Source organism: Loxodonta africana, chromosome 9 (assembly GCF_030014295.1).
Source record: "Loxodonta africana isolate mLoxAfr1 chromosome 9, mLoxAfr1.hap2, whole genome shotgun sequence".
NCBI lineage: Eukaryota > Metazoa > Chordata > Mammalia > Proboscidea > Elephantidae > Loxodonta > Loxodonta africana.
In genome coordinates this window covers 62095769-62167857 of record NC_087350.1, presented here as the reverse complement: position 1 = coordinate 62167857, position 72089 = coordinate 62095769, and positions in this window count along the sequence as shown.

Here is a 72089-nt window from a genome sequence, read left to right as displayed (position 1 = left end):
ACTGCTTACCAAATTAATATGTAGAACATAAACTTTATAGACTATATTGTGCCAATTGACCAAGTTGTCCCACAAGACTATGGCCCTGAGACTTCCAACCAAGTAAGCCAATTCTGCAAGGTGTTTGGTTATGTCTGGGTAGTATCTGTGACTGTACCCCCTATGTATTATGTATATAAATATATGTGCAATGCACACAAACATGTATATGCCTATGCCTACAGGTACATCTATATATTCACACATATATGCACACATATACCTTGTTATACACATATATGAATACATATCTACCTATGCAACCAGTCACGTATTTTTTGGTTGCTAATGCTGTTGTGCAAACCCTGGGGGTGTAGTGGTTAAGAGCTATGGCTGCTAACCTAAGGGTCGGCAGTTCGAACCTGCCAGGTGCCCCCTGGAAACTCCACGGGACAGTTCTACTCTGTCCTATAGGGTTGCTATGAGTCAGAATCAACTCGACGGCCCTGGGTTTTTGAATGCTGTTGTTGCCAAAATGTGTATGTTATAGCATTTACCAATAAGATCCGTTAATCTTGGGTATTCTTAACGTCATCATTTACTTTGGTTAAGTTTTCCACAATTCACCCACATTTGATATTGCCTTTCCCATCACCAAAAATAACAGATGTCTACTGTTGCATTGCGATTAATTACTTTTGTGTGTGGCTTTTCTAGCCACGGTCTTGTAACTCCCACTGTGTGATAGGGTAATTGTGGCTGCCTAGGGGATTGGTCAGTTTTGCCTTAAGTGAGAGCCAATTCCAGAGCAGGGAGGAGGAGCCCACCAGGACCAAGGAAGAAGAAACCAGCAGGACAGACCTAGCAGCAGAGACCTGGCAGCAGAAGATGACATGGCAAGTTTCCTGGCCCATGGAGAGAGAAAGCTGAGTGCCTTTGGGCAGAGGCTGAGGGTCAGGGAGAGGCATGCCTATGAGCACAGCTTGGGGGAGGCTATCCTGATGCAAGAACTGTATCCTGAGTGTTCTTGAGCCTAAATTATAACTGTTACTTCCCTAATAAACCTCATAATTGTGAGTATGGCCTGTGAGTTCTGTGTGGCTGTCATGGATTGAATTGTGTCCCCCAAATTATCTGTCAACTTAGCTGGGCCATGAGTCCTAGTATTGTGTGATTGTCCACCATTTTATGTGATTTCCCTACGTGTTGTAAATCCTATCACTATGATGAAATGAGATGGATTAGTGGCAGTTATATTGATGAAATATACAAGATTAGATAGTGTCTTAAGTAAATTTCTTTGAGATATAAAAGAGAGAAGTGAGTAGGGAGATGTATAGAACTCTTACCACCAAGAAAGTAGCATCAGAAGCAGAGTGCATCATTTGGACTTGAGGTTCCTGTGCTGAGATGCTCCCAGACCAAGGGAAGACTGATGCATCACAAGGACCTTCTTTCAGATTCGGCAGAGAAAGCCTTCCCCTGGAGCCAACGCCCTGAATTTGGACTTCCAGCCTACTGGACTGTGAGAGAATAAACTTCTCTTTGTTAAAGCCATGCACTTGTGGTATTTCTGTTATAGCAGCACTGGATAACTAAGACAGTGACTACTGCAATGAATTATCAAGCCTAGTAGAGAGTGCTATGAGAGGGACAGTTGGTGCCAGAATTGGTAGAGATGGAGGAGAGAGGAGGAGGGTCTGACCTTCACCTCATAGGAATCAGCCTTGGGCTGTTGATCCTGGTTCTCCTTCCACCTTATAAAGTTAGAGGAGGTCAGACACTGCCCCCATGCCATTTTTACAACTGTCTAGAGAGTGAGTCTCCCTCCCATCCCTGGTAACCACCAAAAAAAATGTTGATTTCTCTACGTATACTGAGCTTTGTCTTTTACATAAGTGGTATCATACAATATTTGTCCTTTCATGCTTGACTTATTTCATTCATCATTATGCCTTCCAGATTCTTCTGTGTTATGTTTCATGGACTCATCATTATTCTTTATAGCTGTGTAGTATTCCATGGTATGTGTGTACCACATTTTCTTTATCCATTCATCCCTTGATGAACGCTTTGGTTGTTTTTATCTTTTTACTACTGTGAATAATGCCACAATTAACATAGGTGCACATATGTCTATTTGTATCACTGCTGTTAGGTCTCCAGAATATAAACCTAGAAGTGGTATTGCTGGATCATAAGAAATTCCTATTTCTAGCTTTTTGAGGAAGAACAATACCATTTTCCATAGTAGTTGCACCATTTTATAATTCTACCAGCAGTGGATAAATGTTCCGTTACTCCACAACCTCGCCAGCATTTGCCGTTTTCTGTTTTTTTGATCAGTGCCATTTTTGCAGGGGTGAGATGTTACCTCATTGTAGTTTTGATTTGCATCTCTCTAATAGCCAATGATTGCAAGCATCTTTTCAGGTGTTTTTTGGCCACTTGAACGTCCTCTTTGATGAAATGTCTGTTCATGTCCTTTGCCCATTTTTATTTGGATTGTTTTTCTTTTTGTTGCTGAGTTGTTGAAGTTTTCTATATATTTTAGAGATCAGACCCTTATCAGATATACTGTCCCCAAAGATTTTTTTCCCAATCTGTAGTTTCTCTTTTCACTCTTTTGATAAAGTCTTTTGATGAGCATAAATATTTAATTTTTAAGAGGTCCCAGTTACCTATTTTGTCTTCCGTTGTTCATGCATTTGTAGTTGTTTTTAAGAATTTATTACTGAAAAAAATTAGGTCCCACTGTTTTGTCCCTATATTATCTTCCAGGAACTTTATAGTTTTAGCTTAAACTTTCAGATCTTTCATCCATTTTGGGTTAGTTTTTGTGTATGGTGTTAGGTACAGATTCTGTTTTATTTTTATGCAAATGTATATTCAGTTTTGTCAGCATCATTTGTTAAAGAGGCAGTTTCTTCCCCATTAAATGGATGTGGGCACCTTGTTGGAGTCCCTAGCTTCCTGTGTGCAGCCTTTGTTCGAAGCCCTTTTTTTTATCAATCTACTTTAACTTCTCTTGAACAAAGGACAAAAAAGACCAAAGGCCTTACCAAATTAGTGGGAAGACAGATGGGAACGTCTGTGCCTGGTGCACTAGGGCAAATCAGATGCACAGTCAGCAAGTGGTTAGCATGGCAGAGTGGAAAGAGCTTGGTTTGGAGGGGTTCAAGTCCTGATGCTGCCGGCTACTTACTCCATGACGTTGGGCAAATCTCTTTCCTTCTCTGACCTCAGTGTCCTGGTTACCGAATGAGTGATTTCTATGGCCCTCAGCCACTCAAATATTTTAAGTAAAATAATTCAAAGAAATAATTTAGAGGACTCTAAGCCATTTCACTTTCAATTACCTGTTCTTAGAATACACTTCCTCTCCCTACTTTGTCCACATGGCAAATTCCTGTTTTATTCTTTAAGATTTACTTCATATTATTTCTTCCAAAAAGGTTTTCTTGACCCCTCACATTCAAAGAGCCCCTTTCTCATGCATACCCAGTCTCTCACCCCCCTGTTTTTAGCATGTTGCACTTTGTATTCTTTTTGCCTTCTTACTCCAATAGACCGGGGAATCCTTGAGAGTTTGTATTGAGCTTTTTCATCTGCTCACCAGCAGATCTGTGTATGGGTTGATGCCTGTACAGTGCCATTTGTTAATTATTTTGAACACCATTCCTGAATATCACAGTTCTTACAATGCCATATGAACTATAGTGGATTTTGGAAGTAAACAATAAAATATTCTTGAAATGAATTATTAGATCATGAAAGCCCTTAATTGCTAGCATTGATTTTTTCATCCATTTCCCCTACTGGGCTGCGAGGGCTACTTGAGGAAAAGAACTGTGCTTTCCATTCCTCCATGCCCAAAGCTCTGGAAAGTCAGTGTTCCCATGAAATGACTTACTGATTGGCTGACTGAATGAATGGATGGTTGGATGAATGATGGAAAAGGTGGAAAAGTATAAGATTGACAGAAGCAGTCTTGGGTTCTAATTCAGTTTGACTGTTTACAAGAAAATCACATCCCCTCTCTGAAGCTCGGATTCCTCCTCCTTTGTGAGACTGGGATCAAAATTCCTACCTTGAGTACCTCAGAGTTGATGTGAAGATCAAGTAAGGGGGTGGAGGTAAAGTGCTCAGCAAACTGCCATGCCCTCTACAGACTTTTTGATGAGGAGGAACATTTCTTCCTTCAGAAACCCAGTCAAAAGCTCACACTTTGCACAGCCTTGTAAAAACATGAGCTTCAGCTTCTATCTGAAGCATTTTTAGGCTCTTCAGGGCTTAGCAGGGGGAAGACAGGGAGGCCACCTGGTACTATCTTGTCTGCTAACACCTTCTAAAGATTGCCTCTTAGTTGGAGCCTGAAGGGGAAGAGGGAAAGCTTAGAAGACCAGCACTGGCCAAAGGTAAATTAGAAGGTCTGGAGTTGTATATTCCCTACACAAAGCTGGGGAGGTAGTTTTTGTCATGTTTACTGGTCTGAATCCAGGCTGCAACAATGAATAAAAGTAAGTCAAACCATCTTGAGGATTAATGCAGGCACAGAGAGAATACCAATCAGTGCAGATCAAATTTCTTTCCTGGGTTAGGTACTTGGGAGGAAGTATAACTTATTTCTCTCCTTGCTTTTTCTTAGGTTTATTTGACAACAAAGGATAACAGGGGATAATATTGATTGAGCAGTTCCTGCAATTAAGGTACTATTCAAGCAATTTGCATGTATTAAATTCTGTAATCTTTACAATGAGTCTATTGAGAAGGTACTATTAGTCCTCTCATTTTACTGATAAAAGTTGTGAGATATAGTGAGGCTAAGTGGATTGTCCAAGGCCACACAGGTAATAAATGGAAGCAAGAGAATCCAAATACAGGTTGTAGACTCTAGCATCCAACTCTACTATTGTGGTGCTTCCTCATGTAGCTAATTTAACGATTGCCCAAGGCCAAAAGGCATTCCTGGAAGCAGGTGGACCATGGTGAGTGACTATAGAGTCTGTACATAAAGATCTAATGAGGCAAGGAGCACACTGATTATATTGCTTTGGGTACTATGCCAGCATGGTACAGTGAAAAGTCCACATCTGGCTGGATCATGGGAGTAAATGGATTCTGGTTCCCATCCTAATTTAGCCACTTTTCACTAACTAGCTGTGAAATGAGTAGGACCTTGGGAAAGCTACTTATCTTCTCTGTTATCATCTCCTCAGCTGTCAAATGGGTACAATAATAACTGACACTTCTTGCAGTCACTCTCAGGATTAAAGAAAATACACTTTTTCAAATGTTATGCTATTTCTTAGAGGTCACTGAAAAGACAGGAAAGAAAGAAAAGACCAGGATGGATGTCAGAGGGGACTCTGAAACTTGCTCTTGAGCATCGAGCAGCTAAAGCAAAAGGAAGAATTGATGAAGTAAAAGAACTGAACAGAAGATTTCAAAGGGTCTCTCGAGAAGACAAAGTAAAGTATTATGACATGTGCAAAGAGCTGGAGATGGAAAAACAAAAGGGAAGAACACGCTCGGCGTTTCTCAAGCTGAAAGAACTGAAGAAAAAATTCAAGCCCTGAGTTGCAATAGTGAAGGATTCCATGGGGAAAATATTAAATGATGCAGGAAGCATCAAAAGAAGATGGAAGGAACACACAGAGTCATTATACCAAAAAGAATCAGTCGATATTCAACCATTTCAAGAGGTGGCATATAATCAGGAACCGATGGTACTGAAGGAAGAAATCCAAGCTGCTCTGAAGGCATTGGTGAAAAACAAGGCTCCAGGAATCGATGGAATATCAGTTGAGATGTTTCAACAAACAGATGCAGCGCTGAAGGTGCTCACTCGTCTATGCCAAGAAATATGGAAGACAGCTTCCTGGCCAACTGATTGGAAGAGATCCATATTTATGCCTATTCCCCAAGAAAGGTGATTCAACCGAATGTGGAAATTATAGAACAATATCATTAATGTCACACGCAAGCAAAATTTTGCTGAAGATCATTGAAAAACGGCTGCAGCACTATATCTACAGGGAACTGCCAGAAATTCAGGCTGGTTTCAGAAGAGGACATGGAACCAGGGATATGATTGCTGATGTCAGGTGGATCCTGGCTGAAAGCAGAGAATACCAGAAGGATGTTTACCTGTGTTTTATTGACTATGCAAAGGCGTTCGACTGTGTGGATCATAACAAACTATGGATAACATCGAGAAGAATGGGAATTCCAGAACACTTAATTGTACTCATGAGGAACCCTTACATAGATCAAGAGGCAGTTTTTTGGACAGAACAAGGGGATACTGATTGGTTTAAAGTCAGGAAAGGCGAGCGTCAGGGTGGTATTCTTTCACCATACCTATTTAATCTGTATGCTGAACAAACAATACGAGAAGCCGGACTATATGAAAAAGAACGGGGCATCAGGATTGGAGGAAGACTCATTAACAACCTGCGTTATGCAGGTGACACAACCTTGCTTGCTGAAAGTGAAGAGGACTTGAAGCACTTACTAATGAAGATCAAAGACCACAGCCTTCAGCATGGACTGCGCCTCAACATAAAGAAAACAAAAATCCTCACAAGTGGATCAATGAGCAACATCATGATAAACGGAGAAAAGATTGAAGTTGTCAAGGATTTCATTTTACTTGCATCCACAATCAACAACCATGGAAGCAGCAGTCAAGAAATCAAAAAATGCATTGCATTGGGCAAATCTGCTGCAAAGGACCTCTTCAAAGTGTTGAAGAGCAAAGATGTCACCCTGAAGGCTACGGTGTGCCTGACCCAAGCCATGGTATTTTCAATCCCATCATATGCATGTGAAAGCTGGACAATGAATAAGGAAGACGGAAGAAGGGTTGACGCCTTTGAATTGTGGTTTTGGCAAAGAATATTGAATATACCCTGGACTGCCAAAAGAACGAACAAATCTGTCTTGGAAGAAGTGCGGCCAGAATGCTCCTTGGAGGCAAGGATGGCGAGACTGCATCTTACATACTTTGGGCATGTTGTCAGGAGGGATCCGTCCCTGGAGAAGGACATCATGCTTGGCAGAGTACAGGGTCAGTGGAAAAGAGGAAGACCCTCAACTAGGTGGACTGACACAGTGGCTGCAACAATGAGCTCAAGCATGACAACGATTGTAAGGATGGCACAGGACCGGGCAGTGTTTCATTCTGCTGTGCATAGGGTTGCTGTGAGTTGGAACTGACTCGACAGCACCTAACAACAACAACAACAATGCTATTTCTTGTCATATTCTAAGTAATCTCAAAATAGTGGCTATCGGCTATTATAGGACAGCCATTTATGCTACTCTGGGCCTTTGTTTTCTCATCTGTAAGCAGAGGAAAAAGTAATCTCAGAGATATCGTCCAGAAGTATGTTCACTAAAGTAAGAAGGGTTAATAAAAAAAAAAAATGTATAAGCTTATAAAGAATACGTAGCTGTTTTTGCGACTGGCCGTGACATTCCTAGACTGACCAAACTGAGTGTATTGGCAACTCCATTTACTCCAGTACCCTTCATAAAGCCCCCCTCCATCCTGCCACACACATACACCACACACACACACACACACACACACACCCCACACACACCACACCACACCATACCACACACACACACCACACCATACCACACACACACACCACACCACACACACCCCCCACACCACACACACACACACACACACACACACACACACACACATTGTGCACATGAGCTCATTGAAATGAGTATTTTCCTGAAAGGTTGTTTAACGTTTGTCTGAGAGATTGTTTTGACTGGGAGAAATAGTCTTAACTTCCTTTGAAAAGTGGAAGTACATTTGCCTATCCACTTAAGGCCTCTGTTCTCTCATTGTTTTCCATAGTTTCCTGTGTCTTCTGGTAAAGAGTAAAGGTAAATCTCCCGTATTGAGTCAGTTGGGTAGCATTACTTGCCTCAGAGCCAGAAGCTCCCTCAGCAGGGCCTAGAGGTTGATGCGCTGGCATGACACAGGAATGTGAGTCACCTCCCTCCATGGCAAGTCACCAGGCTAGCCCTTTGTCCTGACTGGGCATGCTTACCTGTAATCCTTCATCACACAACCTTCCAATAGCAGGAAGTAAACATACCCACTTACATTAGCTAATAGGAGTCCCTGGATGGTGCAAATGACAAAGCGTCTGGCTACTAACTGAAAGGTTAGCAGTTCAAACTTACCCAGAGGTGCCTCAGAAGAGAGGCCTGAAGATCTGCTTCTGGAACTTCACAGCCATGGAAACCCTAAGGGGCAGTTCTACTCTGAAACTCACAGGGTGCCATGAGCCAGAATTGACTTGACAGCAAACGGTACCTTAGTTAACTACATTACAAAGCAGGTATATTATCTGAGCGTTCACCCTGAGGCTACCCTCATATTACAAATGAGGAAAGTGAGGTGAACAGATGTCCAGAGACTGGCTTAAATTCACATGGCCAGTGGGTGGTTTGTCAGAAGATCCCCATACACAAAATATGGGCTCTTTGGTTTCCACTACAGAGACCATATACAAACTGTTATTTTATTATTAGTTGTATAGGGTGCTATTACATAACAGAAGAAGCTCAGTATTTGAAACTAAACAGCCTTGGGTTCAGTCTCTCACTCTGCCATTTATTAGTGTATAAAAATTTTCAAATTCCTTCACTCTTGTGAGCCCCATCTTGTGTCTACCTGTAAAACACACACGAGAATACCCACTTCACAGAGTTGACATGAAGACTGCACCAGGCTGAAAAACGGCTCCCCAAGATGTCCATGTCCTAATCTTTGGAACTTGTGAATATTACTTCGTACGGCAAGAGGGACTTTGCAGATGTGAGTACATTAAGGAGAGGAGGCAATGTGACCAGGGAACAGAGATTTGAAATGATATGGTCACAAGCCAAGGAATGCCAGCAGCCACCAGAAGCTGAAAGAGGCAAAGAGTAGATTCTATCCTGGAGCCCCCAGAAGGAGCCAGCCCTGCTGACACCTTGATGTTAGTCCAGTTAGATTCATTTCAGACTTCTGGCCTCCAAAACCGTAAGAAAATAAATGTCTGTTGTTCTAAGACACTAAAAAAAAAAAAAAAAGACACTAAGTTACTGGTAATTTTTACCACAGCAATCGTAAAGTGTAATATCTCTGCTTGTGCATATCAGAGGCTTAAAAATGGTAATTCCACGCCATTAGATTTTCAAATACCTTTTTTTTCCTAAATTTTATTTATTTTGTTGTAGTTGAGAATATACATAGCAAAACATACACCAACTCAACAATTTCTACGTGTACAATTTAGTGGCATTGATTACATTCTTTAAGTTGTGCACCCATTCTCAACCTCCTCTTCTGAGTTTTTCTTCCCTCATTAACATAAACTGTTCCCTAAGTTTCCTATCTAATCTAAGTTGCTATTGTCAGTTTGATCCCATATGTTGTTGTTGTTAGGTGTCCTCAAGTCGGTTCCGACTCATAGGGGTCCTATGTACAACAGAACGAAAATACCATCCCGTCTTGCACCATCCTCATAATCGTTGCTATGGTTGAGCCCATTGTTGCAGCCACGGTGTCAATCCATATCATAGAGGATCTTCCTCTTTTTCGCTGACGCTCTACTTTACCAAGCATGATGTCCTTCTCCAGGGACTGGTGTCTCCTGACAACAGGTCCAAAGTATATGAGATGAAGTCTTGCCGTCCTTGCTTCTAAGGAGCATTCTGGCTGTACTTCTTCCAAGACAGATCTGTTATTTTGGCAGTCCGTGGTATATTCAATGTTCTTCACCAACATCCTAATTCAAAGGCATCGATTCTTCTTCTGTCTTTTTTGTCCAGCTTTCACATGCATATGACGTGATTGAAAATACCCTGTCTTGGGTCAGACACACTTAGTCCTTAAAGTGATACCTTTACTTTCTAACACTTTAAAAATGTCTTTTGCAGCAGATTTGTCCAATGCAATGCATCTTTTGATTCCTTGACTGCTGCTTCCATGGGTGTTGTTTGTAGATCCAAGTTAAATGAAATCCTTGACAACTTCAATCTTGTTTCTATTTATCATGATGTTGCTTATTAGTCCAGTTGAGAGGATTTTCATTTTTCTTTATGTTGATGTGTAATCCATACTGAAGGCTGTAGTCTTTGATCCTTATCAGTAAGTGCTATTATCAATTCGATCTCATATAGATAAAAAAAATATGTATAGATAGTTCTTAAAAAAGCATAATGCTCACTACCGACCTTTTTTACTAGTGAAGCTACTTTGGTATTAAGATGACTTCAGGGGATATTTTTGGTTTAAAGTTTAAAGATGATCTCAGGGCAGTACTTTCAGGGGTTCATCCACCAACTATGGATCCAGAATGTCTAGAGTTCATGCAAATTTGAAATTCTGTTCCACATTTTACCGCTTTGATCAAGATTCTTCTATGAAAGCTTTGATCAAAATGTTCAGTAATAGTAACTGGACACTATCCAGTTCCTCTGGTCTCGTGGCAAAGTAGGCAGTGTTCACGGAGGCAATTAGCCACACATTCCATATCCTCCTCCTATTCCTGACTCTCCTTCCTCTGTTGCTGAAGGTGAAAAGAGACCAATTGTTGTGCTTGGACAGCCGATTGCAAGTTTTTAAGACCCCAGGCACTACGCACCAAACTAGGAGCTAGAACAGAAGCACTAAACACGTTATTAAGTCAATTAACTGAGATGTCCCATGAAACCATGACCCTAAACCTCCAAATTAAGGAATCAAATCACATGACGTGGTTGGTTGTACATAAGCAGTTTCAGCAGCTCATCTTTTTTTTGTCATTGTAAGTATGTCTATCACACAACTTTTGCCAATTCAACTTTTTACAGGTGTACAACTTATTGACAACAATTACAACAATCGTCTGTTCAATCCTACCCTTAATCAATGTGATTTTTCCATCACTGTTAATCTCTTCCCCTTTTCCCTCTTCCCCTGCCCCTGGTAAACACTAATAAACTTTGGTCTCTGTACATTTGCTTTTTCTTATCTTTTTATATAAGTGAGGTCATACAATATTTGTTCTTTTGTGATTGACTTACTTCACTCTGCTTAATGTCTTCCAGCTCCATCCATATTGTAGCATGTATCAAGGCTTCATTTCTCCTACTGACTGAGTATCATTCCTTTGTAGGTATGTACCATATTTTGTTTAGCCATTCATCTGTTAAGGGGAATTTAGGTTGTTTCCACCTTTTGGCTATTGTGAATGGTGCTGCATTGAGCATTGGTGTGAAAGTCTCTTTTTGAGTCTCTGCTTTCAAGCCTTTTGGGCATATACCTAGGAGTGGAATTGCTAAGTCATATAGTAGTTCTATTTTTAGTTTTCTGAGGAACTACCACACTGTTTTCCATAATGACTGTACCATTTTGCTTCCCATCAGCAATGGACAAGGCTTCCAATTTCACCACATCCTTGCCAACATTTGTTTTTTTCTTTTTCTCTTTCTTTTTTTATGCTAGCCATCCTAGTGGAAGTGTAATGATATCTCATTGTGGTTTTGATTTGCATCGTTCTAATGACTAATGACACTGAGCATCTTTTCATGGTTTGGTGGCCATTTGAATGTTCCCTTTGGTGAAATGTCTGTATAAGTCCTTTGCCCATTTGCCCATTTTATGATTTGGTTATTTGTCTTTTTGTTGTTAAGTTGTCAAAGTTTTATATGTATTTCATTTATTAGATTCTTATCAGATATATGGTTTCTGGAGATATTCTCCCAGTCAGTAGCTTTTCTGTTTTTTGGTAAAGTCTTTTGATGAACAAAAGTCTAAAATTTTTATGAGGTCCCATTTATTTATTTTGTCTTTTGCTGTTTGTGCTTTTGTTATTATATTAGATAATCCATTGTCAAAAGCTAGGCCTGGCAGCTTTGCCCCTGCATTTCCTTTTAAGAATTTTATGGTTTCAGTTTACATATTTAGGCCCTTAATCCATTTTGAATTTGTTTTTGTGTATGGTGTGAGGCATAGACCCTCTTTCATTTTTCTGCATGTGGAAACCTGATTTTCCCAGCACCATTTATTGAAGAGATTCTTCTTTCCCCACTGAATGGACTTAGCACTCTCATCAAAAATCAGTTGATCACAGATATGTGGTTTTATTTCTGAATCAAATGCCTTTTTGTTACATCTCCTTTAATATAACTGTGCAGGTATTGCCGGAGGAGAAAGAAGGAAAGAGAAATTGGTGAAGGCACCATTAGCCCAACAGTTTTAAAGTGGCCTGTTGATGGTTTTTCAATGCTGATTGATTTAGCCCACAGCAAGGAGTAAATCTGGACTTAAACATTACATCCTTGTCATTCCAGGGTCAGCCTGACTTTACAAGTGTCAGATTTATCTGAGTAGCTGCTCATCTATAACTCAGAGTACTCATACACAGTACACTGTCAAATTAAAAAGAGTTAAAAGATCATCATGCTCAAGTTAGAGATAATAAATTAAGAGCTTGCCTGACTTGCCCACATACTGTAAATTTGAGGTAAATTTACAGGCTAAAATCTAGGTCATCTTATTCCTGAAACAATGTTCCATGTGGAGGAAGGGATTTATCTAGATTAGTGTAAAAATCCATAAAAACTAAGGGTGTTTATAGCTTGAAAAGTCCCTCAACATACTGTTATTCTTCTACTTAAGTAGAAAAGAGATAAGAAGGGTTGGAGAAGACCAAGTGGACACATGCCAGACTCTCCATTCCCTTAGTACTTCTGTGAACAATGTTCAAGTCCTGCCTCTCTTTTCGGCTTCCCTCTGGCTTTCCATTTGCTCAGTGATCTCACCAGAGGTGGCTCTGGTATCTGGGAACCAAAGGAGCCCCTTCGTGAGGCGCCAAGCCTATCCTTCAGACACTGTCTCACAGAAAAGCCTCTTCAGGGGAGGTTCAAAGGCTTTCTAAATTCTTTGGAACACCTGCGCAGACCAGGATTGGACTCAACTTGCAGATGAATGGTGTACGGGGGGTGTTCTGAAGTGAGTATAGATAGATGACTCATCGTCCGAGGCAGATGATAGCAGATTCTTCCATGGAAATACTTTATAAGGAAATTTTGGTGAAGCCTTGATAATCCCCATGGACAGGAGGGGGTGGGAGCCAGGATGGAACAGTGAGACAGCTGCACTGGAGAAGACAAATTAAGGGTGCTTACCTTTGAAGTCTATTCTGCCAGTAGCTTATCTAAGCTACCAAAGTATTGCCAAGGAGAGGTCTTCTGGGTACCTGGCTTAATGAGCAGAAATCAATAGTAAATGGTTGCTTTTGAGGGAAGTGGAGGTAGTTTGGCTCTTAAGCAAGTTGCAATATTGCTTGCCCAATTCATCTAGCAGGTTGATTCATATGAAATGGCTGATATCCTATTTGCTCTACAAAAAAGGTACTTTCATAATGGTTCTACTTAATGCTTTTCAAGCTCTGTCACCAAAGCTGAGGCAGAGATAAACCCCAGCCCAGGACCTGGCTAAATTTAAAGAGGCTGTGCCCAGTGTCCCTCTTGCAATGGGCAGTGTCTAGTTTCCTAAGGCTGCCATAACATAGTACTACACATGGGGGGCTTTAAAGGACAGAAACTTATTTTTCACAGTCCAGGAGGCTAGAAGTCTGAATTCAGGGCATTGGCTCTAAAGGAAGGTCCTTCTTTGCCTCTTTCAGCTTGTTGGATTGCTGATGGCAATCCATGGTGTTCCCGTCTTTTTAGATGATCTGCCTCTGACGTCTCATGGCATCTTCCCCGCATGTGTGTGTCTCTCTTTCTGTGTCTGTACTCCCCTTTATAAGGCACAGCTCAGAAGGAGTTAGGTTTAGGACCCACCCTACTCTGGCATGACCTCATTAACATAACTAAAGAAAAACTGTATTGTAAAATAGAATCACATTCACAGGTACAGAGGTCAGGGCTTCAGCATATATTTTGAGGGGACACGATCTAATCCATAACAGACAGACAGGCCAGGCTGGTGTGGGGGAGGGTCTTTTTAAGGGCCTCAGGGTGGGCTAGTCCCTGGCAGTTCTCTGAACCATGACCGGCAGATGGATTCCTTTCTCCTGTCTATGGATACTCTACTGACATCGAAGCTACATATATAACCTAAGTTAGCAGGAAGATACCCAAATGAGAGGATGTCACAAGCTGATAGAATATCAACATATAGATGTAGGACTTTAGAAAGCCAGAGAGAGGAGCAAACAATGTTGTTGTTGTTGCCGTGTGCCCTTGAGCCAATTCTGATGCATAGTGCCCCTATAAGACAGAGAAGAACTGGCGCATAGGGTTTCCTATGCTGTAATCTTTATAGGAGCAGGCCGCCAAGTCTTTTCTTCTGAGGAGCCACTGGTGGGTTCGAACCACCAACCTTTCAATTAGCAGCCGAGCACTTTAACCATTGCCCCACCAGAGCTCCTTCCCTCTACATTAGTTCCCGCTATATTGTCTTTGTTAACTCCATCGATCTTGAGCGGTGAGTATTTTAATCTCCATTTGTTGATGAGAAAACTGAGGCTCCTGGTTGTAAAGTGCTTTGCCCAAAGTTATGCAACTGGTGAACGGCAGCGCTGGGATTAGAACTCAGAACTGTCTAATGTCAAGTCTATGTTCTCAACTCCAAGTCCACGCTGATGAGCCCCGTGGAATAAGGGTCACTGCACTGAGGGACAGTTTCACTTATTAATAATAAATACAGTGGTTAAAATACGTGCTTTCTCTACAGCCAACTATTTATGTACCTAACATGTGCAACCAGTATAGGGGCAAGTCACGTGTTATCTCATGTCAATTTATAGATATATCATGTGGGTTAGACTTGTTTAAGTAAAGGCATGGAAAATTTGATTCTTCCACTCAAATCCATCCACTTTCTGTCTAGGCTGATGCTGGATGTAGACGTTCTTATTAAATACTCATTGGTTTACTGCATAGACCTTGAAATTTTTTTTTAAATAATGTTTTATTGTGTTTTTGGTGAAGGTTTACACAGCAGTTTAGGTTCCTGTTCAACAACTTCTACACAAATTGTTTGGTGAGATTGGTTACATTCTTTACAATGTGTGAACATTCTCATTACTTCTGGTTGTTTCATTTCCATTAATCTAGTTTCCCTACCCCCTTAACATTTGCATCTTTGTTTTAAAGTAATTGTTGGCTATTCCTTGAAATTTTTATGGGATTGAATACAGATGCCAAAGTAATATACTAAGAAAGTTGAATGGCCCTGAGTTCTGTCTTTAAAAGCATACAGACCTGGTTCAAATCCTATTTCAGTTACTTACCAATTGTATATTTCTGGGCAAGACTATTCACCTCTTGAGCCTCAGTGTCCTCACTTATGAAATAGAGATAAGAGTACCCACCTTCAGGGTTTTCATAAAGAGTTAATGAGATAAAGCATTAGTACCATGCTTTAAATAGTCAGTAATTATTATTACTTCTAGGAGTCTCTGGGTGGTACAAACAGTTAACACACTCATTTGCAAACCAAGTCCACCCAGAGGCACCTGAGAAGAAAAACCTGGTGACCTACTTCCGAAAAATCAGCCATTGAAAACCCTGTGGAGCACAGTTCTACTCTGACACGTACAACCAGAACAGAAATAATGAGAATGTTCACATATTGTTGTCATGAGTTAGGGTTGCCATGAGCTGGGAACCAGGGTTGAGAAACCCTGGTTCATGCCCTCCAGGCCCATACATACATGCATACACACATGCACACACATCACATAGAGTGCACGTGTACACACGTGCACACCCCAGCTCCCCTGTCTGAAAGGAGAGAGCAGTGTGTGTGTGGACCTGAGCCCTGGTGACTTAACAATAAGCAGTTTTATTATTAGTTGTAGATTTCCTCTTTATTTAACAGATATCATCTGAACTATCAAACAAGGCTACCTCCCCAGCCTGCAGTTCATTCCTAAAATTAGACAAGGAGTTACAGGAGATTTGTATTTTATTTTTCTCCTGAATTCTTTTCTCTGCCTTTAATAGTGTCTACTTTGTTTCATGTTTTGATTTATGCCAGTTGTTCTCAACTGGATGAAATTTTGGCCCCCAGGGGACATCTAGCAATGATCAGAGACATTTTTTGGCTGTCATAGCTGGGAGAGGGGGCGTGCTGTGGTTTCTAGAGGGTAGAGGCCAGAGGTGCTGCTAAACATCCAGCAATGAACAAGACAATGGCCACAAAAAGAAATATCCAGCTCAAAATGCCCATAGTGTGGGGGTTGAGAAACCCTGGTTCATGCCCTCCAGGACCATACATACACACATGCATACACATCACATAGAATGCATGTGTACACACGTGCACACCCCAGCTCCTCTGTCTGAAAGGAGAGAGCAGTGTGTGTGTGGACCCGAGCCCTGGTGAGCTCCAGGATGATGTCATGCTGGGGGAGACCCACGCTGGCCTGTGGTGAGACACACTACGTGTGGGAAATCTCACCATTTCCGTGCAGACCCCTCACCTCACTGCCGCCGCCACCTCATATCCTGCTCTGGTCCCTCCTGGGAACCAAGGGAAACCTCGCAGCAGATGGGATTTCGTTTAGTCACATTCTCTGTGGCCAGATCTGATTACATGAACGGCAGCTGCAGCTCTGAGGGACCCACAGTTGCTGCATGCACTCTGAGCTGGCCTTTCACCTCCCAGAACACAAATTCACCCAAGAAAGGAGAGGGGTCCTGTTTGCAGTTCTATCAAAAGGGAGGAAGTTGAGAAATAGAAACAACCCAAAAAGGTATTGGCATCCTTTGTTGAGTGGGCCATTGGGGGCAGAGACTGGTTATTTCTGTTTATGTATCTTTTATGCTTGTCATGACAGGCGGCTAAGTGTTCAGTCATTTCTTAAAACAAATACATAAATGATAGAAATATTGTGGGAGTTGTATTTCATGTGAAAGAGTATAAATGGATGCTGGCTACTGAGCAATTGTAATAAACCAAGTACTGTGTTATGCACCCGAAGTGGATTATCTCATTCAATTCTAAAACACTGAGTTTGGAAATTAGCATCTCCATTTGAGTGCTGACCTAATGGAGGGCCAGTAAAACTGCTCACCCAAGGACAACAAGCACTAAGTGGAAGACCAGGATTTCAACCCATTTCTGATTTCTTTCAAGACGTGGGTCTTAACCACTAGGCTAGATGCCTCTCACTAGGCAGTTTAGTTCGGTTTTAATGAGGATAGAGCTAATCTTTTGCAGAGAGCATGGCTAATCCAAGACTGTATGGCCACTGAGCAGTAATGGACATATGTGTGACTCATCTTGGCTCTTTAGCAAATAGATGAATCTAGTTCTTGGCACATCTCACTTTGGCCTGCATTCTATCTTTCCCCCAATGTGTACCTCCTGCTGTTACCTCCTGTCTCAGGCTTGGGGTGTTCCCTGTCCTCATTGTGGCCCATCTCAGAATTCTTGTTCTGCTTATCTGGTAAACAGTGTCACTGGGCTCAAAGGTGAGACGTGCATATAGAGGATATATTTACTAGGGTAAAAACATTTGCAGAGCATGGCTAATCCAAGACCCTGTGGCCACTGAGCAGTGATGGACATATAACAGAAACAAGCCACAATTTCAGTGGCTTTCTATTATGGAAAGTTGTATCTGAATCATGTAAAGACCTGATAGAGGATTAACTCTCCTTAAGGCAGTGAGAAGAGAACCCTTCCACCTTATGGGTCCACCATCTTGGCTTCCATGGACACTGTGCTTACCTGCAATTAGCCAACAGAAGAGGAAACAGCGAGGAGTATGGGGAGAGGGTGATGGACTAGACCCAGAAGTGACACTCCATTAGCTAGAACCTAATCACATGGCCACACCTACCTGCAAGGAAAGCTGGGAAATGTAGTCTATCTACATGTCCCAGGAAGATGAGAAAATAAATTTTATTGGAAGTGAAACAGTTTTTCTCACAGTGGATAGCTCTAAGTTTGTTTTTGAATATGGTAGAGATGTACAGAAACTTGGGGGAAATTTTGGTAGGTAACACATTTGGCCATGCCCCTCAGATCTCATCCTTCAGTTGATGGCTAATTTTTTCTACATACAGACCTGCCTCCTGTTGACAACGGTAGACTAGGGGCTGGCCTAAGTCAACCAATTTGTAGGATGAGAATAGAACTCTTTGAAAAGAAGGCTAGAGGAGCCCTATTATCTCTGTTCCATATGAATCTGCCCACGTTTTAGTTAATTCATTGATTCCACAGATATTCATTTGTGCCTACTAGACAGAATTCTAGGGACCAGGGACCTAATCATCAAGTCCCTGCTTTGAGTGGCTTACAGTAAAGTGTGAAAAAGTAATATTACAGTCCCATAGAATGAGTGCCCTGACTGAGGTAGGTACATGCCAATCCAGAGTGGGGAGGTTTCACTGACTGATTTATCTCTGAATTGAGTTTTGAAACATTCCCAAAGCATAGCCATTGGGGAAGGTTGTTCTGGTAGAAGGCATAGCATGTACAAAGACAAGGATGCACGGGAGAGCATTCAGGGCCTGGGAGCAGCTTGGGAGACATGGGCACAGGAACCATGAGGGAGAGATATGGCTGGGATAGATCATGGAGAGTATTTGTATTGGTTTCCCAGGCTGCTTAAACAAAATACTGCGAACTGGGTAGCTTATAAGTTTATAATAAACAAAAAATTCATTGTCTCCCAGTTCTGGAGACTAGTAGTTCAAATCCAGGGTGTCAGTAGGGCCATGTTCTCTCTCAAGGCTCTAAGAGAAGATTCTTTCTTGACTCTTCCAGATTCTGGTAGTCCCAGGCATTCCTTGGCTTGCACCAAAACCAAACCTACTGCCATAGAGTTGATTCTGACTTAATAGCGAGCCTGTAGGACAGAGTAGAACGGACCTACTCCATAGGGTTTCCAAGGCCGTAAGCCTTTGTGGAAGCAGACTGCCACATCTTTCTCCTGAGGATCTGCTGGTGGGTTCAAACTGCCGACCTTTTGGTTAGCAGTTACACTTTAACCACTCCACCATCAGGGCTCCTCTGGGCTCTCAGCTGCATCATAATTCTGTCATCACATGGCTCTTTCCCATCTGTCTGTCTTTGTCTCTTATGCTGTTTTGTAAGGGCACCACCCAGATTGAATTAGGACCCAACATACTCCGGTATGACCTCATGTTAACAGATAACACCTTCAAAGACCCTATTGTCCAAATAAGGTCATGTTCATAGATCCCAGGAGTTACAACTTCGAAGTAAATTTTTGTGGGACACAATTCAATCCATAAAAGTACTATATGCTCATCTAAGGAGTGTGAAATTTATTTAGCTTTTCTGACCTTCCAAATATGACATCTACTTGTGAATACTGAGCTTCACAGCACACGATGGGACTGCCCACGGCTGGTCCTAAAGAGGAATCACTGCTCTCACATAGTGATTTGGGCACCACCAGCACCTCCAGCACGTTGGACATGTTGTCAGGAGAGATCAGTCCCTGGAGAAGGACATCATACTTGGTAAAGGCTCAACAAAAAAAAGGAAGACCCTCAATGAGATGGATTGACACAGTGGCTGCAACAATGGGCTTAAGCATAACAATGATTGTGTGCGTGGTGCAGGACCGGGCAGTGCTTCATTCTGTTGTACATAGGTTCGCTATGAGTCAGAACTGACCCAACAGCACCTAACAAAAACAACAACAATCACCTCCAGTGCATGTGACTAGGCTAGGGGCTTCTGCTAGCCCTGTGCCCCTTGCGGCTGTCATCCACATGCAATCTTTGCTACACATTCTAATCTCTCATAGCAATGTGTGATGGAGTGAGCACTGATTCTCTACTCAGTAGGTACTCCTGTGTGTTTTGCCAAGGACTTTCCCATACAATGATGTTCTTCTTCCCTCTATCCCTGAGGAATTGCTGACTGTTTCCATTCTCCAGAGAAAAAGGGTGAGCCCCCATATAGAATATTCCTACTCAATGCCTTTAAACCATCAGCATCCACTGAGGAGACAAATGATGAGGATGCAATGGCAAGTAGAATCTGTTCCTCTTTTGTTATCTATTTTTGGATAGGAAGCAGAAACACATGGAAAAGATTTGATAATGTTAACAAATGACACAATAGTAACTAGCTGAGCCAGAAAGTATCTCTTTCCACACTCAGATGATACACTTCAGTTATACAGACTTCTGAGAAAACAGTCTTCTCATTCCATCTAAAATGCCATTTCATCTCGTAATGCTCAACCCAAACGCCACCTTCCCTGAAAATCGTTCCTTGATATTTCAGCCCAGAATCCCTCTCTGTATTTCACTTGTACCTCTATTCCTTGATTATTTTACTCTGGATCCTTAATAATTGCTTCCATGTGTGCATCTCTCAAAAGATTATAAAATAAGGAGAGAGGACCACTTATTATGAGCCTGTATGTTCTAGGCACTGAGCTGTTTTATAAATGATATTTCATATCTTCTCAAATTGACTGTGGGGAAGATGTTACTAGCCTGTCTTAGCTATCTAATGCTGCTTTAACAGAAATTCCACAAGTGGATGGCTTTAACAAACAGAAATTTATTCTCTCACAGTCAAGTAGGCTAGAAGTCTGAATTCAGGGCTCGAGCTCCAGGGGAAGGCTTTCTCTCTCTTTCGGCTCTGGTGGAAGGTCCTTGTCATCAACCCTCCCCTGGTCTAGGAGCTTCTCAATGCAGGGGCCCTGGGGCCAAAATGATGCACTTCACTCCTGGGGCTTCTTTCTTGGTGGTATGAGGTCTCTTTCTCTGCTTGCTTCTCTCTCCTTTTATCTCTTGTAAGATAAAAGGTGATGTAGACCACACCCCAGGGAAATTCCTCTTAAATCCGATCAGGGCTATAACCTGAGTAAGGGCTTTGTATTCCATCTTAATTCTCTTTAACATAACCTAATATTTTCTCATTAAGCACAGGCAGATATTAGAATTTACAACGCATATGATAATCACATCAGATCACAAAATGGTGAACAACCACACAATACTGGGAATCATGGCCTCGCCAAGTTGACACACACTGTTGGGGGACACAATTCAATCTAGAACATAACCCCATATTAAAAACAAGAAAATGGAGGCTTTGAGATTTTAAGCTCCTTGAGGGCATTAAAAAAAGAACCTTATTCAGCTCTCTAGATCCTACTAGCAAGGCGTAACTGTTTCCTGGGCAAGGTAGGGAAAAAATAAATGTTATTAAAATTCTTGGAATCCTTCTTTTCTTTACCCAAGTAACATAATATCTACCCAAGCCTGTTTTATGTTAAAAGATATATTAGGAAAGATCAACAGTGATGTGTCCAAGGAGTCAGAGTTTCAAGTATCTTGAGCTTCTGCCATAAGCGTATACCAGGATGTAAAGGACATGTATTATTCTGGGCTTCATCATATGACGTCATGATATTTTTCAGAATCAGATTTGAAAAACTTTTGCCCCTAAAAAGCTGTGTGTCTTAATATGGGGCAGAGCTGGGGCATGGGGACCAATTCTTGTTCTGCCCTTTATCTTCTTTCTTGACCTTGCCAAGCCCAATGTCTCTTTCCCTTCATGAAACAGCTTGTGAAACACAGCTCTTCCATGGGTCAATTACTAATTTATGAAAATCCTCAAACATCTGCTTCTAAGTGTGTGTGTGTGTATTGCAGGGAAAAGGGAAGTGTGAGGAAATGACTTGATTCAGTAGTCTGGGCCCACCATATTGGAAAACTTCCCCCCAAAAGAAAACTTTACAAGAGCCCTTCTTTTTGCAGAGCTTGGAGTGGACTCTTTTCTCTTTTGGGAAAGGAGGTGTGAAAAATTTATCTTCTCACCCATGCTCAAAGGCTGGTTCAGACCTTTAAAATTGCAAAGGGAGTGGAAAGAAAAAAAAATTGCAGGAGTGTTTGGTAGCCCTTGTTTTTAATTATCTAGATGAGTTGTTTTCCCCACTGAAGAATACATTGTCCCGTGGAGATGAGGCAGCTCACTTTACCATCCTGGGAGAGGAAGGCTGAGAGCGGTCTTCATAAGTTAGTGACGTTTATTTGACTTTTGCGATCACTAAATTTGCCAACACATCACATTCTTTACAGGGTGAGGGTGATAATGAGCATGTTTATTCATTTATCTAATACATATTTACTGATTACTTGCTATTTGTTAAGCACTGTGTTGGGCAGGGAGGAATTTAGATGAACCAGAGGGCTTACCCTTAAGAAACTCATAGTTTAGAGGAGGAGACAGACTGGCAAAGTGAAAGTTGTAATCCAATGTGATAATAAATTTGATAGGGCAAATAGAGAGAGGTCCTACGAGCCAATGGTGAGTGAGGGTGAAGAAGGGAGGCTTTCTAGAGAAAGTTACACCTGAACAAACACTCGAATGTGATGTGGAGTTAAGGTGGACAGAGGACAAAAGCAAAGGGTAGGGGGATTTGTTTGAGGCAGAGGATCTGGCCCTACCAGAGCATGGAGATGAGAAACAGCATGTTGCATTCTGGGAAGGTTAGTAGAGTGAGGGTGTGGGGATGTGTGCTGGGGGCCGGTTGGAGAGGAGGCAAGGCTGGCGAGTTTTCACGCAGGGTCTTGAGAGCCCTTCTAAGGATTCCGAACTCTTCCCTTGCAGGTAGCTAATAGGAGGTCATTCCAGGGTTTCAACAAGAGAGAGACGAGGATAGGTCTATGATATAGAGATATCATCCTGGCCGCATTGTGAAACAGAGTTTAGGAGAAGACAAGTTGGCGTCCGAGAGGCCAGTGAGGGGCTGCTGTATTAATCCAACAATAGAAAATGGCAATTGAACCAGGGTGGGAGCTGTGGGTATTTAGGGAAATAGGAAGATTCTAGCAATATGAAAAACAAACTGGCAGGGCTTGGTGATTGATTCGATATGGGGAATAAAGTAGAGAGAAGCGAAGTTTGGATGGGTTGCCTAGTGGATAGTGATGCAGTTTATTGAAATGGGACTAGAGGAATGACCACAGTTGGGACTTAGTGGTCCAAGCTCAGGCTTGCAACAGAAGCCAAAGGCCTCCTCTTTGAGCCTGACCTCAGCAGGAAACAAGGTCATGTTCCACTCATCTCCAGATTTGGCCCATGAGTACTTATATGCACCCCCTCACTTGAAATTGAGCCAAAGGTAAGCCAAGTTCATCCCTATAGGCCCTCTCACTGCTGGCTTGGTGTGTTTTTATTCTCACAATTCATACCAATAAAATAGTAATAGTAAAAGAGACAGGACAGTGGTTAAGTGTATGTGCCCTAAGCAGACTGCCTGGGCTTGTAAATAGTCTAGTTCTTATTAGTTATGTGACCTTGGGCAAGTTATTCAACCCACCTGTGACTCAGCGTCCATTCAGTAAAGTGGAGATAACAGTTCCTACTTGGCAAATTAGTTGTGTGTGGGGGGGTGGAATATATGTGTATATGTGTGTGTGTATATATATATATCTCTCTAAAAAAAAAAAGGAGTAGACACCTGATACTGATAAAGCGAGTGATTCTTACCTTATTTTTTATTTATTTTCTCTTCTCAGTGTAAAATACTTACTGGATGCACTGTTTTGTGGATTCAGTGCCCTGCTTTCTTTGGTAGAGATAAGGGAATTGAGAGGTCAACAAAAGTTTTTTGGAGAATCCGTGTCCAGTCCTGGGCTAGGCATTTTTCTAATTCATACCTCCCCCCGCCCCCACCAGATTATCCTAAAATCCTGATCTAGTTATGTTCCTTCCTGTTGCCCAAAGGATCAAGTTCAAATTTCAAATGCTGCAGCAAGGCCTTCAAGGCCTTTTGTGATCTGTTCCCAACTTGCTTCTTTAGCGTTATCTCCTGCCCCACTTCTTAAATGCTGATTCTACCCTCTGGTTTAACCACACTATACTCATCATTCATCAAAATGTCATGATCATATATGCCTCCATGTCAAAGTGTTTGCTGTACCCTCCACCAGGACTGCCCTTACTTCTCACTTCTTAATTAATATCCTGCTCAGATATCACTCAGCTCTTGTAGAGTTGATTGCTCTATTTCTCTGATTCCTAGCACCTTGATAGTTGTTCTACAGCACTTACTACAGAGTATCTAAATTATTAGTTCATGTATTTGCCTCTCCCTTAGTAAACTTCTTCAAGGGCAGAATCTATGCCTTTTTGGCCTTTGTAGTTCTAGATTCTAGCCCAGAGCCTGGCACAGAGTGGGCATTTAGGAAGGACTTTCTGAATGAATAGATGGATAAGTAAACCCCACTTGAAACTATAGCAACAGGAAGTAGATAACATGCCTTTTTTCCTTCTGCCACCTCCTTCCTCGCTTTCATCCCAGCTCAGCAATCTCTGTTGAGAAAAGAAGGTGTATGGGGTAGACCAAAGAAGGAAAGGACCTCCTATGAAATGATAGAGACAAATGTTAGTTGCTTTGCTTGACAAGAGATCAATTCCAAGGCACCAGCATTATGTACTGTAATCAAGGAGAATTTTTACCTCTCAACAGAGAGTCAAGACTTAGAAATGATTTTCAATTTTCTAATGCAAGTTAGGGAACCCAGTTACACAGGACAGCATGGATCCAGGGAGGGGTAAGGACACTGAACCTGGATTACCTGGCCAAAGAAGGACAAGAAAGCCTGAGACCTAGTCCAATCTCTGTCTAAAACTGAAGGGTGACATTTATACTCAGAAAATGGGTCATCCACACCTCATTTAAACAGATTAGTCCATCAGCAAAACAGAGTCCCTTGAACACATACCATTTTACCTTCCCTTTTGTACTTATGGAACCCTGGTGGTGCAGTGGTTAAGAGCTCAGACTACTAACCAAAAGGTGGGTAGTTTGAATCTACCAGCCAGTCTTTGGAAATCTTATGGGGCAGTTTTACTCTGTCCTATAGGGCTGCTATGAGTCATAATTGACTCGATGGCAACAGGATTTTTTGTTGTTGTTGTTTATTGTATTTATGGACCGGGCTATGTTTGTTCTGTTGTACATAGGGTCGCTATGAGACACAACCGACTCAACTGCAGATGACAGCAACAATTGTGTTCATTAAAGAGAATTAATTATGGCAAAAATGCAATGGTCCTCAAGAGTTTTTTTTTTTTTTTTAAATAACCTTGGAAAACTATGTACTTTTTTTTAAGTTGACAAGTGTTTTTATTATAAATTTAAGTAAATAGTTGCAAAGGATATAACCATTTAAAAATAAAAATTTTGTATTACTCTTTTTAAATAGATGTACTAGAATCCAAATTCTATAGTGATTACATGCCACCATTCATTCATTAAAAAAAAATACGAATAAGATTTTACTTAAGTCAAAAACTTACATAGTTTCCTTTTCTCCTTAAATGTGTATTTCCATTTCATTTCCTCCACAGAAGTTTATTCTAATGTAGTATATTTTTATACTTGAAGTCTTTCACTAATCATCTTACCGTATTGCTCTGGAGCAAAACGTGTATAAATAGAAAATAAAATTGACTTTCTGGTTCTGTAAGTATGAAGTCGTAACACGAACAATTTCTTCTGGGCCGAATTATCATAACAATTATTACAAGTAGCCAATTGATCAAACCACCATGTTGTTGTTGTTGTTGTGTGTTGTCGAGTCCATTCTGAATTGTAGAAACCCTATAGGACAGCGTAGAAGTGCCCCATAGGGTTTCCTAGGCTGTAATCTTTTAGGTAGCAGATCGATAGGTCTTTTCTCCTACAGAGCTGCTGGGGGTTCGAACCACCAACCTTTTGGTACCTTTATTAAAATTTTGATAAATATTTATGAAATAAAACAAAGTTTTATTGGAAATGCCTTTCTTAACATTATGGCTTTTTTTCTTTTTTCTCAACTAGATGAAGTATCTGCTGAGGAATGCCAGGCTGAGAGGTATTATGTGAACTCTATTCCTACTTTTCACTTTGTCATTGTAAGCACTGAGAAACCTATTCACGGAAATAAGTAGATGGGAAAAGAAGGATTTTTGTCATAGCAGTGTTATAACCTCCTACCAAGTTACATGCCAAAAATCACATAGGGATCAAGTATCAAAAAGTATTTTCAGTGATTGAATTAGGTTCTTCCTCAGTTTTGTTGTAACCAAAGCATTGGAAGTCACCTGTCTTGCAAAATGATTTGTTACTCAGTCATTCGTCATTCACTTTCTGAATACTACCACAGAACTTGAATTGTACCTTTGTTGAGTCACCCAGAGATTTTTACACCCCAAGGCAATTTTAGATGAATGAGAGCTATGACTTTCTTTTGTAAGTGGGAGAAAGGTATTTATAAAAAGGGTCTGTGTTATCCTCAGATTCTTAAGAAACAGTACAAATGGAAGTTGAAGATCTCAAAATCCCCTTAAAACTCTCTGCCAACAGCAGCCTATGGAAAACCTTTGAGTACCTCTGGGGGGTACAGTGTACCCCAGTTCGAGAACTGCTTAATGAGATACACTTTCTATAATTTAATTTAATCTCCCAAGGGAGGCAGCATGTTTGTAGAGGTAACGATGAGCTAACAATACAAAGCAACCGGAAGTCAAGTTCACATTGACTTACCTGGCCAGACTCTACAACTGAGAAGTGGGAAAAACTAACTTGAATTTTAGAAGCCTGTTGCTGTCGAGTGGATTCCAACTCATAGCGACCCTATAGGACAGAATAGAGCTGCCCCATATGGTTTCCAAGGATTGGCTGGTAGATTTGAACTGCCGACCTTTTGCTTAACAGCCAAACTCTTAACCACGGTGCCACGTGGGCTCCTGTCTGTCTGCATTGAATTCATGATACAAGTTGGGATTCACATGAGTACCTGAATTATGGAAACAGATTGTCAATTTTGGAATGAACTTCAAGGGACATCTAGTTTGAAGGAGGCAATTCAGTGTTGACTTATATATCAGTGTGGAATAATTGTTAGTGACTGCTTAGAGTTCTATATAAAGAATGAGTCAGAAGAATTATCTGGGATCTGTAAGATAAAATGCTGTGATTGATTAGGCGTGCATGTCAGGGAGAGAAGTAGCATTAAAAACCAATAAACCAAACCAATAAACTGATTACAACTCACAGCAACCCCACAGGGCAGAGGGAACTGCCCCACATGGTTTCCAAGGCTGTAAATCTTTATGGAAGCAGACTGCCACACCACATCTTTCTCCCACAGAGCACCTGGCAGGTTTGAACGGCCAACTGTTTGGTTAGAAGCTGAGGGCTTAACCACTGTGCCACCTGGGCTCCTTGAAGTGGTGCTAATGCCATGTATTTGTCATCCTTGAGTTGGTTCAACTGTATATAGTCCACATCATGTGCACCATAGAGAAAACTGAGGTCCAGAGAGAGCAAGAAACTTGATCAGGACTACAAGCTAATTAGTGGCAGGGTGGATAGAATTACTTATATTGTCTTCAGCATTTGGTGCTCATTGTAAACTTGTTGGTAACATTTGCAATTGGAAAATTCTAGAGCCAGAAGGGAGCAAATTCTTTCTTTAGGGGAGTTTTTAGGTTCCTTCACTTTTGTTTTCTGTATTACTTGATGAATGTAGGAAATGAGTCATCCATTATGAAGAGACTGAAAACTGAAAATGCTAAGAACATTGTTTCAGTCGCCCATTCAAATGGAGCTTAGGAAAAGTCATAAGGCATAGGAGCAACTCACAACCCATTCTGGCTAAGCTTCCATCTCACTCTGGCCCAGGCAGATTTCCTGGTTTTCTTATCTTCAAGTAGATCTTTGGAGGAGAGTCAATAGGAAGTTGTAAGTCTCCCTGATCTTACATCTATCTGTGGTATCCACTCATTTCTAGCATCTTGCACATTTGTAGGACACTACATGAGTCCTCTTGCTGTGTGAGTATTGTCAAATCTTGGGATTAGGGCAGGACCAGACAGAGGTATAAGCAGAGTTACAACAAGACGTATACATTGATGGAGGAAATAACTTTATATATAACTACTGGTTTTACCGTATGCACAAAATTGCACATTGCTTTTTCTCTTTTTCTTTTAGACCTCTTTTCACATAAATCAACTTGGGTAGCAGCATAATATTCAATTGATTCCAGACATTTGCTATTGTAAACAATGCTGCAATAAATACCCTTGTGCATTTATCTTGGCACATTTCTGAGAATTTATCTGGAGGATAGATTCCTAGAAGTCTACTGGCTGCGACAAAGGGTCTATCCACTTTTGATTGCCACACACACACACACAAAACCCCCAAACCCACTGCTGTTGAGTCAATTCTGACTCATAGTGACCCTATAGGACAGAGTAGAACTGCCCCGTAGAGCTTCCAAGGAATGCCTGGTGGATTCGAACTGCCGGCCTTCTGGTTAGCAGCCAGAGCTCTTAACCACTTCACTGCCAGGGTTTCCTCAATTGCCACAAAAAAAAAAAAAAAAAAAAACAGAAAAACTGCCAAATGGTCTATGAAGAGGTTACACCAGTTTACCCTCCCAAATATGGTAGATGGGAGCGCCTACGCACTCTTCCATATCCAGCCAACACTGGGTATTTTCAAAGGTGAAGCAGTGGAGGCTTTGAATAGTTTGTTACAGTTTTGAATTAGATTCCAGGAACCCCTCTCAACTGCTCAAACCTGTACCTCTCCGAAGTAGTACAGCTGGGTGATGGCTAACTCCACAGACCCCCTTAGAAGGCAGAACGTTCCTGCTTCATTGGGAATAGGAGTTGTTTCTTCTGTCTGTGCCCTACTTGGCATCTGTCCCTGACATACCCAGCCAATGTGGGGAGGCAGCCTCTCCCATGGTAAGAAAGAGTGGGTGGAAACAAATTGATCTTTTCACAGCTGGCCGTTCCCTTCTTTCCCCTCAACTTGGACCCAGCTCAGAACAAGGTTGCTGATGTTCTGCAGCAACAAAGATGGCATTATTGAGGATTGCCTTCTTTGGGGGGAAGCCACGTTCCCCAAGAATAGCCTCTGTAGTTTCAACTATGACAAAGCCCGGAGAGAGAGCATAGCTGTGCGTCTCCAAGGGTCTCCAAAGAGACACCCAAACTCTCTCCATCCTGTTGATGACCATGTACTCTTCTATTGGTGTCCACAACTTTATTTAAAGGATGTCAGATGACTCCATTTGACAGAGTATAACTCCTTGTTCATTCTTCCTGGAGGCCTGTGGCAGGGGGTGGGAGAGTTTGGGATTCAAAAAGAGAACTGTGCTAGCAAAGGGGAAAAGACTTTAGTATTTATTTCTAGCACAACCACTGTTATTACTGCCCATACCATTACTCTGCTTTATTTTTCTTCACAGCATTTATTCTTGCTGATAGAAGTCTATTTGTTTATCTGCTTATTGCCTGCTTCTTATACTAAATTAAAAAGCTCCATGAGGGCAGGGACATTGTTTTGTTCATGGCCTCAGCATCAGCCCCTAAAATACCTCCTGGCACATTGAAAGTGCTTGATACATATTTGTTAAAGGAATGAACTTGATAAGCACCTCCTGTGTTCAACACTTTCGTATACGTTGGTGCCCTTTAATATTTAAACTTTGTGAGATGCAGATATTATCTTTATTTATGGTTAAGGAAATTGGGTCTCAGAGGTTAACATTCCTTGAGGTGCACAGCTGGTAAGTAGTAGAACTGTGATTTGCCCAACTGCCTCCATACCTGTGCTCTAGACCTCTAGGGTTCTGATTTTTGTGGTTTAAATAGCCACTGAAGGCTCTTGCAAGCAGTGAGGGAGGTGGTCATCAAAGATATTTCCAGGATTGCATATTGCATTCAACAAGAGCAGGTCTGCCTCCCTGCCATCATCATGATAAGCTGTGCCCAAAATGCTGTTTATTAAGCCCTTATTCATTTGGAGGCAAGCAATGGAGATAATTTATGTGCATTTGCACACCTTTTCAGGATTTCTTAACTCAGTAACAAGGGGCTTCTAAAGCTCTCTTATATCAACAGTGAGCGAATGCTGCTAAGGGCACTAACATTTATTAAAGTCATGTGCACCAGGAACCATGCTTTAAACAAATGCTGTCGCTTTGTTTTGTTTTTAATTTCCAGGCAAGAAATTGGAGGTCCAGCCCGGTTAAGCAGTGCATAGTGGTAAGGTCAGCATTTGAACCTACGTCCACACAGACTACACAAATATAGAGCCTTTTCTGTTTCTATCTACCAAGCCACCAAGTGTTGGGCAGGGTCTGTGGTCTCTTTTGACCAGTCCGGTCATAGGCGTGGAGGAGGCTGCATAAATGACTGGTCATTAGCCAGTGACCCTTAGGGCTACTTGGGGTTTGGCACCATGCCTGGTATGACTTTATCCTTTGACTGTTTCTTTTTTGTAGGCCAGCCGCCTGAGGGGACCCTGTCTCCCCCTTGAAACTCTGTGCTGGAATGAGAGGTTTCCACAAAGGTTCCGGAAGCCCACACTCCAAGCCGTGGTTTTTCCTGAGAGCTGGCTGCAAGGTAATGCTCTGAGCTCAATCCTTCCATCTCCCAGCTCAAAGATCTACAAACTCCAGGCTCCCAGGGGCTTTGAGCTGCCAGTTATGAAACATTAGCAAGGAAGAAAATCTTTTTCTTTCTTTCTTCCTTCCTTTCTTCTTTCTCTCTTTCTTTCTCTCTCTCTCTTTCTATTTTGGGTTGCTAATCAGGACAGCATAGTTACAGGATGATTTTTGTACTTGTGATTATATTTAACAAGTTTCTTTTACTTTTGTTCCTTCTCTTGTCGTTTCACTTACCATTTGGGCTCAGCCTGATGCTCCTCTGGAATCTGCTGTTTTTTCTTCCCATCTATAAAATGCCAAACACATGTCCCCAGTCTGGCTCCATGAGACTGAAAGTCTTCAGGGAACTCTTCACAAAAGGGACCCTATAGGTTGTACTTTGGAGGCAATCAACCCCAAAAAGATTGTATGCCCAGTAGTTGGGGATGAAACTATTCCTCTGAAATACTACCCCCCCCCAAAAAAATGAAAGAGAATTTCTCGAAAACATTTTGTTCTTTATTCATTCATGAAATCATTTCACAAATACTTGGTATTTCCTCTGTTAGACATTGTGTTGGGTATGAAGAACACAGTAGCAAGTCAGATTGAATCCCTTCCTCAGGAACTCTTGGACTATGCTATTAGTTAGCTGAGTTAAAGTGGCCTGCAGAGCATTGCTTACCGCCCTTACCTTTCCAATTCCATCCTTGATCACTCCTCTGTTTTGGTACTCCCTTTTCCCCATCTTACTCCCCTAACTTTTCCTAGGTATGTTTTTCTGGCTTATGTCTTTTTTTTTTTTTTAATAACTTTTATTAAGCTTCAAGTGAACGTTTACAAATCCAATCAGTCTGTCACATATAAGTTTACATACATCTCACTCCCTACTCCCACTTGCTCTCCCCGTCTTGAGTCAGCCCTTTCAGTCTCTCCTTTCTTGACAATTTTGCCGGCTTCCCTCTCTCTCTATCCTCATATCCCCTCTCCAGACAAGAATTGCCAACACAATCTCAAGTATCCACCTGAAATAATTAGCTCATTCTTCATCAGCGTCTCTCTCCCACCTTACCAGTCCCTTTCATGTCTGATGAGTTGTCTTCAGGGATGGTTCCTGTCCTTTGCCAACAGAAGGTCTGGGGACCATGGCCGCCGGGATTCCTCAAGTCTCAGTCAGACCATTAAATTTGGTCTTTTTATGAGAATTTGGGGTCTGTATCCCACTGATCTCCTGCTCCCTCAGGGGTCCTCTACTGTGCTCCCTGTCAGGGCAGTCATCGATTGTGGCCGGGCACCAACTAGTTCTTCTGGTCTCAGGATGATGTAGGTCTCTGGTTCATGTGGCCCTTTCTGTCTCTTGGGCTCTTAGTTGTCGTGTGGCCTTGGTGTTCTTCATTTTCCTTTGCTCCAGGTGGGTTGAGACCAATTGATGCATCTTAGATGGCCGCTTATTAGCATTTAAGACCCCAGACACCACATTTCAAAGTGGGATGCAGAATGTTTTCATAACAGAAATATTTTGCCAATTGACTTAGAAGTCCCCGCAAACCATGTTCCCCAGACCCCACGCTTGGTCCGCTGACCTTTGAAGCATTCATTTTATCCCGGAAACTTCTTTGCTTTTGGTCCAGTCCAATAGAGCTGACCTTCCATGTATTGAGTGTTGTCTTTCCCTTCACCTAAAGCAGTTCTTATCTACTAATTAATCAATAAAAAAACCCTCTCCCTCCCCCCCTCGTAACCACAAAAGTATGTGTTCTTCTCAGGTTTACTATTTCTCAAGATCTTATAATAGTGGTCTTATACAATATTTGTCCTTTTGCCTCTGACTAATTTCGCTCAGCATAATGCCTTCCAGGTTCCTCCATGTTATGAAATGTTTCAGAGATTCGTCACTGTTCTTTATCGATGCGTAGTATTCCATTGTGTGAATATACCACAATTTATTTACCCATTCATCCGTTGATGGACACCTTGGTTGCTTCCAACTTTTTGCTATTGTAAACAGAGCTGCAAGAAACATGGGTGTGCATATATCTGTTTGTATGAAGGCTCTTGTATCTCTAGGGTATATTCCCAGGAGTGGGATTTCTGGGTTGTATGGTAGTTCTATTTCTGTTTAAGATAACGCCAGATAGATTTCCAAAGTGGTTGTACCATTTTACATTCCCACCAGCAGTGTATGAGAGTTCCAATCTGTCCGCAGCCTCTCCAACATTTATTATTTTGTGTGTTTTGGATTAATGCCAGCCTTGCTGGTGTGAGATGGAATCTCATCGTAGTTTTAATTTGCATTTCTCTAATGGCTAATGATCGAGAGCATTTTCTCATGTATCTGTTGGCTGCCTGAATATCTTCTTTAGTGAAATGTGTGTTCATATCCTTTGCCCACTTCTTGATTGGGTTGTTTGTCTTTTTGTGGTTGAGTTTTGACAGAATCATGTAGATTTTAGAGATCAGGCGCTGGTCGGAGATGTCATAGCTGAAAATTCTTTCCCAATCTGTAGGTGGTCTTTTTACTCTTTTGGAGAAGTCTTTAGATGAGCATAGGTGTTTGATTTTTAGGAGCTCCCAGTTATCGGGTTTCTCTTCATCATTTTTGGTAATGTTTTGTATTCTGTTTATACCTTGTATTAGGGCTCCTAGGGTTGTCCCAATTTTTTCTTCCATGATCTTTATCGTTTTAGTCTTTATGTTTAGGTCTTTGATCCACTTGGAGTTAGTTTTTGTGCTTGGTGTGAGGTATGGGTCCTGTTTCATTTTTTTGCAAATGGATATCCAGTTATGCCAGCACCATTTGTTAAAAAGGCTATCTTTTCCCCAATTAATTGACACTGGTCCTTTGTCAAATATCAGCTGCTCATACGTGGATGGATCTATGTCTGGGTTCTCAATTCTGTTCCATTGGTCTATGTGCCTGTTGTTGTACCAGTACCAGGCTGTTTTGACTACTGTGGCTGTATAATAGGTTCTGAAGTCAGGTAAAGTGAGGCCTCCCACTTTCTTCTTCTTTTTCAGTAGTGCTTTGCTTATCCGGGGCTTCTTTCCCTTCCATATGAAATTGGTGATTTGTTTCTCTATCCCCTTAAAATATGACATTGGAATTTGGATCGGAAGTGCATTAAATGTATAGATGGCTTTTGGTAGAATAGACATTTTTACTATGTTAAGTCTTCCTATCCATGAGCAAGGTATGTTTTTCCACTTAAGTATGTCCTTTTGAATTTCTTGTAGTAGAGCTTTGTAGTTTTCTTTGTATAGGTCTTTTACATCCTTGGTAAGATTTATTCCTAAGTATCTTATCTTTTTGGGGGCTACTGTGAATGGTATTGATTTGGTTATTTCCTCTTCGGTGTTCTTTTTGTTGATGTAGAGGAATCCAAGTGATTTTTGTATGTTTATTTTATAACCTGAGACTCTGCCAAACTCTTCTATTAGTTTCAGTAGTTTTCTGGAGGATTCCTTAGGGTTTTCTGTGTATATAATCATGTCATCTGCAAATAGTGATAACTTTACTTCTTCCTTGCCAATCCGGATACCTTTTATTTCTTTGTCTAGCCTAATTGCCCTGGCTAGGACTTCTAGCACAATGTTGAATAAGAGCAGTGATAAAGGGCATCCTTGTCTGGTTCCCGTTCTCAAGGGAAATGCTTTCAGGTTCTCTCCATTTAGAGTGATATTGGCTGTTGGCTTTGCATAGTGAGGAATTTTCCTTCAATTCCTATTTTGGTAAGAGTTTTTATCATAAATGGGTGTTGGACTTTGTCAAATGCCTTTTCTGCATCAATTGATAAGATCATGTGGTTTTTGTCTTTTGTTTTATTTATGTGATGGATTACAGTAATGGTTTTTCTGATATTAAACCAGCCTTGCATACCTGGTATAAATTCCACTTGATCAGGGTGAATTATTTTTTTGATGTGTTGTTGGATTCTATTGGCTAGAATTTTGTTGAGGATTTTTGCATCAATGTTCATGAGGGATATAGGTCTATAATTTTCTTTTTTTGTAATGTCTTTACCTGGTTTTGGTATCAGGGAGATGGTGGCTTCATAGAATGAGTTGGGTAGTATTCCGTCATTTTCTACGCTTTGGAATACCTTCAGAAGTAGTGGTGTTAACTCTTCTCTGAAAGTTTGGTAGAACTCTGCAGTGAAGCCATCCGGGCCAGGGCTTTTTTTTGTTGGGAGTTTTTTGATTACCGTTTCAATCTCTTTTTTTGTCATGGGTCTATTTAGTTGTTCTACTTCTGAATGTGTTAGTTTAGGTAGGTAGTGTTTTTCCAGGAATTCATCCATTTCTTCTAGGTTTTCAAATTTGTTAGAGTACAATTTTTCATAGTAATCTGAAATGATTCTTTTAATTTCATTTGGTTCTGTTGTGATGTGGTCCTTCTCGTTTCTTATTAGGGTTATTTGTTTCCTTTCCTGTATTTCTTTAGTCAGTCTAGCCAATGGTTTATCAATTTTGTTAATTTTTTCAAAGAACCAGCTTTTGGCTTTGTTAATTCTTTTAATTGTTTTTCTGTTCTCTAATTCATTTAGTTCAGCTCTAATTTTTATTATTTGTTTTCTTCTGGTGCCTGATGGATTCTTTTGTTGCTCACTTTCTATTTGTTCAAGTTGTAGGGACAGTTCTCTGATTTTGGCTCTTTCTTCTTTTTGTATGTGTGCATTTATCGATATAAACTGGCCTCTGAGCACTGCTTTTGCTGTGTCCCAGAGGTTTTGATAGGAAGTATTTTCATTCTCGTTGCTTTCTATGAATTTCCTTATTCCCTCCTTGATGTCTTCTATAACCCAGTCTTTTTTCAGCAGGGTATTGTTCATTTTCCAAGTATTTGATTTCTTTTCCCTAGTTTTTCTGTTATTGATCTCTAGTTTTATTGCCTTGTGGTCTGAGAAGATGCTTTGTAATATTTTGATGTTTTGGACTCTGCAAAGGTTTGTTTTATGACCTAATATGTGGTCTATTCTAGAGAATGTTCCATGTGCGCTAGAAAAAAAAGTATATTTTGCAGCAGTTGGGTGGAGAGTTCTGCATAAGTCAATGAGGTCAAGTTGGTTGATTGTTGTAATTAGATCTTCCGTGTCTCTATTGAGCTTCTTATTGGATGTCCTGTCCTTCTCCGAAAGTGGTGTGTTGAAGTCTCCTACTATAATTGTGGAGGTATCTATCTCACTTTTCAATTCTGTTAAAATTTGATTTATGTATCTTGCAGCCCTGTCATTGGGTGCATAAATATTTAATATGGTTATGTCTTCCTGATCAATTGTCCCTTTTATCATTATATAGTGTCCTTCTTTATCCTTTGTGGTGGATTTAAGTCTAAAGTCTATTTTGTCAGAAATTAATATTGCTACTCCTCTTCTTTTTTGCTTATTGTTTGCTTGATATACTTTTTTCCATCCTTTGAGTTTTAGTTTGTTTGTGTCTCTAAGTCTAAGGTGTGTCTCTTGTAGGCAGCATATAGATGGATCGTGTTTCTTTATCCAGTCTGTGACTCTCTGTCTCTTTATTGGTGCATTTAGTCCATTTACATTCAGGGTAATTATAGATAAATAAGTTTTTAGTGCTGTCATTTTGATGCCTTTTTATGTGTGTTGTTGACAATTTCATTTTTCCGCATACTTTTTTGTGCTGAGGCGTTTTTCTTAGTAAATTGTGAGCTCCTCATTTTCATAGTGTTTGACTTTATGTTAGTTGAGTCGTTACGTTTTTCTTGGCTTTTATCTTGAGTTATAGAGTTGTTATACCTTTTTGTGGTTACCTTATTATTTACCCCTATTTTTCTAAGTAAAAACCTAACTTGTATTGTTCTATATCGCCTTGTATCACTCTCCATATGGCAGTTCAATGCCTCTGGTATTTAGTCCCTCTTTTTGATTATTGTGATTTTTACCTATTGACTTCCATGATTCCCTGTTATGTGTTTTTTTTTTTTTATTTAATCTTAATTTGTTTTTGTGATTTCCCTATTTGAGTTGATATCAGGACGTTCTGTTTTGTGACCTTGTGTTGTGCTGATATCTGATATTATTGGTTCTCTGACCAAACAATATCCTTTAGTATTTCTTGTAGCTTTGGTTTGGTTTTTGCAAATTCTCTAAACTTGTGTTTGTCTGTAAATATCTTAATTTCACCTTCGTATTTCAGAGAGAGTTTTGCTGGATATATGATCCTTGGCTGGCAGTTTTTCTCCTTCAGTGTTCTGTATATGTCGTCCCATTCCCTTCTTGCCTGCATGGTTTCTGCTGAGTAGTCTGAACTTATTCTTATTGATTCTCCCTTGAAGGAAACCTTTCTTTTCTCCCTGGCTGCTTTTAAAATTTTCTGTTTATCTTTGGTTTTGGTGAGTTTGATGATAATATGTCTTGGTGTTTTTCTTTTTGGATCAGTCTTAAATGGGGTTCGATGAGCGTCTTGGATAGATATCCTTTCGTCTTTCATGATGTCAGGGAAGTTTTCTGTCAGGAGTTCTTCAACTATTTTCTCTGTGTTTTCTGTCCCCCCTCCCTGTTCTGGGACTCCAATCACCCGCAGGTTATCCTTCTTGATAGAGTCCCACATAATTCTTAAGGTTTCTTCATTTTTTTTAATTCTTTTATCTGATTTTTTTTTCGGCTATGTTGGTGTTAATTCCCTGGTCCTCCAGATGTCCCAGTCTGCATTCTAATTGCTCGAGTCTGCTCCTCTGACTTCCTATTGCGTTGTCTAATTCTGTAATTTTATTGTTAATCTTTTGGATTTCTACATGCTGTCTCTCTACGGATTCTTGCAACTTATTAATTTTTCCAGTATGTTCTTGAATCATCTTTTTGAGTTCTTCAACAGTTTTATCGGTGTGTTCCTTGGCTTTTTCTGCAGTTATCCTAATTTCATTTGTGATATCTTTAAGCATTCTGTAAATTAGTTTTTTATATTCTGTATCTGATAATTCCAGGATTGTATCTTCATTTGGGAAAGATTTTGATTCTTTTGTTTGGGGGGTTGGAGAAGCTGTCATGGTCTGCTTCTTTAAGTGGTTTGATATGGATTGTTGTCTCCGAGCCATCACTGGGAAACTAGTTTTTCCAGAAAATCCGCTAAAAAAAAAATGCAGTCAGACCATTATCAGAGTTCTCCCTCTGGCTCAGGCTATTCAGATGTTAATGAAGCCGCCTGGGGAGGGTGGGGGAGGGAACAGAGAGATAGGAGAGTAGCACCTCAGAATACAGCCAGAGTTGCTTGTCTTGCTTGGGATGACTATTATATCTGCGATTCCCGCAGGGCGCGTCGCCTATGTGTGCTGGCTGTGTGGAGATTGCCCCCGGGGTGTCTGGCCCACTGGAGTCACGGTCAGATCCTCCGGTTCCAGCCCCACGCCCAACGTCAAGGCTCCCCTACTGGGACGGTGCACTCTCGACTCCAAAATCAGTCGCTGCCTCCCAGGGACTTCTTGTCCCTCCAGCCGCGTGGCCGTGCCGCCCCCGAGAACTAGGTGGGCCCCCTCCCGGGGTTAGTTCAGATGGGTGGAGCAGCTCCCCGTGCTTGTGCCGTGACCAAGTGTCCCGGCTGGGATGCTGTTCTCCCCAATCCAATACCAGTTGCTGCCTCCCGGGGACTTCTCCTACTGGCTGCGTCCCACGCCGCCCGCGCGACCCGGCTGGGCCCCTTCCCGGGGTTAGTTCACGGGGGTGGAGCAGCTCTCCGTGTTTATGCCGTACCTGCGTCCAGTCCAAATCCCGGCGAGACGGTTCCCCGGCTGGGACGCTGCTCTTCCTGCTCCAAGACCAGTCACTGCCTCCCGGGGACTTCTCCTACCGGCTGCGTCCCACGCCGCCCGCGGAACCGGCTGGTCTCCCTCCCAGGGTTAGTTCAGGGGGGTGGAGCAGCTCTCTGTGTTTGTGCCGTATCTGACTGGTACGCTGGCTCCAGGCTCTGGAAACAATCGCTGCTTCCCCGTATTAGTTCGTTCTCCGTCTCTAAATCTGTGTTTGTTGTTCAGGGTTTGTAGATTGTTATGTATGTGATCGATTCACTTGTTTTTCCATGTCTTTGTTGTAAGAGGGATCCGAGGTAGCGTCTGCCTAGTCCGCCATCTTGGCTCCGCCTCTGGCTTATGTCTTTTGATCATGCACTTTTTCCACTCTAGAGCGCTTTCTAACTTTCTCTCCATCTGTCATGGATTGAATTGTGGCCCCCGAAAATATATGTCAACTTGGCTAGAACATGATTCCCAGTATTGTGTGATCATCCACCATTTTGTCACCTGTTGTGATTTTCCTATGGGTTGTAAATCTTACCTCAATGATGTGAATGAGGCAGTTTATGAGGCAGTTATGTTAATGAGGAGGGGCTCAATTTACAAGATTAGGTTCTGTCTTAAATCAATCTCTTTTGAGATATATATATATATATAAAGCCAGCAGAGAGACAAGGGGACCTCATATCACCAAGAAACAAGAGCCAGGAGAATGCGCATCCTTTGGATCCAGGGTCCCTGCACTGAGAAGCACCTTGACTACAGAAGATTGATGACAAGGACCTTCCCTCAGAACTAACACAGAAAGAAAGCCTTCCCCTGAATCTAGAACCCTGAGTTCAGACTTCTAGCCTCCTAGACTGTGAGAGAATAAATTTCTCTTTGTTAAAGCTGTCTATTTGTGGTATTTCTGTTATAGCAGCACTAGATAATTAAAACACCATCCAACTAACTTCTCCTTCAGTTCCAAACCTAGATGTCTTCTGTTGCAAGAAGACTTCCCTGACACCCTTCCCAGGTTGGGTTTGTGCCCCTTTCATCTGCTCTCATGGTCCCCTCCCATCATTACACTTAGCATATTATATTGTAATTAACTGCTTCCTTATCTGTCTTTCCCACTAGACTGTAAGCTTCTTGAGGACAGAGGCAAAGCTATCTTGTTCACCGATATGTACCTAATGCATGGCATATAATTATTCTTGGAATGAAAAAAAAACCGATGTGGGTAACAGAAAAAACAAATAAATTATAAGAACCTAATGGGGGTTCTTATGAGGTTTAAATGAATTAGTATTTATAAAGCACTTAGAATGATGCCTGCAGCTAAAAAAATTAATACCAACTGTATGTAATAAATGCTAACATAGACCTCATTTTAAGAAATTGTGGAAGAAAAGAAGAGGGCTATCCTAATACAACCTGAGGACCAGGGCAAAGGGGGCACTTAGTGGATATAAGAAGTGGATCTGGCTGGATATGGGCAGGAAGATGGTGAAAAGAGATTTGAAAATGGATTGGGACTGGCCCTATGTCCAGTGGAAAGAGCACTAAAGGAAAGTAAGGGAACTAGAATTTTAGCCCGAACTCTGCCATTAACTCTTAAGGTGATCTTGTGTGAGAGCCACTTTCCTTTTCTTGACCTCAGTTTCCTCACTTATATAATGTGGGTTGTGCACTAGTTGATCTCTGAAGCCCCCTTTCATCTTGAACATTCAGAGAATATGGGATAGACTAGGAGCTCCTCCAGGACAAGTCTCTCATTGTTCTTGGTTTTGTATCCCCAGTGCCTGATGCCTGGCAAATGCTACTGCAGTTACTACCATATTACAGTACTATTACTTCTACTCTTCCTACTATAACATGGTTTCTCATGTTATACTAGCATGCTACTACTACCATTACTACTATATTACTGTAACAGTCCTCCTACTGTTACTATTATACTGTTATAACATTGCTACCAAGGTACTATACTACTGCTACCACTAATATTGCTACTACAAGATTACTGTTTTTATTACTATCATGCTACTATCACTACTAGTGTTAAACTATTTTACTGTAAGTACTATTATACTACTATTATTTCTATATGACAACAACTACTACTAAAACTATAAAAAAAAATAGTAGCTAGCATCTTTTGAGATCTTACTAAAAGTCAGGCATTAGTTCACATTTATTAACTTTTATCCTCACAACGATCCTAAGAGATACCTTCTGTTACTATCACCATTTTATAATTTAGGAAACTGGGGCACAGAGAGGTAAGGTAGCTTGCTCAAGAGGGTGGGATTGAAACTCAGGTAATGTGGCTTTCGAGTTTATGTTTCTTCTAGGGGCATTGTAAAGGTCTGTTAAATGGAAGATGGATTAATTGAATGAAATAGAGTACCTCTATTGCTGTTTCTGAAATGTTATTTTAGTAAGAAGTCATAGGGGAGTTATTAACTACTGGAGATGGAAACAGGAATAGATAGTGCTCTAGATCAGGTTGACCAAGGATCTTAAGTTCATTCTACAAACCCTTACCTCTGAATGTATTGTGCGTCAAATATTAGATATAAGAAATGAGAGATAAAGTGATTGTCTTATGCTGGGTTTTCTAGAGAAGCAAAACCAGTGAAGCATATCTATCTGTCTGTCTGTCTGTCTATCTGTCTAGAGGGATTTATTTCAAGGAAATGGTTCACACAGTCACACAGTAGTTGAGGCTGGCAAGTCCCAAATCTGTGGGTCAGATGTCAGGCTGGAGGCTTTTCCTAACTCATGTGGTTGCAGGGGCAGACAAACCCAAAATCAGCAGGTCAGATGGCAGCCTGCTGGCTCATGTCCCAAGAACCAGAGGTCAGATGATGATGAGTTGGATGCAGGATCCAGAGACAGCAAGCTACTCCAGAATATCTATATATATTAGATGCAGGCCACAGCCCCAAGGAAACTCCTCTTTGAACTGATTGGCTGCTCACATCAAATCACGAAATGGAGAATGATTACATAATACCTGCCAAACCACTGAGAATCACAGCCTAGCCAAATTGACAAATAATCTTAACCATCACAGTGGTTAAGGCAACTTTACAGATGATTCAGTAATATGAGACCACGAGGGCAAGTGCATGTCTGTGTGCTCATCCTGAGATTCCAAGAGGAATTTCTGATCCTCTTGAGGTAAGTAGTGAGAGGTGTTTACTTGAAGATCCCAGACTTGTGCTCCCTGGCTGGGAGAGGGAGCTGCTGCTAGCCTGTCTGGGTATAATTCCTTACTGAAATTATATGCATTATATATGTTATGTGTATTGGGTTTTGGGTATATGTATTTTAGCATGCTCTTAGCTCAATTCTTTTTAAGGTCCTCTAATATTTTACAACCATCCACAGTGAGAATAAACATCATTCCTGGCATTATGGGTTCATCAAGAAATGACGGATGTTTATGTGAGGATAAGCACCTTCTCACATTATCCATTTCCAAACCCTGTGGAAGCATATCTAAGAACTTAACTCAGTGATTATTGGATGTGCTAACTTGGACTGTTCCCCATTGGCTCTCTGACTGGGTTTGGAATATGTGCTTCATCTTCCTGGATCCTCTGGATTCTGACCTGAACCTCTTGGGACATTTTGTTCTCACAGCTGTTGGAAATGATCCTTTGATGTAGCCAGAGACAGTTTCTTAGCATTTTAATAGCAAGACTCAAATAAGTGAAAAAAATGGAAGTCATGGTTAGTATGTTGCCTCACTGTATAGGAATTCTTTCTGGAAAAGGAGCTGCAGAGTGTTGTAACAGGAGATAAGTCATCTGTAAGAATGTGTACCATGGAATTCTAGCAAAAGAGATAGCTCTAGAAACAGTGGGTATCATAATCAGATTCTGCTCAGAGACCCCAAAAAGGAGTGACTGGAAAATTTCAGCCTCGTGAGAGAGGTTGTCTACTCCCACAGTGGGCTTAGCTTAAGATGCAGTAGTACTTGAGATATCCAAACCACTGGGGTGGTATTTACAAGACTCTCTCGTCCCAGAGTCAGCTCAGCTTCAAAGACCAGAAGTGGGATCTTTTAGGAAGAAGTGCAAAGCAAGCTACCATTTACTGAGCATGTAGCTAGAACATGAAAGAAAAACTAGAAAAACTAATGAACTTTCCTAAGTTTACAAAACTTGTAAATTCCAGAGCCTGGGTTTAAACCTGAGTGTGTCTGACTTTAAATCCTGAATTATTGCCTTTCTTGAGAGCTGAGCTATGTCTTCTCCATCTTTCTCTTACTCCATTTTAGCCTACAATGTCCGAGGTATACAGAATCCTGCAATATCAGGTCTGGAGGGACCTTTAGACACCTCATAGTCTAATATTCCCACTGTACAGTTGAGGATAGGTCCAGGAGAGAGAAAGGCCTTGCTTAAACTTACACAAAGGCCAGGACCAGAAACAAGTTTGGCTGATGTTCAGTTCAGAATGCTTCCCTACAGACCAGGCTCATTGCTCATCTTTGAGGATACACCTTTTGATCAGAGAAACTAAAGGAGGTAAGCAAGAATAAACTTACAGTATCCATGATAAGTGCTTCCCAGGTAAAGGAAAGAGCAAGGGCCAATGTGATGAGTCGGAAACAAGAACGGTATATTTGAATATGGGTGAAAATAAGTATGGGTAGAGCAGAGGTGCTGCTGTTGTTTTTAGGTGCCATCAAGTAGGTTCCAACTCATAGTGACACCACATACAACAGAAGGAAACATTTCCAGGTCCTCTGCCATCCTCACAATCGTTGCCATGTCTGAGCCCATTGTTGAAGCCACTGTGTCAATCTATCTTGTTGAGGGTCTTCTCCTTTTTCGCCGACCCTCTGCTTTACCAAGCATGATGTCCTTCTCCAAGGACTGGTCCCTTTTGATAACACATCCAAAGTACATGAGAGGAAGTCTCACCATCCTTGCTTCTAAGGAGTATTCTGGCTATACTTCTTCCAAGACAGATTTTTTTGTTCTTCTGGCAGTCCATGGTATATTCAATATTTTTTTACCGACATCATAATTCAAAGGAATCAATTCTTTATCTTCCTTACTCATTGTCCTGCTTTTGCAGGGATATGAAGTGACTGAAAATATTATGGCTTAGGTCAGGTGCACCTTAGTCCTCAAAGCGACATCTTTGCTTTTTAACACTTTTAAGAGGTTTTTTGCAGTAGATTTATCCAATGCAATATGTCGTTTGATTTCTTGACTATTGCTTCCATGGGTGTTGATTGTGGATCCAAGTAAAATGAAATCCTTGACAACTTCAATCTTTTCTCCCCTTTATCATGATGTTGCTTGTTGATCTAGTTGTGAGGATTTTTGTTTTCTTTATGTTGAGGTGTAATCCATACTGAAGGCTGTAGTCTTTGATCTTCACCAGTAAGTCCTTCAAGTCCTCTCACTTTCAGCAAGCAAAGTTGTGTCATCTGCATAATGCAGGTTGTTAATGAGTCTTTCTTCAATCCTGATGCCACATATTTCTTCACATAGTTTAGCTTCTTGAATTATTTGCTCAGCATACAGATTGAATAAGTATGGTGAAAGGATACAGCCCTGACACATACCTTTTCTGGCTTTAAGCCACTCAGTATCACCTTGTTCTGTTCCAATGACGGCTTCTTGGTCTATGTACAGGCTCCTCATGAGCACTATTAAGTGTTCTGAAATTCTCATTCTTAGTAATGTTATCCATATTTGTTATGATCCACACTATCGAATGCTTTTGCATAGTCAAAAAAACACAGGTAAAAATCTTTCTAGTATTCTCTGCTTTCAGCCTAGATCCATTTGACGTCAGCAATGATATCCCTCATTCCATGTCCTCTTCTTAGCTCGGCTTGAGATTCTGGCAGGTCCCTGTCCATGTACCACTGCAACTGTTTTTGAAATATCTTCAGCAAAATTTTACTTGTGTGTGATATTAATGATATTATTACTGAATAATAATATCTTCTAGCCAGTTGGCCAGGTAGCTGCCTTCCAAATTTCTTGGCATAGAAGAATGAACGCTGTATCTGTTTGTTGAAACAAACATCTCAACTGGTATTCCATCAATTCCTGGGGCTTTGTTTTTCATCAATTCTGTCAGTGTGGCTTGACTTCTACCTTCAGTATTATTGGTTCTTGATCATATGCTACCAGAAATGGCTTAAGGTTGACCAAATCTTTTTGGTACATATTCCTTCCATCCTCTTTTGCTGCTTCCTGCATCATTCAACTTTTTCCCATATAATCCTTCAACACTGCTACTTGAGGCTTAAAAGAGTGGAGTTAGTGAGGGTTAAAGTGGGAACAAATGGAGATAGAGATGTAGGCAGGGGCCAGATCACAGACCTGTATATGTCACAGATAAGTAGATGGCAGTGAAATTGAGAGAGCTTTTCAGTCTTTTACTCCTGGTCAGCATTGCTGGTAATATCACATCAATACATAAAGATAGCAAAGAGCAAATGAATCATTTTGATTGTATATCTTAAGATGTTGCTGTAGACTGTGATTAACGGATTCCTGCCCGTAAGGTCTGATTCCATCAAAGCACTCTCTGGAAAAGGCAGTGCCTAGACCCTTGGCCCAGCGCTCCCACCCACACCACCACACATCCCACATTCATCGTCTCTCTTGCTGGTGTTTGTCATGTTGCTAACATCCCTTGGAGGAGATGGTACAGCTCCAAGTACTGCTGTCTCCATAAACATTTAGACTGAATCGAAAATGTGCCAAAGATGCAAAGAATCTGTCCAGAAGGAGAACAGGCCTTTCTCTTTGTTTTATCTTCAGGCTTGTAATTTAATTCATGGATGCACAACTTTGAATAATGCATAACTATCAATTTACCTAAAGAGTCTTGTGGAAACCTTAGCCTCTTCATCCTGCTATGCCTCACATGACATTTGCCTCTCACCCTGGAATATACTTTCCTCTTTTTTTCCTTCATCTTTTTTTCCATGCTTCTGATTACACATCGTGTGTCAGAGTTGGTTAAATTATCCGTGGTAGAGTCTATATTTGCTATCTCTTCTCATACCTTCATCACTTGTCGGTTCATTTTAATCAAGCTTCTCTCTCTCTCTCCTCCTTTTCCCTGAGTCTGTTCCTGCTGAGGTCAACCCAGTCTTCATATTACTAAACTGAGTGGCCATTTTGGGGGTCCTTATTTTACCCGGCCTCTTCACTGAATCAGATAATGTTTGTTGGTCCCTTCTGAAACTTACGCCTACTTCAGCATCTGTTTGTACCACTCTCGTGCTTGGACCACTCTGACCATTTCTTCTCTGTCTTTTAAATTTTTGGCTTCTTATGGGTTGTGCCTTAGGTACTCTTTTCTTTCTAGCCCCTCCCTCCCTGCTTGCCACCATGCCTGGGGCTTCAACTTTAATGTTTTCCAAATCTCTGTGCTGTGCCTAGACTCAATAGCTGGGTCCTTATCTGTGGGCATGGGATGCTAAGACTCAGCGTACCTGCATTCTTACCTGCCTGCCTGCTAGTTGCCATTGAGTTGATTGTGACTCATGGTGACGCCATGTGTGTTAGCAGAACTGTGCCTCATAGGGTTTTCAATGGCTGATTTTTCAGAAGTAGATCACCAGGCCTTTCTTCCAAGGCACCACTGTGTGGACTTGAATCTCCAACCTTTCTGTCTGTTAGTAGCTGAGTATGTTAACCATTTGCACCACCTGGGGATTCCTCATCTAATCAATGGGGTTTAAAGTGATCCTTGCTACATCCCCTTATTTCTATTCCAATCCTATCTACTGCTTCTTTTCCTCTTGTTCCCAAATCCTCTGACTAGATATCCACCCCCACCACAAAAGGCAGAGAAAACACACACTCTAATAATTGTATGATGTAAATTATACCTCTTGAATGTTAGATGATGACACACTCTGACTTGATTCAGCTTTTCCAACCTTGTGAGAAATCCTAAAGTGGGAGGAATGTTTAAACTCCTTCCAGCTGCCTGTTTAACATAAAGAGCTCGTCACCAGACTTCAGGGAGGGAGAGACTCTTATCTTCTCCTTTAATCAAACCAATTTAGGCTGAAAGAAAAGCCAAAATTGACAGCCAGTTTTTATTTCACTAGCATTCCACCTCTCTAAGTACTTGTGATTTTTTTCTGCTTTATTGGATTTGATGAGTTGCTTGATTTTAAGGGCTCTCAATCACCAGACACCAAATGAGTTTACTGAATGCCAAAATAGAAAGTGCTCAAGACTGTACAGAGAAAGGTAAGGGGGCACAGACTTCTCAGTTGCCTATAGGCATTAAACCATCTGTAATTTTTACACACGAGGACGAGGGCTCAGAAAGGGGAAGTGACATGCCCAAGCCGTCCATCTAGAAAAATAGCCAAGATGGACTATGATCCTGATTTTGTAACTCCTAATGCAATGACTCTGGCCAGAACATTACTACTGTAGATTAATGAGGTATTATTCTGGATGAAAAATAGCCTGCCTCTTAATTTTTCTTTAATAACTGTTGGGGACTGTTTAAACCATTAATGTAAGTGTAAGGTCCAGGGCAATATCTAATTCAACACTGCTATAATTTCAAACCAAGGATTACAGGAATTTTCCTCCCCTTTTTCCACTTGTCTGGAAACCCTGGTGGCACAGTGGTTAAGTGCTACAGCTGCTAACCAAGGGGTCGGCAGTTCGAATCCTCCAGGTGCTCCTTGGAAACTCTATGGGGCAGTTCTACTCTTTCCTATAGGGTCACTATGAGTCAGAATCAACTCGACAGCACTGGGTTTGGTTTGTTTTTATTGGTCCACTTGTCTATTATGCTGTTTCGTGGTAGGGAAATGAATTAAAAATTAGTAAACTTAATTTTTAATGGAAGGCTAATATAGCTTAGAAATTATAAGTAACCTAATGAATCATCAATGCTCATAGTTCATATAAAACACAAAACCAAGCCACTTGCTGTCAAGTTGATTGCGACTCATGACTACTCCAGAGTGTCAGAGTAGAACTGTGCTCCATAGGGTTTTCAATGGCTGTGATCTTTTGGGAGTAGATCATCAGGGCTTTCTTGCAAGGTGCCTATGGGTGGACTCAAAACTCCAACCTTTCAGTTAGCAGCTGAGGTCTTAACTGTTTGTAGCACCCAAGGATATGACAGTTAATATAGTAAAGCACAATTACAATAGTATTATTTTTCTATATTTTTTGCCAGTAGATCAATAAGCACTACGTGCATATGCCCCACTAAAAACTTAAAAAGTTTGTGGGGACAGCACTCACACCTTACTCCATGTGGAGAGATGCCCTAGAATCTCTGGAGGTTCTGGGCCCTCTTCCTCCTTCTCACCACCCCCCAAGAGAGGAGAAGTGACTTAAGTCAGACTGATGAATTTGGGAGAAGTAGCTGAGCAATGAGTCGGAATCAACTCGACGGCAGTGGGTTTAGCTGAACAAACTCAGCTTAGCTCAGTGGCTTTTCAAGTGTGGTACCAGGACCAGCAGCATCAGCATCATTGGAGAAAGTGTTAAAAATGCAAATCTTCAGGCCCTACCTCAGCCTTCTAATCAGAAACTTTGGCCTGGGGCCCAAAAATCTGTATGCTAACAAGCCCTCTGGGTGGTTTTGATGCCGACTCAAGTTTGAGAACCCAATGGTTAGCTGATTCCTCCTTCCTCTCTATGGATCTACCTGCCTGCAGGTAGCTATGTTCTGGCCTGCTTTCTGCATGTGTTAAGAGGGGTACCTTTCTTTGTTCCATATCTACTACAGGAGGAGATTGAACCCAGGTCCTGGGTCTCCAACACCATTTTATACAATGGAACATGTGATGGTTTTCTGGGATGGCCCAGCTGGGGGAGGGCTTATTAGAGTAGGGGACAGTCTAAGTGACAGCTTGCCCTGATCTGCTCATTACTGGGTGGGCCCATCTGCTCATTTCAGGGTGCAGTGTTAGGAAGCCCATGGTTCACATACCTAAATCCTGTTCTCCAACGAAACTTTCGTCCAATGTAGCTGACATTTTGTTCCTCTTGTGGCTCTTATTTCAAGTATACACTTGGTTCTGACTTGGGGTAGTCTCTTAGTCTGGGTTCTCTAGAGGGACAAAACCAGTGAAATGTATATATACAAATGAATACAGAGAGAAATTTATTTCAAGGAAATAGCTCACATGGTTATGGAAGTGGGCTAGTCCTATATCCGTGGGTCAGGCGTCAGGCTGGAGGCTTCTCCTGACTTGAGTGGTGGTAAAGGTTTAAGAACCCAAAATTGGCTAGTCAGATGACAGGCTGCTGGCTCACATCCCAAGAAATGGAGGTCAGGATGGTAAGTCAGATGCAGGATCCAGACTGAGAGTGAGCCTTGCTGAAACATTCATTTATATACTGGAGGCAGGCCACACCCCTACGGAAACTCCCTTCTTAATTGATTGGCTATTCATAGCAGATCTCATTATGGAGGTGATTATATTATATCAGATCTCATCACGGCAGGTTTACATTGTATTACATTATGGAAGAGCAATCAGTCCAATGTCTGCCAAACCACTGAGAATCATAGCCTAGCCAAGTTGACACATAATGTTAGCCATCCATCACAGGTGGGGAAAAGGGTGTCACTTTTTGGACCCCTTAAAACCACAGTAATAGATTTTTTTCCTTTTTCTTTAAATTTTATTGTGATTTAGGTGAAAGTTTGCAGCACGAATTAGTTTCTCATTCAAAAATTTCTACACAGATTGTTAGGTAACATTGGTTGCAATCCCCCACAATGTGTCAGCAGTCTCTCCCTTTCTCTTTCCACTCTGAGTTCTCCATGTCCATTGTTCCTGCCCCTCCCTGCTATCTTGTCTTTGCTTTTGGGCAGCTCTTACTCATTTGGTCTTGTATACTTGATTGAACTAAGAAATACATTCCTCACATGTGTTATCGTTTGTTTTATAGGCCAATCTAATCTTTGCCTGAAAGGTGGACTTCAGGAGTGGCTTCAGCGCTGAGTTAGCAGGGTGCCTGGGAGCCATAGTCTTGGGGGTTCTTCCAGTCTCTGTCAGACCAGTAGGTCTGGTCTTTTCTTTGCGAATATGACTTTTGTTCTACATTTTTCTCCCACTCAGTCCAGGACCCTCTATTGCAATCCCTGTCAGAGCAGTTGGTGCTGGTAGCTGGGCACCATCTAGTTCTTCTGGGCTCAGGCTGGTGGAGGCTGTGGTTCATGTGGTCTGTCAGTCCTTTGGACTAATATTTTCCTTGTATTTTTGGTTTTCATCATTCTCCTTTTCTCTGAATATGATGGGACCAATACATTTATCTTAGATGGCCACACACAAGCTTTTAAGACTCCAGATGCTACTCACCAAAGTAAGATGTAGAATAGTCTCTTTATGAATTGTTTTATGCCAGTTGACCTAGATGTCTCCTAAGACATGATGCCCAACCCTCAACCCCGATAACTCAGTCCTTCAAGGTGTTTGGATGTATCTAAGAAGCTTCTATAACTGCCTTGGTCAAGTTGTGCTGACTTCCCCTATATGGTGTGTTATCTTTCCCTCCACCAAAGTTACCACTTGTCTACTGTCTATTAGTGATTTCGCCTCCATACCCCTCTCCTCCCTCGTAGCCATCAAAGATTATTTTTTCCCGTGTGTAAACCTTTTCTTGGATTTTTATAATAGTGGTGGTCTCATGCAATATGTGTCCTTTTGTGATTGACTTATTTCACTCAGTATAATGCCCTCCAGATTCATCCATGTTGTGGCCACATATCATGTGCATCTAAAATTGGAAGGAGCTTTGGAGTGATTGAACTTACTTTTCAGTTGGGGAAACTGAATTCTGAAGAGGGGAAGACATTTACTCAAGGTCATCCAGTAATTTAGTTGGGGATAGCAGGCTCCCAGTCCTGGGCTAAGACCATTTCATAACATGCATGCATCCATCCACAATGCACCTTAAGAGGATCCAAGTGAAAGAGAGGAAATGCAGACTCAGAGCAATTCATTCCACCACATTGAAGATTTCCTAATTGACATTTTGGTCTGGGAGTCATGGATGCCTCTGCATCTACCTCATTTCCATGGCTCCCTGGTGAATACAGCCTCTCTCAATGTCACATCCTTGCATTCCTGCCCCAGCTTCTTTCATGAAAATAAATTGCAGCTGTTCAGCATCTCTGTAGAGGGGACCAAGTTTTATCCTAAACTGAGCTCATCCTGGGGAAAGCATGTAGTGAAATGCGGAAGTGCTCTTTCCTGTAAGAGCTCACCCTCTTTTCCTCTTAGTCATTTTTATTTCTAGTCTGCCGCCTAATTATTTCTTCAAAGTGGGTTGCTTGATCCCCTGCCAGAGACATTTCCGATGAGTTAAGAAATCTGGCTTTCAGAATTGCATTTTGACCAACTTAATTTTCACTGATGTTATGCTTTCTCTTCTCTGAGCCCTTTTCTTGCATGCATTTTTCATGTTCAGAATTTCACAGCAGCTTCTGGCTATAGTGTGAGGGTCCAGCAAATTTGTCTCTATCATTGTAGCTTGATAGTGCTAGCTAATCTTTACTAGGTAATTACTGTGTACCAGACAGTGTGTTAAGCATATTACATGTGTTGGCTTATCTGATCCTCACTGCAACATATGAGGTAGGTACTGTTATAATTCCTGTTTTTTTGAGATGAGAAACTGAGGCAAAGTTATGTAAATTTCCTAAGATCCTATAACTAGTTAAGTGGTGGAGCCAAAATTTGAGCCCTGGTTATCTGAGTTGATGGGTTGTCTTCTAAACAGATTATACATTTACAAGGATAGGGAGGACATATTTCTACACCCCCATTCCTTTCTGGATGTTTCATATCTACTGTGGGAGGGGTTTGAACTCAAGTCCTGGGTCCCCAACACCATTTTATACATTGAAACATGTGATGGTTTTCTGGGATGGTCCAGCTGGGGGAGAGCTTATTAGAGTAGGAGACAGTCTAAGTGACAGCTTGCCCAGAAGGCAAACAGGGGGCACATTTGGTCCAACCTAGAGCACCAAGAGGAAGAACTGGAGATGATTCTTATGGGCAGGGGGAAATATTAGAGGATTTGTCAATAGCATACAATTAAGATCCATCCTTACATGTAACTATTGGATGTGAAGATATCCAGAAGCATAAAGTCTGTGGTAGACCCTCGAGATCCTGCTGCTGGCCTGGTGTCCCAGGTTGGCCCCAGGTTATATTCAGGCCCCTGGCAGTCTACAGAAAGGACTCTCAAATTCTGGTAGGGGAAAAGCTTAAGATGTATATAATCCAGTGAGAATGGACTAGTTGGAGGACACCTACTTGAAATCAAATATCAAGGCAGAATTTGTCACTAGATCAGGATCTAAGAAGTATAGGAATAATAAAACTAGTTCTTCACAGTAAATTCATGTAGCAAATGTATTCATATAGAAATAGGCTTGTTTCACTGATCCAGGTAGGATGGGTGTAATTTCTTTGCTCTTGCTTACAAATTAGACTTGAGAAGAGAAATAATGATGGCACTGAGTCCCAAATGGCTAGTAGGAGTTAAGCGATGAAGGAAGGTGATGAAGGTTGACGTTCCAAAAATAAACAACTTACTTCCTGTATCAGTTAAGATGTGTTTGATTGCCAGTAACAGAAAATATGGGTAACGATGGGAAAAAACAACTCTGAGTTTATTTTTTTCACGTATCAAGAAGTTTGGCCTTACCAATGTCAAGTCTGGTGTCTCTGCAATTTTTTTTTCCCACTAATCATCTCATATTGGCAGTCACATTTGTAGGTATTTCATCCAAGTTCAAATCAGAAAGAAGAGGGATAAATGACATTACCTACACTCAATCCTTTTATCAGGAAAGCAAAAGTTTTCCTAGAATACCCAGCAAATTTCCGCTGACATTTCTTTGTCCAAAACCGAATCACATGGTCACTCTTGGTTGGTTTTTCAGCATTTATAGCTGAGGCAGGCGAGGGAAACGCCACTGGGAATGTATGCTAGGTTAGCCCCTGACAGCATCTTCCACATTGTCTCTGCTCTCTCTGGAGCTGGTGAAGGCAGCATTGGTATTTAATTGATCTCTTTATTTCTCCCAAGTTTAGAGCACAGCATTGTGCCCAAAGAAGATGTACCACAAAAGATTCATTGCAAGAATAAATAAATTCAGTTCATTTCAATAGGCATTTACTAAGTGTATCCATAAGCTAGGAGGAGTCCCTTGGTGGTGCAACACACTTGGATGGATTAACACAGTTGGATTCTAATCAAAAGGTTGTTGGTCCATGTCCACCCACAGGTCCCTCAGAAGCAAGCCCTGGCAATCTACTTCCAAAAAATCAGCCATTGAAAACCCTACGGAGCACAATTCTGCTATGACACACATTGGGTCACCATGAGTTGGAATTGATTTGATGGCAACTGTCTTTTTTTAATATGTTAGGAACTGTGTAGGTACAGATCTAGAAGCATAGAGCCTGGGAGTTGGTTGTCAGATATTTGACAAACACACATTCCAATATGCTATGGTACATGTTAGAACATATGTACACATAAGGAACTGTTTGAAAGAGCCCAGAGCGGGAGTTCATGACCCACTTAGGGGGAGGGGGATGTTGGGGAATAAGGGATTCAGAGAGGTAGTCAGAATAGTTTAGGTTGTGCTTAGGTAACAAATGACCCCTAAATCTCAATGTGCAATCACAAGGTTTACTTCTCTCTCATGTTTGGTGGCCAGTGTGGGCTAGCCGTGACTTTGCTCTACTTAAACCTCACCCTGGGACCCAAACCAACTAAGCAGCTTCTATCTCTAGAACACGGCAGAGGGAACAGAGAACATGGCAGCCACTCATTGGCTCTTAGAAGCTTCTGCCTAGAATTGATACACACCACGTCTTTTCACGCTTCTTTAGTCAAGGCCAGACATAAGACCCTTCCAGAATGAAACCTGGTGAGGGTGTATAATCCTCTACAAGACGGGCATGGGATATGAATGAACAGGGTTATTGTCTACCACAAGAGGCCAGGGCAGGGTCAAACTGACAGTGCTCGCTTTTCCTTCTGACCTACTTCCTACTCTAGCTCCTTTTCCTAGTGGCTAGTCATCCCCCTCCTTTTGTGTGGGAGAGCTGTGGGCTGAGTCGAGTGGCCTGGGATGAATTGGAGAAGCCAAGATGCTGACTTCATCTCCACCTGATCCAGGAAAGAGACTGAGGTAAGGAGCCTGGGTCCACAGCCAGGACGATCCTGGCTGGACATGGCTATGCGGGAGGTAGAAAGATGGATTTTTCCAGCTGTGCCTTTCCTAATACTGTATCAAGGAATTCTCTCAGGATGTAAAGGCTGATGCCCCCAACTCCTGAGAAGTCCTAGTTGGCAGCCAGCAGTGGCTCAGCACGCGCCAGTTGTGAGGATGGACTCGTGGTATGTGTGGGGTTTGGGATCTGCAGAGGCTGGTGGGGAAGCGAGCCGGGGACAGGGACAATGAGCAGAACCCTCACTTGTTGTCAGTGGGAATAAACACGCACAAATATGGGAATAGTGCACAAAGAGCCAGGTTAAGACTCAGCTTGACCTAAATATTTGGGACTTTGGGGGAGAGAACATCTTATATTTTCTGCCCCCTTAACGTACTTCAAGCCTCCTTGCTTTCCTCTTGCCTCCTGTTTATGCATTCTGCTTTCTAATTCCCCTTTAAAACAGTTTGAAAAAATTTTAAAATCAACTGTTGTTAGGGTACTTGTAAATTCAGATTAGTAGGCACCAAGAATCATGCCGTGGGCCTCCAGCATGGAGGTGGTGAGAATACCTGGTGTTTTGGATTGAATCGTGTCCCTCAAAAAGATACGTTTTTATGTCCCTCAAAAAGATACGTTTAAATCCTAACCCTGGTACCTGTGAATACGACCTCGTCTGGAAATAGGGTCTTTAAAGATGTCATCAGTTAAATCAACTTGAAGTCATATCAGGTAGGGTAGGGGCGAAGCAAATCTGAGTAATGCCCTTATAAAAGAGGACAGGAACACAGAGAGACAGACAGGGCGGAAAGTGCCATGTCATGATGGAATTATGCTGCAGCTGCAAGCCAAGGGATACTTGGGGCTACCAGAAGCTGAGAAAGACAAGAAAGAACCTTCTCCCACAGCCTTCAGAAAGAACATGGCCCCAACAACACCCTGAATTCAGACTTCTAGCCTCTAGAACTTTGGGACAATACACTTCTGTTGCTTAAAACCAACCAGTCTGTGGTACTTTGCTATGGCAGCTCTGGGAAAATAATATGCCGGGTTAGAAACACATGGAATTTAGCTTCACTCCTGGCTGTGGAATTTTCTGTGTGTCCTCAGGTACTCTTTTTAAGCTCTCTGAGCCTCAGTTTCCCTATCCGTAAAATGGAGATGTTGATAATACCTCTCCTGCTTACATAAATCTTATCATTTATAAGATTTATGTAAATGTAAGGGATTTTTATTGTTGTAGTTATTATATTCGAGAAAGTTAAAATTGGATCTATGAAGGTACGTGACTATGAAAGAGAAGAAACACACCATTAATTCTGACATCAGGATCTCTGCCTAAGGCTGCAGAACATTCTGAACGATCTCCAGTTCGGACCATGAGCTTTCTGAGATTGCCAGTTTTTTCCACCTAGATGATTGCAGTAGCCTCTTATCTTGTCTCTGCCCAGCCTTGACTGTTCAAATACACTCTGTATATTCTACGCACAGCAGATGAATCTTCCTTCTGGAAAAATCCACCCATAGCTTTCTGCTCTTTTGAGAAGTTCAAGTTTTTAGACTGCCTTTGAAGACTCTTTAAAACTCGGCGTCTGCCAGTGTCTCCAGCTTCAGCAGTGCTGTCCTGCACCTTCTCACACAGAAGCCCACAATTGATGTAGCAGCCACTCAGAGATATTTGGACCCTTGGAGATCCTACAGGTCCCAAAGGTCATGCTCTTCATCACCTTGGACTTTCTCATACTTCTGTCTAGAACATCTCTGTTCCTGCTACTTCCCGCTTAGGTTCAGCAACAATGTGTCTTTCAAATCTCAGCTTGAGCACTACTTCACTTCCTCTGTGAAGTCTTAAATGACATTCCTGTTTTCCTCATTCTTTCATAGCCCGTGTCAAGCTTGATATCTAATAATTGATATATTTGATACTATTCATTGTCTATTTTCTTTTCAGTTGGATACGGACTTTGAGCTCCCTGAGACAGGGACGGAACCTCATTTATCTTTCTTTCCCTCCCTTCCTTCCCTTTTTTCATAAGCAGTTAATGAGTTCCTACTTTGGGATAGACGCTGTGTTCTGCCTGATATGGCACCCGATCAAAACAAGCAAGCAATAAAAATGAATGAAGCATGAATCAAACAATGAGTCAATCAATAGTTCAGCCCAAACAGGCCCATTCCTGTCTACTGTCTAAATGCACTTGGAGGCTCAGGAAGACTCAATATCTTTTTCAACCTTCCTTTTTCCTTGCTGTAGTTTTTTCTTTTCTTTCTTTCCTGTTTTTATTCTCTGAGAAAGAGACACCTTAGTGGAAATAGATTGTCACATTTTTCAAGGATGTATCAACCATGCAGGCCCTTGATCTAGTTTATTGTTTGGCTTTTTTGTCTTCTTGTTAGCTTGCTCTCCTGGGTTTTGGAAACGCCTGGGCTTGGAGTCCAAGGGGCTCAGGAGCCTCTACTCACAAGGTGTGTGCTTTGGGCAAGCCACTTATCCTCTTGAATCTCCTTGTCTTCCTCTATAAAATGGAGATGATAATACCTAGGCTTGGGAGGAATAAATCAGAACATGTCTAATAAGTATGTCACACAGTCCTTGATAAAGAAGGGTGTCTTCATTTCCTACTGCTACTGTAACACAAATACTACGAGTGGGTGGCTTTAAAGAACACAATTTTATTTTCTCATGGTTCTGGAGGCTAAAAGTCAAATCAGGGGTCAGGTGTGTCAATTCCTTCATTGCCTACAGCCCAAAGTGTTCCTTGGTTCTTTTTTTCTTTAAATATTTTATTTTTGGTGAAAGTTTACACAGAAAATTAGGTTCCCGTTAGACACTGGCTACATTTCGGTGGGGTACATTTTCCACATTGTGTCAAGCTTCTCTTTATTTCCATTCTGATTGTTCCATTTTCATTAATCTAGCTTCCTTCCCCTCCCCCCAGTCTTCTCATCTTTACTTTAGGGTAATTGTTGACTGTTTAGTCTCATACAGATGATTTCTTTCTTTTTTAAAAAAGCACAGTACTCACAGGTAATATTGTTTGTTTTATGAGCCAAACTGTTATTTAGCTGAAAGGTGACCTCCGGGAGTGGTTTCATTTCAAAGAGTAAAGGGTGTCTCTGGGTGATAGTCTCAGGGGTTTTTCTAGTCTACCTGTCCAGTAAGTCTGGCCTCTTTTTCTTTTTAAGAATTTGAGTTTTGTTCTATATATATATTTTTCCTATTCTATCCAGGACCATCTGCTGTGTCCCTGGTCAGAATGGGTGTTAGTGATAGTGCCACTGTTCTTGGTGAGCCTCACATGGTCCCCAGTATGTGCCCTGCCTGTGTCTAATCTGCTCTTTTTATAACTCAGAAGTGATTAGGTTTAGGACACACCCTATGTTGATATGGCTTCATTAACATGACAAAATCCTAATTCTAAACAGTATTACAACCACAGGGATAAAGGTTAGGATTCCACCACATATTTTGGGGGAACACAATTCAAACCATAGCAAAAGAATTCCCCTAAAATGTGTCTGCCTATTTCTTTTGCCCAACCCACACAATGCTAGAGCAAAATTAAAAAGAGGGGAATTGGGAATGCCATCCAATGGATATTATCTACTGAGAAGGTAGGGCATTGGAACCACTGACGAAAGGCATTTTTTCATATTACCCTTGTAATTATTGGACAAGTTACTGAGGCCCATTGTTTTCATACATAAAATTGAGATGCTTTCTTTTTATAGTGATTACTAAATGTGATTAGTATTGTGATTACTAAATGAGAGAAGGCATGTAATGTCCTTTGAGGGACTATCACATAGGGAGCCGTTGGTAAACTTTAGTGGTGATAATATTGGATTATCTATCTTCATTCCTGTCAATTTGAACAGCTAAACTGCATTTAAATTCCAAGATTCTTTAACTCTGACAGCAGGTCCAGACTGGCACCAATCCTGGGGGCAGTGACAGAGTCCAGATGCCCTCATGGGCATGACCTACAAATTATATACTCTGACAGTATATGGTGAGGACAAGAACCAGACACGCAGCACTTTATTCTCAAGCCAAGTGCAGAGCCTAAATGTGTTTTCTGACACCTCTGATGCTTCCTGGGGGAGGGCTTTCTGGGCTGGGTGCTGGGATATACTGGATTTTGTTGCTCTGTCTCCCTTATGGCTCTTAATGGAAAAGCTAAATCACTGGCAGTGGAGAAATAGTGGCGTCAGGCATTGTTGAGACTTTTCACGTATTCCAATTACACATCATTTCCAGTTATAAAAAGGAGTGGAGGTGCCGGGTCCTGTTGCCTAACTCTGGTGAGAAGGCCCTTTTACCAGATGCATTTCTCAACGTGGTAGGGTGGCCAGTGATCAACCATGCAACCTTGTGTAAGTCCCATAACTTTTCTTGATCTTAATGTTCCCCACTGTGGGGACAGATGGAGACCATATGTAAGGAAGCACAAGGTCATGATCAAAACTTAGATGTCGTTGTAGGAGAGAATCAGGCTGAGAGTGCAGCTCCAGAACAGACCAGTGTGACTTTGAGCACATTACTTGATCTCTCTGAGCCCCAGTTTTCTCTCCTATTAAATGATAATGATAACTGGTCCAGTCTTGAGGGTTAAATGAGATCACATATGTAAATCACTTTAGCCATGTGCCTGGCACACAATAGGTGATCAACCCATTTTTACTACCATGATTCAAACTTTTTGCCATCGAGTTGGTTCCAACTCATAGTGACCCTATAGGACAGAGTAGAACTGCCCCATAGAGTTTCCAAGGAGCACCTGGTGGATTCAAACTGCTGACTTTTTGGTTAGCAGCCATAGCACTTCACCACTAAGCCACCAGGGTTTCCACTACCATTATTGTTAGGAACAAATATTTATTGAGAACCGACGATGTTCAATGTTCTTTAAGTGTATTATCACATTCAATCTTCAAAACAGTTCTGAGAAGGGGGCATTATCCTAAGATTAAACATGAGAAAAATGAAAATTAGAGAGTTCAAGTAACTTGCCCAAAGTGACATGGGATAGGTGGCAGAGCTGGAATTAAACTGGGAACTCTCTGACATCAAAGCCCATTGATGATCTTTCTACTGCAACCTACCAACCAGACAACACCTACATTCCCTGAACCAATTCATTTCACATCAACAAATATTTATGGAGCATCTGATATGTGCTTAGCACTGCGAGAGATTAAGAAAGGTAAATGGCCTGATCCTTGCCTCAGGAGTTATTTATTTTGGGGAAATAAGGCAGAAAGAGAGAAGGAGAATATTAAATATCGAGTGTGTGTTCTGAGTCCCAGGTGTTCCCAGGATTGTATGAGACAGGGATTGCGACTCCTGTGGTTAAGAAATCTCTAAAAAGCCCTGAGGAGGTTGTTGGAGACTCTGGGGGAGGCAGAGGAGCTGGTGGGCAGAGAGATGGTCATTCCAAACTTGCCGATATGGAGCCACTGTCATCCCCCAAGAGCCAGTGCAGGTGCCTCTTCTCTGGAGGCCTTTGCTGATGCCCAGGTTGGTGTTTTGGCGTCACACGTATCCCCACTCACTGCTTTGACTGTTGCCCTTGCTAACTGCGAGCTCCTCGAGGGCAGGCACTAGGAATGTTTTCTTTGCAACTATTATGGATTGAACTGTTTTCCCCCCAAAAATGTCTGTGTGAGTACTGACTCTTATACCTGTGGATGTGATACTACTTGGAAATAGGATTTTCTTTGTTGTGTTATGTTAATGAGGCTGTTAGATTTGAATGTGTCCCAAATCTAATCACTTCTGAGTGATATAAAGAGTAGCATAGACACAGAGACAAGTGAGCGTAAACTGGGGAAGACAGAAGCTCATTTGAGGATCACCAAGGAACGGAGGAATGCTGGAGTTATAGAAACTTGTCAGGGTTATAGAAACTGAGACAAGGATCTTCCTCCAGGGCCAACAGAGCCTTCCCCTAGAGTCCGTGCCCTGAATTCCAACTTTTAGCCCTCTGAACTGTTAAAAAATAAAAGTCTGTTCTTTAAAGCCACCTACTTTTTACTTGTGGTATTTTTGTTACAGCAGCACTAAGTAACTGAGACAGTCATATAGCAAATACTAGAAACTTTTCCCCACAGACTTGCAAGGAGTAATGAACAGCCACCTTGCTGGCTGGATTGCCCAGATCCAGGCTGGTGATCTTTAGGGAGATGCTTCCCAGCTAGCCTTCTGGCAGAAGGGTAACTAGGGCTGGACCAGATGAAGGGTGCATTTAACAAGTCTTGAGCTTTCCCAACAGCCCTATGCAGAGCTTGTTTCTCTTACTTTTGCTGCCAAGGGTATCAGGGTGCACCTTGAGCACTGCTCTCACCTTCCTGCATTTCCCATATGGTAAGTTTCCCTCTGCAGCCAGGCAGCTCCTTGATTCCGGAAGCTCCCAGTGACCTACCAGGAGGCCATTCTCATACTGTAGTGTCTTTGGGGTTATCAGAAGTCAAGGCTTCAGTGTGGTTCCATAATTAGTGGGTAGAAGTATAAGCCAAATTTAACATCCATCTTTCAGTTTTTAGGATATGCCATGTTCTCTCTCACTCACAGGCTTTTTCTCCTTCTCTTCCTCCACATGGCCAACTGCTACTGTCCCTTTAAGCGCAGAGTAAAATTTCTTCCTTTGGGAAGCCTTTGAACCCTTAGCTACCTCCTCGTAGATCCCCCCTCAGAGCTCTCATCATGCTATGGATTGTTTAATTATCTTTCTCTTTACATTGCCAGCCATCTTTAGTTTTAATTACTTTACTAGGTGAATTTATAGGCCACAAGACTTTGGAGGACTTTGACAGATTTTAATAGAAAGTAAAGGGAATATATCTGGTTAGCCTATAGATGTTCCCCAGTGGGGTTCTCTGAGCCTGATAGCGTTGAGCAACTTTATGAACAAGACACTGGAATTGGGGCTGGAGAGAGGAAGTGCACTAATGGAAAACTTTACTCACTCAGAAATTTGTCCAGGAGCCAGTCTTGGAGGGGGGAAATCAAATGTAATCTCAGCAAACCTTTCTCCCCTTGATCATATCCATATAGTTGTATGTGGGTATGTACACATGTGTGTGTGCTTTACTTTTCAACCTGCAAAGTGCTGTCATACAGGGTTGCAACAACTTTGTGCATTAAGCAAACATGTGTGTGTGCTTTACTTTTCAACCTGCAAAGTGCTGTCATACAGGGTTGCAACAACTTTGTGCATTAAGCAAACATGTGTGTGTGCTTTACTTTTCAACCTGCAAAGTGCTGTCATACAGGGTTGCAACAACTTTGTGCATTAAGCAAACTGAGTTTCTTTTGTGTGTAAATGAATTTGAGGCTTGAGGAGTGACTTGCCCAAGTACTACAGCATCTCCATGTGTGCCCAGGGCTTCTGACTTCCACGGAGGCTGCTCTGTCGCGTGCCTCAGATTTGAAAGGCATTAAGACACCTCTAGATAAATATTTTCCCCCACCTCTTTTCTTAAAGAATCAGTGTGTCTTATTGTCATGGATTTTACCATGAAGGTTTGCAATGCTATTCCATAAGGATAGCATATGGCATTCTCTACCATGGAGTAAGATCATGAAAACTTGCTCTGAGAAAGTGTAATTAAAAGTAGAAAATCAAGACAAGGGAAGAGACAATCAAATACTCAAACCTCATATATCCACATGATTGATATATTTGAGCCTCATGTGTGGCTCTCAGTTTCCCAGAAGCCAAAGAAGAAAAGGAAATAGATTTAATCTTTGTTCTTAGGAAAAGAGCAGTTCCTGAGCCAAAGAAATTTTTTGCAAGCATTTAGATCTCAGAGAAGTCTTCTCAAAGGGCTTTCGCATTTTTTCGATAAATATTTACTTACTGGCTACAATGTGCCAGGCACCATCTCAGACATGTGTATATGGGATGAGCAAATATTGTCCTTGTCCCTATAAAGCTTAGTCTATTGGGGCAGAAAGATGTTAAAAATCACACACTTGTATACTCCATGACAAGAGCAGTAATGAAAAAGAATAAGATGATGGGAAAAATATGGAGGGATTTGGTTCATTTGGGGAGTTTTGGGAAGGCTTCTTAAGGATATCAGAAATCTAGGAATGGAAGATGACTAGGTTTTAACAACACAGAGCATGAGGAAGAATAAACACTGTGTACAGCAACCACAGCAACAACCAAAAAAAAAAAAAAAAGAAATCCAAACACATTGCCGTCAAGTTGATTCCAACTCATAGTGACCCTACAAGACAGAGTAGAACTGCCCCATATGGTTTCTGAGGAGCACCTGGTGGATTCGAACTGCCAATCTTTTTGGTTAGTAGCCATAGCTCTTACCCTCTATGCCACTAGAAGGTTTCCACAGCAGTAACAGCAGATGCAAAAGGCCTGAGGCAGGTAAGAGCGTGATGCATTCCAGAAATTAATGGAAGGACCGTGAGGCCCACAGAGGGCAAAAGGGAGGGTGACTGGAGATAAGCCTTGAGAGTAGAAGAGCTAGACCCCCCAGGACCTTGTGGGCCTCGATTAAATGTGGTTATTCTGAGTAATGCCATTAAAGCTACTGAAGGGTTTTAAGGAAGAAAGTGACTGATTTGATTTACATTTTGAAACACTCTCCCTGGCTATTACAGACAATGATACGAGAAGTGGGCAGAGGGCAGGCATTCATGCCTGGATACCAGGGGGAGGTTATGGAGAAATCCCACCGGAGATGATGGTGACCTGGACTGGCACGGTGTCAGGGAATACAGTGAGTGGGTGAGGGACTCAAAAGATATTCTGGAGGTAAAACGTGGACAACTTGATGCAACCATAACACTAGAGGAAGATGATTAAAGCACAAAGAACGGTCATGGGCAGTGTCCACCAAACCTCCGAGTCACAGAAGTCAAGACCTACGGAAGGAGGGTGTGGCTGAAATCCAACCTTCTTTCAATTAAGTGTTAATGTCATTCCTGCTTCCTAATTTGCTGGGAAGGAGACATGTAGAGAGAGTATGCACACTGGAAATACAAACGTGTACACTATATAACTCACTACCACTCACATCTGGGAGTTTTCAGCAAGTAATTGAAGACAAGCTATTTTCAGTTCTTTTGTATGCTCCTTTGTCATAGGCCGGGGTATGGTCCCACAGTTGCAGCCATGAGAAGCAAGCTTGACAGCTTCTGGCAGAGCAAAGCACAAGTATTTCCCGCAGATTTTTTCACTGAGTTAATGGGCCTCCCCCCCAGCAGATGCTGGCACTCCTTGACGACAAACTTCTGAGGGGATCTGCCCATCATGAGTCCCAAGAAAGGAAGTGGCCTGGCACCAGGCCCAGTGCTGGTGACATAGTGGAGTCCTGCCTAACCTCCTGCAGTTGCCCCAGTGGGCACATCTGTGCCCAGAATTTGGCAGCTTGTGTCAAAAGACAATGAAGGTTTGTTGCTTGTATCCAAAATGATGACTTCATGGTTCTTTTATGGCAGAATAGGGGTTGGGGCTGAAAGGGTGGGGGATTCATAGAGTTGAAAAGATACATTTCAAAGACTGAGTTTTGCATGAATAAAATCTGGTAAGCTTCCTACCTGGGAAACTGTTAAATCCAAAGCATTAACTACGTTGGCAATAAGGACCCATGTTTCCTTCCATTTAGCTAATGTAAAAAGGAATTATGAATATCCAAGTCGCAGGGATGACGTGTGTAGACTTATTTTCCTTTCCAGTGGTGAAAGGGTGATGGAGAGCAGTGGCTTTCTAAATTTTTCGACCATGACCCATGAAGTACATTTTATATTATGACCCAGAACACACACGTGTACTGAAATGAAGCTTCATGAAAAATTCTCCAGTGTACAAATACACTCTGAGACTTTCTATTAGATTCTACTTTTTAATTATTTAATTGAAAAAAGATGCTTGTGAACCACTACATTGGTTTCATGGCCCCCTAAGAGGTTTCAACCTACAGTTGGAATACATAGATCTAGAGGAAAGATCAAGGGTTTTGGAGGCCCAGGCTCAAGACCTAGTTCTTTAATACAAATACTGCGGGTGGTTCTCTAAGCCTTGCTGTATCAGTTAGCATGGGTTAGGTTATGCTTCAGTAACAAACAATCCCAAATTTCAGTGGCTTAAAGCAATACTTATGCTACATCAGAACGGCTCTATTCTTTATTTTGACTCCGAGACCCAGGCTGTAGGAGCCTCCATTCCAACCATGATTGCTGTGAGAGCAGTTTGACTTCAGGTCTGACCCTTGCTTGCTGTATGAACCTGGGCAAGTCATAGAAGCAGGGTTGGCTTCATAGGCATAAGACTTGTGCATTCACACAGGGCCTAGGGCTCAGAAGTGCTGTGTCCTTGGTTTGCTGCTCAGCTGACACTGTCTTAAAAAGTTTGAACAAGGGGCCCCACATTTTCATTTTCCTACTGGGCCTCACAAATTATGTAGCCAGTCTTGCATACAACCTCTTTGAATCTCCATTTCCTCATCTGTAAAACGGGTTAACGGTGCATTAACTTAAAGTAGGGTTTTTAAGAGGGCGAAAAGAAGGGATATGGAGTGGCTATACATGTTACATGGAACTGTTGTTTTTAATTTGCTGACCTCATCTTCAGTTGTATGTCTACAGAAAACCTCTACTTAATCAAAATAGTCTCCTCACCTGAAATGTATAATGTCTTAAGTTGTCCTCCCTACCCTTGCTCCTGCCAATCTAGAGTGTCTGCCTTTCTCCCTTGTATTTATCTGGACTTAGTTCATCGTTCAAGACCCACCTCTAACACCTCTGGACCATCTTCCAGGACTGCCCAAGCCCCTCTCAGAACCTGTTCAGCATTGACTGTGAATCCATCCTTTATGACCTCTCTAAATTTTGTTCCCTCCTCTTCTGACTCCTCCCACCCTAGTTCAGGACCCCTCACTTTTGGTCTCAAATATCATAACAGCCTCCATATTAGTTGCCTCATCTCCATTTGGCCCTTCCTCCCATCCTCCATAATGCCAGAGTCATCTTCCTATTGTCCTAAAATGCCTTTTACGTTATGACTTTTTCCTGTTCAGAAACATTCAGCGGCTCCTGTCACCTGAGAGGGACAGGCTTTACTTTTGCATTAGGATCTGGCTCTTATTTTCCTCTGCTCTCCTCATGAAACTTGCCTCTATGCTTTAAGACTGTCTCTGGAACACAGATTATTCTCCTGGCTTAAGTACTTTACACATTTTCTTCCTTCTACTGAAATGACCTCCCTACAGCCCCCACCTGGAAGAATTCAACCCACCTTTCACTGCTGGGCTGAAACCGAGTCACCTCCCCAAAGACCTCATGCATAGGCCCAGAATGGAAAGGTTAGCTCCTTCCTCTGAATTCCTACAGTATTTCTTGGAATCTCACCTGAATCTTATATGTATCGGGCAATTCACCCATGCCTTGGTTGTCTTCTTAGGTAGGTCTGTGTTCCAAAGTCTAGGGACATTAATTAGATATGCCTAGTGTGTGAAAGGCTCCTACAGAGATTGCCTGGGGCTTTTCCCATCCCTCAGCTGGTCTGAATCATCCCTCCTCTGGGCCCTCTTGGCACTTTGCACATTCCTCTAAGATAGGCTCGCCACTTTCCGTGCACATTATTTCTTGATATAGCTGGCTCCCCTACTCAAAACCCAAAAAAATACCCACTGCCGTCGAGTCGATTCTGACTCATAGCGACCCTATAGGACTGAGTGTCTTATTCATTACTACAGCACGAATGCCTCTAATAAGGCCTGGTGCCTAGTTGACACTTTGTGAATAGATGATGGACAGATGGAAGGATAGGGACACAGGTAGAAAGGGAAAGTGGCTGGATGTTGCCTGTGTGCAGAGGAAGAGCAGGGTGCATGCATCTCCAAGTGTAGGATAAGTTAGGAGGGGATAACAATTGACCCCTAAATCTTATTGGCTTTGGACAACAAACATTTATTTCTCATTCAAATTCATGGTCAACCTGGGTCTGCCACAATTTTACTCTATTTATTTTTCATTCTGAACCCAAGGCTGAAGGAGGAACCCTAATATGGGATAGACTATTATAGAGGAAAAAGCAATGGCTCTTACAGCACCTGTGAAGAAATGACTTACAACATTTCCATCACATCTTGTTGACCAAAGCAAGTCCCATAGTTCAATGCTTTCAGAGTGCTGGGCCCAGTAGAGAGGGGCAGTGGGTATTTGGACAAGAGCACTGTTTGCTACAGCGGGTAATGCTCCATGTGGAGGGCACTCTCCTTGTGTAATGCTCTGGCCTCTCTGTGCACTGCACTCATCGTGACCAGAGGAGATGGAGAGACTCCTCGCCTTGGTGAGTGTGGACCCAGGAACTGGGCACACAGAGCTCTGCATCTGCCTCACCCTTTCCTTTTGGGCATAGGCTGCCTACAGGATGCATGCTCTCTACCCTGCCCCTTAGAGAAAGAAGGAAAAACTCCCCAGGTCCAGAGTTTCCTATAACTGGGCAGGTAAGTCTGTCTAATCTGGGAGTTCAGCATTAGTGGAGAAAACAGAAATCCTCACAAGTGGACCAATAAGCAACTTCATGATAAATGGAGAAAATATCGAAGTTGTCAAAGATTTCATTTTACTTGGATCCACAATCAATGCCATGGAAACAGCAGTCAAGAAATAAAATGACATAGTGCATTGGGCAAATCTGCTGCAAAAGACTTCTTTAAAGTATTAGAAAGCAAAGATGTCACTTTGAGGACTGAGTTGTGCCTGAACCAAGCCATGGTATTTTCAGTCACCTAATACACATGTGCAACCTGCACAATGAGCAGGGAAGACTGAAAGAGAACTGATGCATTTGAATTATGGCGTTGGCAAAAAATATTAAATATACCATGGACTGCCAGAAGAATGAGCAAATCTGTCTTAGAAGAAGTACAGACAGAATCCTCCTTAGAAGTGAGGATGGCAAGACTTCATCTCACATACCTTGGATGTGTTATCAGACAGCACCAGTCCCTGGAGAAGGACATCAGGCTTGGTAAAGTAGAGGGTCAGAGAAAAAGAGGAAGACCCTCAGTGAGGTGGACTGACTCAGTGGCTGCATCAGAGGGCTCAAACATAGCAATGCTTGGGAGGATGGTGTAGGACAGGGCAGTGTTTCATTCTGTTGTACTACGTAGGGTTGCTATGAGTTGGAACCAACTTGATGGAACCTAGCAACAACAGTAACAAAGTCTATCGTTTATTCATGGATAAGAGGCAAATTCTGCAATGACAGCTTTACAAGTAACTAATGTTTTGGTCCTCCCTTTTTTTTTTTTTTTGCCTTACTTCTCTGTCCTAGTTTTCAGTTGGTTCAGAATGTGGATGAGGAAGAAGGGTATACTTTCTTTCTTGAGTCCCTTCTACTATCATAACATGAGAGAGTTTGCAGAAATGTCTGAAATATCTGTCACCAGTGTGTTTATTCTCACTGGCAAGAAGACAGATGTCAGTTTGCTGCTGCAAGTATTGCGTCATCCATCTAAGGGACTTCTCTAGGTGTAGAAGAAGGAATGATGTTCTGAAATACAAGTATCTAACATGCTGCTTTCTGCTCCAGGACCACCTTTTAGAAAAGGCACTACATTCATAAGAAATTAGAGAATAATAGGAAAAGGATGTGGGAGTAGCAAACACCACTTTTTCCTATGCAGAGCAGACCTGCTGGAAAAATCTCGAAGCCAGACTATTCACACTAATCTTGGCCAGTACACGTGGCATCCAAAGGGTCCTTTGTGAGGGAAGGTGCTCAAAAGCAGAGCACGCCTACCCTTACGTAACAGGGTGTTTTGCAGAGACTAGAGCTGGGATTCATATGTTTCCAGCAAGAGAAGTTGGTAATATCCCTCCCTACCAAGTGTCTGTTTACATAAGTTATTATCCATGGATGGGGCTTGAGTTTTTAACTGGAGGAAGAGGAGACATTCTGATATGTTGGGTTTGGGGAGAAAAAGAGGAGGCAAAGGTGAGAGAGGAGATGATGTCATGATTTATTTCTATCCTGTCTAGCCCCAGGAGAGGGGAATGGGTGATATCAAAAGCTAAAGGAACCATGTTCATACAAAACTATAGATTCGAGGTACAAAGAGTGCTACTTTGGAGATAGGGACCAAACTTGAGAATTTGCTTAAAAATTTTTTTCCTGCTGGTTTCAGAGCACAGGGACAGTATTTGGCAGGAGGAAGATGGTGATAGAAGGGGGTCAGTTAGCAACGCAGGGCTCTCACTTGGGACGTGAGCATTGTTGGCACTGATAAGATTTCTCCTAAAATAGTTGGCTGGTAGCAGGCTTTCAAAGAGAGACTGGGTGAACTTGTTCCTGAAAATGTTTGATGTAACAGGAGAGAATTAAAAAAAAGACTAAATTATGGGGGATTGGTGGCAGGCAGAATTATTTAAGAACCACCATCACTACTCACTGATGTATATGTGACCTCTTATATAGTCACAGGCTGCTGGACTCTGAGATATTAGGTCACACCTATTTGTTCTGTGGTATAAGTAAGTTCTAGCAAGGGCAGGCCTCAATACTGGGATGAAGATACTGCTTGTGATATCCGCCTCCAAACAGTTTTCATTGAATTTGGTTCAAACTTCACTAAGAGAAGAAAAACTCAACCTTTATTAAGAACCCATTGTGTGCCTAGTGGAGCTCTGGTGGTGCAGTGTTTCAGAGCTTGGATGCTAACCAAAAGGCCAGAGGTTTGAGTCCACCAGGTGCTCCTTGGAAACCCTATGGGGCAGTTCTACTTTGTCCTATAGGTTCACTTTGAGTCAGAATTGACTTGACGGCAATGGGTTTGTTTTTTTTTTGGTGTGCCTATTCTCTATAGGGTTGCTATGAGTCGGAATCGGCTCGACGGCACTGGGTTTGGTTTTTGGTATTCTATGTTAGGAATTTCATACTATTTGAAGCAATCCCTGCTGCAACTCTTCAAATTACATGTCTATTGTCTCCATTCTATAAATGAAGAAACTAAGAGTCACACAAGTTAAATTACTTGTTCTACTTGTAAGAAATGGAAACAGTCTGGCCTAAAAATTTACTCTTTCCCCACAACTCAAGTACTTCATCTCCAGCACTTTGATTGAAACGATTGGATGAAAAATACCAAGACATTTCGTACCAGGCTCTGTAGGTTGTTGCAGAGGAATGCTTGAGGGACCTTTCGATATTCCTTGTTAGACAGCCACTCTCCCTGTCCTTGGAGTAGGGGAGATCCCTGATTGCTTCCGTCTGTCCTCTGGGACTCTGCCCAGGATACCCTGGCTTTGTGAAAGAGACACACCCAAATGCCCTAATGAGTCATAGACTCTGCCCAGAGCTAAAATGTGATGAAAGGGAGGGCTTTTGATGCCCTGTACTCTGAAATGGTTTCCATTACAGTATTTCTGCCAAAAGCAGCAATTCTGTCCTTTGATCCTTCTCCCCCTGACCACAGAGCTGTGGGCATCTTCCTGAGTTGGCAGAACAGTGTGTAGGCACTGGAGAAAGCCCTGGACTGGAGGCCTGGGGCCCTATAAGTCTATGTCAGTGGAGCCTCTGACTAGACCCGTGAGCTTGGGCAAGCCACTCCATTCATTCTCAGAGTCTTGGGGCTGTTAAGTCTTGGGTCTTCTCTGCTCTTACAATTTGGAATATCACTGCTTAGTTAAAGAGTATCATTCTCAGTGACACAGGCAATATCAGGAAGGCTTTGGATAATATATGTTTGGAGATAATTTTGCTATGCGCTTCTTGCTCTCTCAGGAGGACATATGGTAGAGTGGTTGAGGGCACAGACCTTGTGTTAGAATTCTAGCTTTGCCCCCATACTGGCTAGCTCATTGTGGACAAGCTTCTTAACTTCTTTGCCTCACTTTCCTCATCTATAAAACATGGATAATGACAATGCCGTCTTCCTAGAGTTATTTCAAGAATGGTACAGCATCTAGGAGACACTGGCAACTGTTGAATCTTATACAAGTGCCTTTCCTATGCCTCCCTATTCTATTCATTCATCTTCTAGAATCTCCAGTAGAGAAAGGAGTAGAATGAGAACCACTTGGCTTTTATATTGAGCTCTGCTCTTCATCACCTGTGTGACCGTAGGTAAGTCAATTCAACTCTCTGATCCTCAGATTTTTGCATCTGTAAAATGGGTCTAATTAAGAATAGTCTCTTCACAGTGGGGGGATGAGGATTAATATGAGAATACACATAAAACTTCTACCCAGTATCTGGCATATGGAAAGTGTTTGCTCCCTTTGGATGGCATCCTTTTCTTGTGTGATGGACTCATTAACATTTCTAGGCTGCTTTGAATTTAATTCCATTTTCTAAGGTGTCAGGAAATATAACTTGATATTTTAGACAAAATCAAGCTTTTATATTGAGCTCACACACTTGTTAATAAATGTATTAAACTACTTCTTGATGTAAAACAAACCGTACAGGGTTTTTTAGGTCTCCCCTCCCCAACGCTGAACTCACAGCCTCCATGTCTGAAAATAATTAGTGTAGAAAAGAGGTTTACAGCTGGCCACCGAAATGCGTCTTAAACATTAAATTAAGAAAACTAAAAGGAGGAAGCCCGTAAGCTGCTATAAACTTCAGAGAATCCACTAAGGACTTAGACGTATGGTGTTAAAAGATATATCCAAGATTTCTGGTGCTGGGCCTACTAAAAAATTGCAGAGGCACTCTTTCTACGTGGAATACCAGAAAAGGGGTGGCAGAGGTAAGCCATGTGCCTGGGTTTCTGTTCCGGACTGACTTTCAAGGGTTGAATCAGACAAGGTTGTCTAGCTCAACTATTGGGTTTTCCAGATGCATCCAAAAATTCAGAGGGCTTAGGGCAGTTAGGATATATTGGACAGAATACTATTAAGGGCGGGAGGAGATAGAGCAAATCTGCTTTGAACTTAGGTCATTGCTGCCTGGAACAGAGGCAATGATAATTACAGTATATAACATTTATGGAGCAATTACTGTGTGCCAGATGGTTTTATATTATATTTAATGTATAAACTCCATAACAAACTGTAAATGAGGTATTATTATTCTCATCTTACAGATGGGATATTTTGGCTCTCTGAGACTCAGAGAGTTTAAATAGTTTCCTAAAGCCATATAGCTTGTTAAACACAGATCCAGAATTTGAATACAGATCTGTTTGACGCTAGGCTACTTTTGAGAAACTGTTAGAGGGGACAGATAACATTTAACATGGGTGAGTCATCCACTGATCTGCTTGAATGCTGAGGAATGGATCAAAGGACCCCTGGGACCTTCAAGATTTGGGGAATCTAAAACTCACTTCCTCTTTCTGAACTGAACTGGTTGTTCATCCACATGACTTCTTCCAAAGATCCTGGCTGACACTCCTGGTCTACAGATCTCTTGTAAAAATTGCCTCTTTTCAAAAGCACCACATTGATTTTATCCACTTGGAAGTTATTTGTCTACCTAGTGTTGGCTGGAGCCCTGGTGGTGCAGTAGTTAAGAGCTCAGCTACTAATCAAAAGGTCAGCAGTTCCAATCCACCAGCGTTTCCTTGGAACCCCTATTGGACAGTTTTTCTCTGGTTGCTATAGTGTTGCTATGAGCCAGAATCAACTTGATGGCAATGCATTTGCTGTTAGCTAGAGAGTAAGTCTCTACTTTGACCAAATTCTTACAAAACCTTCAGTACAGTCAAGCCCCAAGACTTGTTTTTAAATTAATTACAAATGATTGTTGAATTTTTGCTTCCCTTATTTTGATGGAGGGAGAAAGAGAAATGTTTCCAATTATTCTTATACATTTATTGGTACAGGAGTTACCTCAGGCCCAAAGTATGGGAGTGGGTTTTCTACCCTTGACCTTGGTTTGTATGTAACTCTCCCTAAGATGTGGCACCCTCCCCCACTCCCACCTCCCACCATCCACCAGGGTTCAAACCATCACTGTGCTTCTTCTAAAATATTGAACAGCCTAATTGTTCTCCCTGTCTAGAGCTTTGGTTCCTCTAATTCATTTCATTTTTAAAAAGATTTAGTATTATAAGATAATACACATGCATGGATAAGTATAGAGTAATATAAAGAATACATGTATCTATCACTCAGTGCTGGAACCCTGGTGGTGCAGTGTTTAAAATTCGGCTGCTAATCAAAAGGTCGCTATGAGTTGGAATTGACTCAATGGCAACAGGTTTGGTTTGGTTTTTTGGTATCTTTTAGTGTTAACATTTTTATTGCTTGTATATGCATCCATAAGAGTAATACATAGTACTGTTTCATAAGCATCTAAATTTGGTGTGGATTGTCTCATACAGTACATGTCATTTTTTGAGGTTTTTTTTTTTTTCTATTCAGTATTACATTTTGAGATTTAGGCATGATGATACATGCAGATCAAGTTTATTAATTTTTAAGTGCTGAATGGAATAACTTATCCACTCTTCTAATGGTGTACTTTTAAGTTAGTTCCCATTGTTCATTATTATAAACCACTTTGCAATATACATCTCTTTCTGCATATTTGCATAAGTTGGTCTAGTGTAAATACCTAGATATGGAATTTCCAGGTCACGGAATGGACCCATATTTGTATTTAATAGATAATATCTTGTTTTCCAAAATTTACATTCCCAACAGCACTGCATGAATGTTTCCATTTCCCTACATCCTCACCAATAATTGGTATTGTCAGACATTGGCCAATC